The sequence below is a fragment of the Bombyx mori genome, chromosome 1 (genome assembly GCF_030269925.1).
Source record: "Bombyx mori chromosome 1, ASM3026992v2".
In the NCBI taxonomy this organism is placed as follows: Eukaryota; Metazoa; Arthropoda; class Insecta; order Lepidoptera; family Bombycidae; genus Bombyx; species Bombyx mori.
The window spans coordinates 12,367,311-12,439,399 of record NC_085107.1 but is presented as its reverse complement, the minus strand read 5'-3'; the positions used below and the strand labels follow the sequence as shown (position 1 = coordinate 12,439,399).

Here is a 72,089-nt window from a genome sequence, read left to right as displayed (position 1 = left end):
AAAACACGTCTGCTAACAGGACACAGTTGTTTGAAAACTCTTTTTCTGTATAGGTAGGCGTGTCACGATGTTATTTTGTTTATTTGTTCATTTCAAACTTTTCCGACTAGACGGAGAAGTGCATTAGGAAATGTTTGGTGGTTAATATCTGTGGTGGGCTTATTCAATTTACATGCAATAAAAATATGAATGTACTTGCTCTAGTATTTTCGCAGCTTGTAAAATAATAGTTTTCATAGAGATTGATATAGTATTTTTTTGCGTGATGCTCGATTCCAAAAATACACTAAACTGTGACAGCTTGTATTACTGAGAGCGTAATGTCGGCGCATCAACTGATTTAACTATAATTATGATATATTATGATATACGACTAGAATATTACAAATGTGAATTTACGATGATCAATATATTTGCAAAACATATGAGAAAACTTCGTTTTCAGATTTTATTCTTCATATCCCTGGGTAAGTAAAAAATTAGGACACATGTTATTTAAATATATTATAATTTGCGTAAAAAAATAATAATAAAAAAAAAATTGCGTAATCACTGATAGTAGGACCTCATGTGAGTCCGCGCGGGTAGGTGCCACTGCCCTGCTTGTTTCTGCCGTGAAGCAGTAATGCGTTTCGGTTAGAAGGGTGGGGCAGCCGTTGTAACTATACTTGAGACTTTGGAACTTGTATCTCAAGATGGGTGGCGCATTTACGTTGTAGATGTCTATGGGCTCCAGTAACCACTTAACACCAGATGGGCTGTGAGCTCGTCCACCCATCTAAGCAATAAAAAAAAAGCTCTGATCATAAATTAACAGCCCATTAACATTTTCTGTGGCTGATAACGAAAAATAAGAAATATAAAAAAAATTGTAAAATTTATGAATATAATAAGCGATAATGTGTGATTTAAGTCTATGATCGGCAAGAATAAAAAAATATATTTTGAAGTTTCAAAATGTGCTTTGGTATCGAATAAGATTTCAGTTGATAGGGTGACCTAATTCAAATTATTTGGAATTATTTCAATATTAGTAATTGTGTGTTTTTTTGTAATTGTGTCCTATTATTGTAAAGCACTTTATTTAAGAAGCAGTTAAGAAGAGGTACTTGTGCAGTCGCTCACGTCTTTCTGAAGCTAATAAATACAACATCCTCTCCATTCCGTATAATTTAGGAATTCACTCTCACTTACCCCGCACACCGTGTTAAATACAGAATTATTGTTTATTTTCAGTTTGATTTTACCTTTATTTGGAGGACACTTGCATTCAAATTCAGGCGATTTGAGCGGTATTCCGTCTTGGTATCGACGGAAGAAGTGTTCGATTGGTTCTTGAGGGAGAGACCAGGACCATTTGTCCCAGGGTAAACTAGCTAAGCAGCCGTCAAGAGTTGCCAATATTAACAACGTAATCACGCGTGTCTGCCAAGAAAATCAGAAATGTCGAATAAATCTTTATTACGAGAAAGCTTATTCTATTGTTAGCTTGAGGTATTGTTTGTACGATATAAAACATACCTCAGTTTTGCACAGCTGCAATTAATCGTTTTCGTAAATTCAAACATACAGTCTTTCCTTAGCATGTTTTTCATTATATTAAAAAATATCTCTATTATATCTATATTATATTAACGTAAGTTATACGTCAAAATAATCAGGATCAAAATGCTACGGTTTTACAGATACCGAACATCAAGTAAATAAAAATGATACTCGATATGTATGTATTATTACATTTTAATCAGAATAATTGTACAAGAAATCTTTATCGTTATTTCTTAATGTTTTGAGACTCATTATATCAGTGGGCTCAGGTTGTGTGGTTGATTTTAGCTCTTTCCGACAAAGGCCTGGCACCAATAAAGGACACCTACTCCGTGTTATTTCTTCGATCGACGTATGCGTAGCCCTATCGGATTCCGTAGTAATCTCAACGGTCGGAGTAATTACTGTTGAAATTTTTGTAATAAAACAAGGCGTCAAGGTGTTTCTTGTCTCTTTCTTCTTGAACGGTGCGTTTGGGTGATTCTTGTGTATTTTTTCGTGGTCTCTAACAAACGTGTTTTTGTATTTTGCCCTGCTCTTCCTACCAACGTGTATCGGGAACGAGAAAACGATGTTGCTTTCCCCCCTTTTACAGCCACCTTCACACAGCATATATGGAGCAGTGAAAACCAGATAATCCGGTCTTTTTGTTACATCTAAAATTCAATTGACATGGACATTTTTCTTCTTACAAATAGACAAATAAATATTGTATTATATACAAACGTATTGTGTTGAAGTTTTTTTGACTAACTCTGTTAGCTGATTCTCGATTTTTTTTTGTTTTCTAGCTGTTTTTTTTGGGAGCAATTTATAGTACACGATAAATCGTGAATGCTAATACTCACTTCATAGACACTCGAAAGTTGTTTGTTACTAACCAGTTCGGGTCACATTAGTAAATAAATTTTTCTCGTCGAGATTAAAATTATTTATAATATAGTATCCTAGTTATAATATTAAAACTTATTTAATTAATTAATCGGAAATTGCAGCCCAGAGTCTGATAGCTATAATTTATTAAAATACGTAGGTCCGGGCTTGTTAGACAACCTTATAGGAAAGGTTCAATTAAAATAATATAATAAATAACATATTGAAATTTCTAAGTTGTTATTGAAATATTTTATTTTTTTATTTTTTATTGCTTAGATTGGTGGACGAGCCACCTGAAGCTGGAGCCCATAGACATCTATAACGTAAATGCGCCACTCACCTTGAGATATAAGTTCTAAGCTCTCAAGTATAGTTACAACGGCTGTCCCACCCTTCAAACTGAAACGCATTACTGCTTCACGACAGAAATAGGCAGGGTGGTGGTACCTACCCGCGTGGGCTCACAAGAAGCCTTACCATCAGTAATTCCGTATATTATAATTTTGCGGGTTTGATTTTTATTACACGATGTTATTTCTTCACCGTGGAAGTGAATCGTGAACATTTGTTAATTACGTATTACATTAGAAAAATTGGTACCCGCCTGGGATCCGAACAGCGTTGCTTTGCTCAACACAAAAATGTATTGGATGTCTTGTCCTTTAGGCCACGATGAGTATAAAAATAATGTATCTTGTGTCCCAAGATGGGTGATCGTCCATCGATATTCCAATTTCAAATTCAATTCCAAATTAAAATGCTACGAGCTTCTATGATCGTCTATAAAAATAATGATAAAAAAAACCACTTTTGTTAATAATATGTTAAATTAAATATTTACTGTCGCCATTGATGATTTTTTTGAGAAAAATCTCGCCGTCTGTAATCCCATTATCGGTTTCAACAACGGTCGCGTTGTTTATCTTACTTTCCCCCAATATAAATGATAATGAACTAAAAACATTCAACATTTTAAAATTCAGAAACTTCACCATTGTTCTTGACTTGAGTTTTTATTTTTAATTTACCTTTGAAAATATTGTATACTTCAGTATATACAGCGACTGCGGTATATATGATTTATGTACTAAAGTCAGGATTGTTTTATCGAAGTTTATGTTTATTCGTAATGGCTTGTTTTACGAGTGCTCGCGCACACTGCATACTTCATCCACTAAAATAAGATTTTGTTGTATTAGAGTAAGTGGTCTTCAGATACTATATTTCGATTTAAAGCTATTTAAAAGACGTTAAAACCACTAAACACGGTTTATTAGCTTTTTATTTACATCCATTGCGATTCATGTCGTTCGCTCCGTTACGAATGTTTTAAAATCAAACGAACGTTTGATAGTATATAAATTGTTCGTGCCGATTTGTTTGAAAACTGGCAAAGTGCTCTTTACAATTGTTTAAGAAAACAAAAAAATAGCCGATCGAGATCATGGCTTGGAGTAACGTGACTTTACTAATACATCTTGTGGCCAGTGTAATAATTCATCTGTATTCTAATTTACGGCACATATTGTAAGATTCCTAGAATCTTAAACCTACGTATAAATTTACGTTTGCGCTGAGCTGGGTCGATTTGGCACTGTTTCGCGCGAGTTATTTGAGAGATGTCAGTGACCAATTCATTTAAAATGAATTATGAATGTTGATTAAAAACAATTAGAGCTTGTACTAGATTGTATTCGAGATGATACCGGCATCTCGTTTTTACCATCGCACCGGCCGCCACCGGAGTAGAGTTCATCCATACTACCTGGAGCCACTGCGGTCATCCACAGTGCGTTTCCAGAGATGTTTTTTGCCACGTACCATCCGGCTATGGAATGAGCTCCCCTCCACGGTGTTTCCCGAGCGCTATGACATGTCTTTCTTCAAACGAGGCTTGTGGAGAGTATTAAGCGGTAGACAGCGGCTTGGCTCTGCCCTTGGCATTGCTGAAGTCCATGGTAACCATTCACCATCAGGTGGGCCGTATGCTCGTCTGCCTAAAAGGGCAATAAAAAAAAAAAATAGTTTTACAGTATAACCCAAATTCACCTCATATTTCATAATTTCAATATTGTCATGCGCACAATATGTAATCGTGTATGGATGCTACGTTTTTTTTTCTTTCAATTGGTACATAACTTGATTTGGTAGTCTATCTCGATTTTTTTTATTTATTGCTTAGATGGGTGGACGAGCTCACAGCCCACCTGGTGTTAAGTGGTTACTGGAGCCCATGGATATCCACAACGTAAATGCGCCACCCACCTTGAGATATAAGTTCTCAAGTTTAGTTACAACGGCTGCCCCACCCTTCAAACCGAAACGCATTACTGCTTCACGGCAGAAATAGGCAGGATGGTGGTACCCACCCGCGCGGACTCACAAGAGGTCCTACCACCAGTAATTGCGCAAATTATAATTTTGCGGGTTTCATTTTTGTTACACGATGTTATTCCTTCACCGTGGAAGTCAGTCGTGAACATTTGTTTAGTACGTATTTCATTAGAAAAATTGGTACCCGCCTGAGATTCAAACACCGGTGCATCGCTTAACACGAATGTACCGGAAGACGTACACGTTAGGCCACGACGACTTCAAAAAATTAAACCATAATAAGTTAAATTGATATAAAAGCAGGAGTGTAGTTGAATAATGGATAAAAGTTGAACAGCTCTGCTGGGCTAGACGGGCGGCTCTCGTGTTATGAGTTTCCGCGAACACACGTAAGCGCCAAACGAGAATTTCGCCAACTTTCCGAACATGCAGCAATACGGAAATTTAAAGCGCTCCCGAAGTATATTAGCACCCGAGATATGAGGCCTTTTTTAATTTCATGCCTCGAATTCCAACCGTAATACACTTTAATAGTGTATTGATGTAACAATACAAATAGGAGACTAACGATATCTATTTTTGATAGCCAGTACCTAATCTCCCTTGGTCATTGTAACATTTAATTATGTTCAATTTGGCCGACTGCCTGCTTTACCTGCTAGGTAGCCCAACGTTTTGGCCAACGCCCAAGTGATTACATTCACTAAACTGTCAAAGATAAGTTATTTTAGATGTTACGACATTGAAATTTCGAGCCTAGGACGCCGTACGTATGTGTCACGTTAACATGACATTGGCCGATGGGAATTTAACACTTTTCACGGGTAAACGATCTTTGAGAACGAGTTCACGTGTCACTCGTAATTTATGATTGAGCTGTCTCGTAGTCGGAAATGGATCGTCTCGTTGGCACAATTAACCGAAATGATAAATGCTAATAGTCCGTATCTTTATTTGATCATCTGGTCACGAAACATTTATTTGTTTGTTTGATAAATTATTAAGCACTAAAATACAACACGTACAATTAAACTATTGCTTTAGAAGCTATTTGTTAGTTTAGGACTTCTACGATGCTATAAAGCAAATATCATTATTAGATTATGAAGGGAATTTAGCAATGCGAACTTTTCTTCATTCTATCAATTCAAAACATGATCTAAAGTGTAACCCTGAAATACGTTAGTATTTATGTATTTTAACCTATATTTTAAAAGAAAGGTATAATCGAACTAATTGACTAATATATTTTACTAGACTATAAATAATAATTCGGTTTTGTTATTAACTTAATAGCAAAGTGTATGTACATCTTTGATAATTAATTAAGTAGTAGATTTATTACTCAAAGCGTTGATAACATTCATTTATTAATTGTTTAATTTGTTAGACCTTAATCAAATCGAAAATATTTATAATAGCACCAATTAATAATAATGTTGTTTAAAAAACTCGGTTTGGTATTAATGTAAGCTTCTTTGAAAATATATACTGATTATCAATGAATGAAACACGAGATTTGCTTTCATTTACTGGGTTACTGTCAAGCAGACACTCCTAAAAGCTTTTTAATGTTTCTGTCAAAACGGATCATTGGAAGCAGTTGTATTTGGAAAGTACCAGGTGTACATTTTCGTATTTTTTTTCTCTCGTTAATTGTGATGCCAAAGATCACGCGGCCTTTCGTATATAAATGTAACGACAAAATAGCTATTCGAAATGTTAAATTTCTATACTTTTCTCGGTATAATGATTTTTTTTTTAAATATTAAACTAAAAAAGAAGCTTATAGCAAACCGACCTCTACGTCACTCTCGCGGCCGTATGCCCGCTCGTTATACATAGTTAGTATCTATGTCCATCTTTTTAACAGTGTATAATCTATGTTCCGGGCGCTTCCGTTTTGAGTGTGAGTAGCGTGCGCCCGCGTCTTAATGTAATTATCGTTTTAAAATTGAAAATTGTTTATGTTTAGGAAAAATTAGAATTAGAAATTCGATACTAGTGACAAACCCATAGTTTTATTGAATAAAAATATCCCTGAGATCTACCCCTCACTATAAGCTACATTTTTGGTATGTTAGACTTATGAAGTTGTTGGATATAACTCGCTTTGCGGTCTTCGCTTTGCATTTGTCAAAGAAAGTCAATGAAAAAACCTTAACAATAACTTTTATTTGGTATATATAATAATATGGTCAAGTCTTCGATATACCTGACTAAGGTATTGTATTTTATCGAATCATAAGTCGTTGCTTTATCAGATGAATATTTCGCAAGCGTACTAAATAAAACAACGAAATAAACTTAAAAGTATTTATTGTCTTACCCATAATAAGACAAGTTTAAATTATATTTTAGGAATGCGGACGGCATCCGATCATACACAGTTAACGGTCCATGGGAAGCTGGGTCTGCATCATGACAGCGAGATCCTGTAACATTGAGAACAAGGTCAAGCTTGTTGACCGGAACCGATTCCGCGAAGCAATCTTTAGCGAGGGTTTCAAAGCGAAGCTAGATGGAGACGCTGGTGAATCCGAGATTAGAATACTTCCTCGAGATAAGAGACTTCGTGTGGTAACGCTGGAACTTGGCGCCTACGGAAATGTGATGGAGTAACGATTGATCTTGGTTTTTGGATTTTTGGGTGTAGGTAATCGGTCTGTTGGCCAAGTAGGTCCGGAGGGCGCGCTCGCCCCAGGTCTGCGCCCGCGGCGGCTCGACACGTTGTCCCTTGTTCCTTCGGTCCAAGTACGTGATCAGGTCATCGTAGTAGTTCTTTTGGTAGTCGTAAATGTAGTTGTACTGGAGGAACTTCGGCCTGCAATTACATTACTTCACTGAATCACATGAAACTGTAACGATGAACATTTATAATCCGTGTACAATGATAAATAATATAGACAGGTACTTTTAAAATTTGATTATAATAATAAATGTTTTTAGGAAGTTTGTTTACAAAAAAATAAGTGTTTTATGTTGATGTAGTTACCTGCACCAGTGCTTGAATACAAGCCGCCTAGGCTCTGTTGAGTCGTTGGGGTTCTCTGGTGGTGGAGGTTCGGCTTCCTCAGGCTTGGCTTGCTGGGCGCCCTCCTTACCGGGTTCGGCTTCAGAAGCAGCCGGGGCCTCCTCGGGCACCGGTTCGGGCTGCTCTGGAGTTTCGTCCTCTACGTCATCCCACATCTCGTAAAAGGGTAGTCTGCGATCAGAAACCACTATATTATTGACCACGTTAATAACATCACGACGTTCACCACACGGACGGCCACGGACCTAACTGGGGTTGTAGAAACGTGCGCAGTGGATGATCGTTCGTGTACGACTGTGTATCTTAGCGCGTCCCCTGGTAGCGTGAGCAGCCTCCCGATTTATCTCCCTTCGACCCCACCTGACTGTCGCAAGCGTTGCGTCCACGAGACGCGCTGCCAATGATTCTCTGTCAATACTTTGACCATGCATTGTATCGAAAAAATCTTTGTTGCTTTCAAATTGTTTGCCAAATGGCGCATTTTTTTCTTTTGAAGTCTAGATATTGTCTCGTTTGCCGAGCGAATTTCAATTGAAATTTTTTCAATGGCTTCACGTCAAGCTGATATATTAGTCTCTTAATACGCGCTGACTTGAATAAATTAAGTCGCGGTTCCGTTTTGTGATTGAGATGACACACGAAACATAAAGCGTTGTTATTTAACTGTTCAAAAGCCGTTTGTAACGAATGTCAAGCGAAAAGACAAAACAAAGGTATAAATTTCCTAGGATTCGTGTGGAAGCGAGCCAGGTTGTCATTATTTTGTGTTTGTTAATCTGCTACATTTTATTGATGACACGACAACATCATAGCGTATTTTAGACAGTTCAACATTTTAAAATAGGTTCAGCTAGCTTCACCCCTAGTCTGACCGGGTTCTGACCCCGGACGGAGATCGGACGTCGGGTGTAAGAGTGCAGGGGAGTCGTTTAGTGGGTGGGCCCTAAAATCCTTGGGCCCACGATCTGCTCTCAACACCTGCAGATCGTTGAGTCTCACATACCCCGCGCGCCCCCTAGGTGCGGTGACCTCGTAGGAGGTTCGACCCCGGCCCGGAAAAAAAAAAGCTTCACCATTTTCTATCAAATCAACAGCCAATTTATGTGTAATTATAAAGTTATGTAAACCTATTTATTTTATTTTGTCGTTTTATGGAATAATATATATATTTTTTTAAAGCATCGTGTCGGTGTTATTCGGAGCGTTTAAGCTAAATGTCAAACAAACATATTCACTATAATTGAGACTTCGGCTACATCTCAAGGTCGGTGGCCGTAACCGATGTATGCACCTGACCTTGCCTACGGACGCGGGTATAGCGCGAGCAATCACCAACTGAATTTATGCTACACATTCGTAGATATAATTACATAGAGAATTACATATTTTCCGTTCACGTTAAGCTATTGTTATACATTTTGAGGTGTACAAAGTAGATACGGTTAAGCACATATGCAATTGAGATCTGCGTTCTTTTGCCTAACAGAGAAACATGATTCAGCTTGGCCATGGCTTTTTCCATGCGACTCCGCATCTTCGAATCTCGAAAAACTTCAGCATAGTATCATCGATGAAGATAAGTGTCGTGCGTCAGTAAATTTTTCGTTAATTAAATGACAGTCGTGGCAAGGCGTGACCTGGTTTAACGGTAATTTTCTATATTGATGTCTCCCGACCGTTGGCACGTCAATACTGATGACTCAATTTATTGAGCGCATTCATCAATGCACGTTGACGCGGAATGTTATCAGGTATTCTAAGCAGCACAGGTAAACATGATTAAATATTTATTCAAGTATAAACACAGGTCAGTCTTGTGATCTTTAAATAGACATTTAAACGAACAAGGTAGAATCGGGAAGTTTATATTGAGGTGATGTGAGTTGGCGATCATGTGATTTTGACCTATGTTAACCTTCAGTAATATTTATGGCTTGCTCGATACGTTTTCACCGATCACTTGCCAAGCGATTCATTTTTAAATCTTACGTTGTTTTGTTCCACTTTTAAGGATTCGCGGGCCTATAGAAAAACCAGTCTTTTGTTTCAAGTCTAATGACGTTGTCGTAATTTATGTGGCTGAAGCCATAAATAATGTAAGTTTGAGTTTCAAAATATTTGTTTGCGTTTTTCGTGTTTGTCGTTCGAAAGACCAACATTGACGTAATTGACACTTTTGTTCTTCTTCTCGGTGGTTCCTTCATTGTATAGGATCATTTTACTGGTGGTAGGACCTCTTGTGAGTCCGCACAGGTAGGTACCACTACCTCGCCTATTTTTGCCGTGAAGCAGTAATGCGTTTCGGTTTGAATGGTGGGGCAGCCGTTGTAACTATCATTGTGACCTTACAACTTATATCTCAAGGTGGGAGGCGTTTACGTTGTAGATGTCTATGGGCTCCAGTAGCCACTTAACATCGGGTAGGCTGTGAGATCGTCCACCCATCTAAGAAAAAAAAATCTTGACTTTTCTGTAATATTGTTGCTGTTTCTCCCCATTTATTTCTGTCGTTTACTTCGTGGAGAGGTACGTTAGCAGGCAAATCTAGCTGCTAAATCACGTGATCAGACCACCCCTTCGGCTTCGATCGCTATGTCTTTTGCCTTTTGTCTACCGGTAACGATGAGCATTCCAGGCTGTGTGTTACGATCCAATCATCACGAAATTTGGAAACTCAAACACCTTGTCAGCAGTATAGAATAGAAATTAGGGTGCCTTTCATAAAAAAAAACCTATTTCCCGCTGATAGAATTTATATTAAGTGAAGTCATGTTCTAGAAATAGTACAAAACGGGATGCAAAATTTTTTCTGTCATTCTTAATTTGGGTATTGCTAGTAATGTAATGTTTTAATATATAGTTACGATAAATATAATATATACATGTATTCTATAATATAGTATATTTATAGTTCAAATTTCATCATCATGATGATATACATAATTTAAATAATCTTATACACATAACAACCTTACTTAAGCTTACCACAATCATACTTATTTCGTCGCAAAATTGCGCGTTCCCTTTCGAATGATAGAACTGATCTTATAAAATGGTGGTTGACCCTCCATTTTGTCTTAAACTAGCTATTCCCGTTATGTCTTCCAGAGATTCCGCTGATGGTTTAACTTCAAGAGGCTATACATCAGTTTCATACTTAAGCTAATAAAAACATCATACCCATATTAAATTAAGCTTTAAAACAACTTTTCTATGAACTACAAACACATAAGCAAAACGTCCCGTGTTGCAGGAAAAAAGAAAAAAAAAACAGAGTGTAGCCACGTCGAGGTACAATTCAGTCGAGAAAAGTTGGAAGCATATTTGCCCACAATAAAGTGTCAGTAAATCTGGCTTAGTGCATACAATGAAGAGGCTCGATACAAATATGTGAAGAGCACAGAAGCCATTGTGAACGTGGAACATTGCACCGTTTCCGCCAAGACAAATGTTTGAAAATGTTTTTCACACGTATTTGATAAAAGCCTTGACTAAAATTAATAGTTAAGACATTCAAGAATAATTGCCTATTATGTCATATTTAAAATAAAAGAAGCTGTATTAAATTTATCTCAGACGTATGATGGGTGAGCATGAGGACGTCCACGGTTCATTAATTTGTAAAGAAAACTAGAAAATTAAGATCTGGCTTCTTTGCTTGGTAGACTTAGGATCCACATGTTTTATTTAGAACTTGTCTATAATGGTAAGTTAAATTTTAAACGTCACTAGGTTGGTTCAGCTTTTTGTCAAATGTCTTCCATTTTATTATAACTATTGCAACAGACGATATTACATAGGCGGCACTGAAAATTTCGGGAATTAACGAAGTGACACAACATTACTATTTAAAAATGTATTTATTGCTTTTCGAAGTATTCTCCGCGAAATTTAACACATTTTTCCATACAATGGAACCAATCATTGAAGCAACCATTCCATTCGAAAGTTGGGGTCTCCAAAATGGCCGTTTTTTAGGCGTCTACAGCTTCTTCAGGTGATGAAAATCTCTGTCCACGCAATTTATTCTTTATTTAGGGAAAGTATAGTAATCATTAGGGCTTAGGTCGGGGCTGTACGGCGGATGGTCTAATAATTCTATGTTTTCTTGCTCTAAAAACTTTTTTGTTCTGTGCGCGGTGTGAGAACTCGCATTGTCGTGATGGAGGATGATGCGGCGGTTGCAGTTCTCTTTACGGAGTTCAGAAACGACCTGTGGCAAACAAATGCTAGCATACCATTCTGCATTAACCGTTCTTTGTCCCTCAAGAGGAATAGACGTAACATGGCCGGTTTTGGAGACAAACGTGGCCACCATTTTTTTTGCAACACTCCGTGAACGAACAATTTTTGTTGGCTTTAACTCATTTTCGAACACCCAAACTCGTACTGGTTTTTTGTTTCGGGTTCGTACGCGTATATCCAGGATTCGTCACCTGATACAATGTTGTATACAGCATTTGAGGATCCTGCGAGAATATTTCGAGAGTTCTGACGCACCAAGTAATGCGAGCCGCTTTTTGCTCTTCACAGAGCGAATGCGGTATCCATCGGGAAAACAACTTTTTTACACCTAATTGTTCATGCAAGATTATTTGTATTTAACTCATGCCAATGTCTAAAGTTGTCTGAATTTCGCGTTATGTCACATGTCGATCTTCCTCAATCAGCTTACGCACAGCAACAACGTTTTCTTGGGTGACTGCAGTTTTTGGACGACCGTGACGGGGATCATCACTGAGCTTGACACGTCCACGTTGAAACTCAGCAAATCAGCGATAAATTGTGGTTTTAGATGGGGCTTCATCACCAAATGCAGAAATCATCCGGTCAACACACTGTTTTTGTGTTAAACCACTTCGAAAGTCATAATAAATCATCGCTCTTGAATTTTCTCGAGTCAATTCCATTTTCTCAACGACTAAACAAGTTTGACAAAACCTCGTGACAAGACCGAGAATCTTTTTTAAAATAAATAAATGGTATTCGATTTTAAAAACCAAGGAGTTTTCAATTAAAAAGATTTTAATATGACAGGAACAATGGAAATATTCCATTCCAGATACTTTTAGTGCAGCCCTCGTATGCAAATTTAATAAGAAGAAGAAAAATATTAGATTAGACTAATTACGACAACTAATTACTTAGTCACCCGTGACCGCGAGAAATCGAAAAATCAAAATTTTTGGAATGCCTAAAAGTGAGATATACCAGAACCAAATCTAGTTTCAGAAATATTACCTTCTTAAGAAAAAGAGAATTACTCTGATATGATTAAGGACGTATTTTTGTAAAGACATTATGATGATCATTAAAGCCTTAAACAACAAAAAAAACATGTAATTTGCGTGTTATTTTATTATTATTATACATAATAGAGTTTAAGTTATTATAAGCTTTGATAAGGTTGGTATCTGGACAAGCCAATCAAACCAAGCCCAAACCTGGTACCTCTTTCATGATATTCTATATATTTTCTTGTAGAAAGGTAAAAGTATTTTAGTATTCATAATCAAATCTTAAGTTAGATTAAAATAATATGAAATAATATTTATTTATGATGTCACACATCCCACTTAACCTTTTCTTACGTTTTAATTTCAAGGTGAATGCCAACATTCACCTTGAGACACGAGGGGGGATCTTAATTGAAGAGTATAACGGCAATCCTACCCTTTTAATCGTAATCGGCCTGTTTCTCGCGGTACCGGCCCGTGTGGAAGCTCCTCCAATAATTATGCAAGGTCAAAATTATAAATCATTTCCATTTGATTACACGATATTATTCCTTCATTTGAACCCTGACATAGTCTACGGATACACAGATTTATTATCCATTAGGTCATTTTAATATTGAAGAAACAAAATGATTGAAATATTACATGATGGACTCAGAAAATGTTTATAGTTTTGAGTCACCTCTAGAAAACGGCACTCGGCTTACAGAAGATCTGCAATTCATTATTAATACTACATTAATTAATACTCTTAAGCTACTTCAGTATCGGAATAATCTCATCATAACGATAAGCCAAGCTCTTCAGAAAATATTACAGTTTCGATTACATTAATTCGAATAGGTAAAACAATAACTTATGTGTATATAGAATAAACAAACCTCTCAGCCCAAAACCATTTTATAAACAAAGTACTTAAATATTATAATACATATAAACATATTTTATTTTATACAATTTTATTATGTTTTTTTATTGCTTAGATGCGTGGACGAGCTCACAGCCCACCTGATGTTAAGTGGTTACTGGAACCCATAGACAACATTAATGCGCCACCCACCTTGAGATAAAAGTTCTAAGGTTTCAGTTACAACGGCTGCCCCGTCCTTCAAACCGAAACGCATTAGTGCTTCACGGCAGAAATAGGCAGGGTGGTGGTACCTACCCGTGCGGAGTCACAAGAGGCATCCCACCACCAGTAATTACGCAAATTATAATTTTGCGGGTTTAATTTTTATTGCACGGTGTTACGCTTTATTATGTCTGTATGTTTAATTTAGACTTCAATGCACCTACCAATGCTTACTCTGCAGTACCTTTGGTTGATTGGTAGAGGATGCCTTAGACATTAAGTCCGGCGATCTAGATCAATACCTATAGTGTAATAAATATATAAAATTATTTTAGCAGATAATAAAATCATAATTGGATTGAGAATAACTCCTTTTGTCATATTGAAAATTTAATATAAATAGGCTTAATTAACTTCAGCTTTGTTTTGTTAATAGTCAAATATTTTTAGGGTTTTTTTTTAATTGTCTTCAAAATGGATCTGCATAATAATATAGTTCATTCGATGATCACTGGTAACCGTAGCATCGCAATGGGGCAACGGCTGTAGAAGTTCTGTAAAAGAAGAACAGTGGCTGAAGAGCTAAGAAAAAAAAGTGTGTGTGTGTGCAGTTACACACGATAGAAGTGAAATTTATAAAAAATAGAAATAATCGCAACTAATCGCAAGGGTCAACCACTCCGCAGTGCAACGGAGCAGCTTCACCCTGGGGAAACCGCCTGCATAATAACGGTATCCCTACGCCAGCTAAGTATGAATTAGCAAGAGAAATTCGAGAACCTCTATCAATCTTGTAACATCTCATCATTGCGATTCAGGAATTGTTGAATTTACGTGCAGCGACATCTGTTGATAACAAACTAAATAAAAATAAAAGTATCTCAGGGCGCTCCGAGAGCCACGACAGCGTGCACGAACGTCAAAAACACACTGAACTAGTCGGGGACGCGAGACCGCGTGGAGCGCTTCGTGATTTGTCGGCGCCGCTCGGAGCCGCTTCGGCAAGCCAATCGCGGCACACTTATTTTTTCGTTTCGTTTAATTTCGTTTCATCGAGTTTGAAATCACACACAACGATTCTAAAGAAGTTTCACTTCAAAAAACTTAATTTTGGAACTGGGTGATAGGCGTGATTTTTTGCGACGCCATTTTTTGTACCAAGATACACCAATAGGCAACTGAGCAAGGCAACTGAGCCCACTATTGTCGAATGTACTCGAAACGCTTCGAACCACCAGGCCTAGAAGCCTGGAGGGCGGTCGTCGGGAGCATGGGCGACCAAACGAGTCCTTCCGCACATACAGCGTCAGCGCAACCACGACCACTCTGACAAGAGTGTCCGACTGAGAAGAAGACACCAATATACACATATTTGCGGCCATGTACCCAATTATTTTTTATAAGTTTTCGTAAAGTTCGTTTAATGCATGCTGTGATTGCCTCTAATTAGAGTTGCAGTTATCAATTGCTCTATACATGTCAATGTTATTTAATGTCTTACTGTAAGCCCTGTTGGTAATCCTTAAATAAATAAATAAATGAATAAATAAATTTTATAACGGAACGTAATTAACGTTCGTTTTTGTTTCAAGCCGCTCACGACCCTGAAAACTGTACTGAATTAAAAACGAGATTAAGGTGTAAACATTTCCTTTTTGATAATTCATAAAACTCCATAAAATATATGATATAATAATATGAGATTAATAATATTTTATTATTATTCTAAAACTACATCAATGGAATTGTTATCGAACAAGTTTAGCGAGTTTTAACCCGCAGAGGAATTGACTGAGCTGCTCCATTGAAACGAGCGATAAGCTGTTCACTTCAAAAATCATATTTCTCGCGTTACTCTGCATTCTATGTGTTGAATATCAATAGCCAGATATCTTCCTTTTTTAATATAGCTAATGCTTTTTTTTATACTATTATTCCTTTCCTATTTTTTTATCCTAATATATTAACATAAAATAAATAGGGGACAATTTATGGCGTCGGGCTGTGTTGATTATCTGTGCAATTCGTTTACAAAACTTGAACAAAAAAAAAGGTTATTAAAGGAAAACTATCACAACTAAACTATCACTAGATAAGATGGCGTCTTACAACAATACAAAGATATTCCCATAGTGTCCAGATTCGCCCACTAATACAATCTGTAATCTATACACTATAGTAAGGTAGTTTCACTTTGAAATAAATGAACGAAACATCGATAAGCATTCCAATTACACAGTAAGTACACAGTAATCAATTAAAACACTAATTACTTTACTACTAGAAATTGCTTTGCTAATTAATATAAAGCCAGCGTTCGGGGTAGTGATTACAAATTTAAATTATAGATATTTACCTTCATTCATAATATAGAAAAATAATAAAACTTATCAGTACACTGCAAAATAAATAAAAATCGCAAAAGAATTATAAACGAAGTATTTTCAATATTTCATTGTCTTGTCTAGCACACAGGTGGATTTACACTAGGAGCTGCCAGTCGGGGCAAGTGCCCAGGGCGGCAAAATTTTGAAAGCAAAATTTTTTTTTAGTCTTATAAAGATTGTTCAATATAATTAATTAATTCTAATAATTAATAATTTTCTTTTTAATTGATAATTCCAGAAATTCTATATGATAAAGTTGCCGCAATTTTTTATTTTTTTTTATTTTGAAAAAAATAATAATAATATATAAACTATATTTTTAGGTAAAATTCCAGTATTGAGGCGGATTTTTTTTCGGTACTCAGGAGCGGCATTAAAATTAAATTCGGCCCTGCTAGTATACTGAATAATACTCCTGAGCGATCGGTTATGTCTGTGCTCATGTTGAGCTGTGATGCTTCCAGACTCGTACGAGTATATCCCACTGTAATTGATTCTGAGCTTAAATACAAACCTATACGGGGACTTTAGTAAAACCGATATGACAACGGCCACGATACGACAATGTACATTCAAAACAATATTCATTAACAAGACGAATATAATTAATTAGATGCATAATAGCTTAATATAGTTAGCATTATAATTTTTTTTATATATTTGATCATATTGTAGTATATAAAGTTTGTATGTAAAAAGGGGTTTCCCAGAATACCTTATAAATATTACGTGACTAAATTATAATGCGTAGTTAATCTTAAAAATAAATACTCTTGCCGCATGCACGTGTACCTCCATTAAAAATAAATAATAACGTATTGCACTAGGACGGTACTGATTAAAATATATAATATATTTTATTTTATTTCAATACTCATTTTGTCGTCGATGAAATTCACTAATGAAAACGAGAAATTGACAAAAGAAAAAGCGTTACACATTCGTATGTAGTAATTAAGTAATGTACGTAATACACTCTCTTTACAAGTCGTCGAAGAGAACTTCAGAGTAAACAAAAAGTTTCTAATTAGTTTCATATAAATCAAATATATTTTCAGAGATGAAACACCAATTATATTCTCTAAATCAAAATTTCGTTGAACTCTTCTCGAATTTTATATAGTTTTTTAATTCATAAGCTGACTTTTTTTTTTTTTTTTTTATGATTGAAAGTTTACTGGTGGCCCAAAGGCCTTTCCAGTTTCACCAGGACAGGTGGGCGAGCAAAGGCTCAGCCAAGAGGGGTGGGGTTTGCTAACAACTGCCCGAGCGCCTCCGAAGGAGACCTAACAACTCAAGAGCAATTGTTTCGCGAATGAATCTACTACCGGATCGGAATCGCGACCCGCTGAGAAGATCCGGCGAGAAACTCAGCGGGCTGATGCATGGGTTAGGTTGCACGTCGACCTCTTTGTCGAGTTCGACGAGTACGGTTACCGGGGTCCCTAAGCCTGCCCCTAGTATTAGAGCTGAAGGCATCTAATGCAAAGGATATTGGATCTGATGGATCCGTAAGGACGTGTCTAGGGCGTCGACGGTGACTGGCTCCTGCATGATCAGGATTCGGGGAGTAGTCAGCGGCGGCAACGATAAGGCGATTATCATGACGCATAGCCTTATCGAAGTATCGTTCCGACGCTGACTTCATGTAATTCCGAATTGATTCGAGGCCCAGGTCGTCGTGTAGGTCAACGTTCCTCACGAACCACGGAGCCCCGACAGCTAACCTGCAAAAGCGGGATTGTAGGGATTGGAGGGTGTCTATGTGTGTGCGGGCCGCGTAAGCGAACACCACACTCGCGTAAGTCATGACGGGCCTTATGCAAGTTTTGTAAAGTGTCACCTTGTTCCGAAGGGACATTTTACTCCGCTTACAGATCATGGGGTAGAGTCTACCGAGAATAAACGCGGCACGGTCACGGACTGATTTTATATGCGGGCGGAATGTCATCGATGCATCCAGGGTAACGCCCAGGTACTTGACCTTCCTGGCCCAGGGTATGGGTTGTCTAAAGAGAGTAATCGGGGGTGTGAGATTCCTCCTCCTAATCCGGGAGGAAATCCGTGTGGAGCTTCCCCTCTGAAATAGCACCGTAGTACTTTTCGCTGGGTTGATGTCTATGCGCCATTTTCGGAACCACTGTCCTAGGGCTAGGGCTGCGCTCTGAAGCTTCTTCGCGATTAGGGACTTATTTCTACTAGAATAGTAAACAGTCGTGTCGTCGGCGAATAAAGCTAAATGGGTCGGCGGCGACCGGGGAATATCGTTGACGAATAAGCTAAATAGGAGGGGTGAGAGGACAGAGCCTTGCGGGACTCCAGCTGTGAGAGGTCGTGGGGAGGAACGGGTTCCCTCGACTCGATATCGAAAAGAGCGGTTCGACAAGAAGTCCCGTATGATGAGCACGAGACTATCCGGCACGCCCATGTTGAATAGTTTGAAAATCAAACCATTGTGCCAGACTTTGTCGAACGCTTTTGCGACGTCGAAGAAGAGAGCTCCCGTGTATAACGGTTTTGGTCGATTAAGCCCCACAAGAATGTGCTCCGTGAGGCGGTGCACCTGTTGAACGCATGAGTGATTTGTACGGAATCCGAATTGTTCATCGATGAGAATGCCCTTGAATGAGACGAAGTCTCTGAGGCGTTTGTAGAGCAGACGCTCATACAGTTTGCCTAGAGACATGAGGAGGCTAATCGGGCGGTAGCTCGTCGGATGATTTTTTGGTTTACCGGGTTTATGTATGCCGATAACGTCCGCTTCTTTCCACACCGCGGGAAAGATACAGTTCGCCATAGCGGCATTGAAAATAGATGCCAACATCACGATGAGTTGGACGGGTAGAAGTTTAATAACGCGGTTAGATATACCGTCGGAACCGGGAGCCTTGCGAGGACGTAGGTCTTTGATCAAGTCTTTAACTTCCATCGGGGTGACGGGTGGTAACGCATCCGAGGGTGGCAAGGAGGCTCTGCGTTCTACCTCACTATCTACTAATTCTACATGAACAGGGTCCACGGATTGAGTGCTGGGCGTGCACTGGGTCTGCAATGTATCGGCCAGCAGCTCTGCTTTTTCGTCATCATCGAACGCCGCGAGTCGGCCTGAGGGGCCTACGAGGGGGGGCATAGTTACTACCGTATCCGATTTGAGAGTACGAGCTAAGCGGTAGTAAGACCTTTGGGAGGGCGCGAGTCCTTCTAAGAAATCAGACCATCTGGCATCTCGGACTTCGGCGATGCGAGACTTTACGTCGCGTTGTAGGGCACGCATTCGAATACGATTTTCCGCGGTAGGATACCTGTCGTAGGCGCGTATCGAGGCGTTCTTAGCTCTAAGGAGTTCCCTAATATCGTCGGACAATTTGAAGCGGTGAAGGAAGTCCTCCGCTACAACTTGTTTCGATGACCTATCTAATGTCGAGGTGATGTGTGACGTTAAGATGTCTATGGCTTCAGCGGTATCCTGAGGAGACGGGGTAGAGTCCGGGTTAAACGGGAGCGATGGTGGATCAGATTCAGCCAGGCTGATGCCCAGCGTGTGCCAATCCACCACAGTCCTCGTGACGGGAACGGAGTCGGGAGCGCGACCGAGCTTCATAACGACGGGACGGTGGTCTGAATCTAACTCTGAAACTACTTCGATCGAGTGTAAGCTCAGAGTTACGTTTTTTAATAACGCTATGTCGAGTATATCCGGGCGATGCGCGATATTTAGCGGGTAGTGAGTCGGTGTTAGCGGAGCGACAATATCGAAGGCGAGATCATCGACTAACGCGTCAAGCCGCCTGCCATTCGGGGTTGTGGTGTGTGAGTTCCACCTGATGTGTTTACAATTTAGGTCGCCCGCCAGAATGACAGAGCTCCCCATGGCGAGCAGCGCCTCGATATCACTGCTTAGAACGATCTTATCCGGTGGAAGATAAACGGACGCGATAACGATCGGCGCGTGTCCCGTCAGTGAGATTCGGCACACTGATGCTTCGATATTAGCGAGCGCGGGAGGATCGAGCGGGACGCAATGCAGGGCTCTTCTATAGTAAATGACGGTACCACCACCACGAGCAGAGAGCCTGTCGTTCCTGACCATGTTATAGTTCGCGATTTTAGGGTCACGGCGCGCGGGCTTAAGTAGGGTCTCCTGCACTAAAAAGATATCAATTTGATGGTCACGCAAAAAGTCAGAAACCTGATCACGTTGATTTGCGAGACCGTAAGCGTTAAAAAATCCTATCGTTACGGATAGGGGCTTTATTCTACTTATGTACGCCATTGATTACCGGCGGAGTGAGGGGAGGACGTACGTATTTAATGACGCGTATACGTCGGCGTATTCTTGCACAACGGCGATAAAGTGTTGTGCAGTGGAGGCAGCGCGAATGGCGTCGCCCAAAGCGTTAACGCGCTCAAAGTTGATCGACTGAAAGAAGTCGATCGCTAAAGCGAGATTATCGGACGCGGTCGGAGGGCAAGTCGCGGGAGAGGGACGAGTTGCGGGGGCGGGACGAATCGCGGAGGAGGGAGTTGTAACCGTGTTCGTGTACGGCAGCGGTTTCGCCCAAGCCGAGACACTGGGCACCGCCGCCGGAACGAACGCTGGCTTAGCCTGCGACACAGAGGGTGCCGAGGCTTTGATGTCTGGGCCGGAAGCTCGGAGTCGGTTTTGGCGGGCGACGCGGCGATTTATTTTCGGGGCTCGGGGGCATCCGCGGTAATTTGCGGGGTGACCCTGTGTACGACACAGGACGCAGCTAGGCGGTTCCGTCGCGGTTTTTTGATCGCGAGTGCAGAGGGCCGTGGCGTGATCTCCTAAACACTTGACGCATCGGGGGCGCGCGTGACAGTTACGGGAAGAATGCCCGTATAATTGGCAGTTATGGCACTGGCTAGGTGTGCCTTTCTTGTGTGGGGTTTCGACGGCGATTCCGGAAAGGCTACAGACCGTTCGGATGTTGAATATTTGCTTACCCTCGGGGGTAGGCTGGAGGGCGACGAGAACCATGTTATATGGCTCCCTTCCGCGACCTGTGTGCATGCGGTGTACGGAGTTAACCGGTAGGCCTTGTTCGAGAAGGTCGGCCTTGACTAGCTCGGCATCCAACTCTTTAGGGATGCCACGTATGACGGCACGGAGTTCGCGCTCCTCCTGGAGCGTATACGTGTGGAAACTTATACGTTCCTTACGGAGGTAAGAAGAGAGGGCCCTATGGTCGTTGGGTGTTCGAACCTTAATTTGAATGCCGTTCGCGAGGTTACGGGCATTCGTGAAGTTGATATTTTTGGCCTTAAGGGCCAGAGAAACTCGATCCCAAGCTGCCTTCTCTTGAAGAATAACCGGGGGAGGGGTCTGGGTTTTATTTTGTGCCACCGGATGCGGCGACGGAGTGGCACGGGCTGGAGGCGCAACGGGAGTCTGAGGGCGGGGGCGCGACGCGTTCGCGGCTTTACTAACTTTAGCGGCCGCGGGAGCTCGAGACTCCGCGGCACGCTTCTTACCCTTTTGTACCAGGGTGAATCCATCCGTCGATGAGGCGGGAGCGAGGTCGACCTCCATCTCCGAGTCAGAGTCGGAGGACGAGGAGGCGGGCGCAGGTGACCTACGAGCAGGTGTTTTGGAGGGCACGACGGAGGCTGCGGATGATCGCGCTGCTGGAACGGTGGCCACGGCGGACGACGCAGCAGTTTTACTCGCCAGTATAGGCGACGCGGGAACGGCAGGCACGACGGAGGCTGCGGTGCTCGATGCAGAAGCTTTGCACGCAGGTATAGGCGACGCAGGAGCAGCGAGCTCGGCGGAGTCCACGAGAGGGCTCGCGGTGTGATCGGCCTTGAAGGCCAGAAACTCTGAGGCGAGCTGTGGGTGGCGAAGTCGGAGGAATTCCGCGAATACAGCGTCCATGATCGCTGAGTGCCCAGGTGGGCCGGCCCCGGGTCTTGAAAACACTCGCCTTGCGGCGAGGCCCCAACTTCTCGGACCTGAGTGGTTCTATTGAACACAGGTGGCGATACGGCACGATTACTACAGGACAAAGAAAGGATAAGCTGACTCTAAGGTGTTATTAAGAATTAAAACGAATCGCAAGAAACCAATGTATTAATTTAATAAATAAAAACAGGGCAATACATAACGTTCCGATAAACGATCTATAAAATTTAATAAAATAGACATCGACACAATAATTGTACAAATGCAAGGAGCAAGCTTTCCAGCAAACTTAATCTCAGCTGATTTCGTTGCAGAGAATGGTTGAAATTTTCAATTTGCTTAGAAAGTGACTTGTTTCTTCTCCTTTTCTGATCTGATCGAGATTTTTGAAGAAGCAACGGCTGTGTCAGACGAATCAGTGTCAGCGACTAGTGCCCTTAGGCGCGCCACTCTCTTCTCTCTAGCTGCACTCCTCTCGTTCAGTTCACTCATTTCGTCTTCCAGATCTGAAAGGCGTGCCCTCGTTACCTTCGCTCGCTGAGCGGCTGCACTCTCTTCCTCACCGCTTTTTAGAGCAGTCCATTTCGTGAGCGAATTATCTTCGAGTCTCCTGGCGATGCGCTTTTCTGTGCGTTCTTCGTTATCCTGCAGAGCACGTCTGGCGCTGCTGACTTCCGAGTGACCAATCCCGACGCTTTCGAGTATTTTGTCAGAAATCCTCATTCGGTTTTCGAGATTGGCAACGCTGTTCTCAAAGTCGATGTCATCAGCGAACCTCGAAGTCTTTTTGCTGGCGCGCAGGCGTTTCAACGATTCTGTGATCTGAAATGCAATTTTTTTTGCGATTAATTTCGATTGGGAGACATAGCAGATGTTTGTGACAGATTGGAATCGGTTACATCCAAAGAGCACGCGAGAGAGCGTCGTAATAAAATTGTTTTCGACCTCGAGTTGGTGATGTCACGTAGGTAGATTGGCAGCTCCATTACACATGGTTACAGGAATATTGCCATCCGGTCTCTAGTGCCTGACGCGAGGGCCGCGTTTGAAATCTTTTTCAATTTTCATTTGAACTTGTTTGACAGACAAACGGATTGAATTTATCACATATTTTGTTTTGCTCTGAGGTAATTGAAGTCACACATAGATTAAACCAAATTCTACATACACACTACTATTTATTAACTATTTTAATTCATCTCCTCGTTACCACCCGGTTAATGTACCACACCACATATACCACACGGCTATTGATCAATTCTTAGTCGATCAATATAATTGTTGAAGATATTTTGCAATTCATATCTGACCCTACTTTTCCTTGTTGTTTCTGTGTATGTTTCCAACATTCATAGTACAAACGTTTTATTTGACCTTTGTATAAACTCGTATATTATTACTTGAGACCTTAGAACTCATGTCTCAAGGTAGGTGGTGGCATTTACTTTGTACATTTCTATGTCTTTGTAAATGGCTCCGGTACCCACGCAACATTAGGTGGGCTGTAAGCTCGTCCACCAACATAAGCAATAAAAAAAATACTATCCTTCAAAATTTCGACGTCAGTTTACTAACGTTGATGTTTAATTGTAATATTATCTTATATTAGTGTGCGATCTAGTCTAGGTTTTGCGATTCTGTCCCGTTGCCTCGTTAAAACTTTCACCAGCTAATATTTGTTGACTAGTTTATGCTTAGCCAGATTCAACTTGGAGTTATAATTTATGATATAATCTTGAAACATGAATTCGAAGGCTCAATATGACGGCTGTGCAACTAATCTTTGAAACATATGTATATGTAATAATAATATAATACGCCCTACCATTTCTGCACAGAAATGAGAAGAAGTGATCGCCAAACAAAATGGTGAACAGGATGATCAGGGGATTATTATTTAGTTATTTATAAGGGATTAAACATTAGTGACCATAATTATTATAACGCTATTTACTTTAAAGGAAACTTGCGCTCATCATAATAGAAATGCTGTGCTTTTTCTGGATCTCACTTTGCTCAAAATATATAAGTAACTATTAAATGAAATGTACATTTATAAATAGTATGCTTCCTCTCACTAAAAACAAACATTACAGTTGAATTTGATGATACAACATCGCTATTATAACAGAGTACCAATATTTGTATCCAATTACATTTGGTCTGCATTTTCAATTAACATGTCGTAAGCAGAACGATTGTGGTCTTGCAATTCCGTTTTGAAGCAGATAATACCTGAAAAGCCTTTTACGTGTGCACAATAAAACACTAGATCCCTTATCTGAGAGCTATTTTGTTCATAATTAAAATGACCGTTTCAATGTTTTGGGAAAACGTTCACCAACAGAACGAGGATGGATAAATGAATGAGATTTTAATTTACGTTTATTTAGAACGTTTTAAATTGAATATTAACTGTAGTGTCAATTCGCCTTTATTTTCATGTTAAGCTCCAAAGCAAATTGGGTTCGCGATTATTAAAAGAGAACTTAAAAATCGCGTGGTTTATAATTGTAGTCCTCGTAGTCTTGATAATGCTTAACAGAGCTTTGGCTAGTGCTCCAATCTGCCTCTTCTACTTTTAGTTTGATTTATTTATTTATATTTAACACTTTATTTATCTTATTGTAACTTTCCGTCTATAGCTTCGTTTGCATAGACCACACTTTACATGCAGATACGTAAATATCTTAAAGTGGGATCAGAATGCTATTTCGACAAAGCGGCGCAACACCGAGCTCTTATTGTGGTCGCTAGTTAATTACGTAACACATACAAAGGGGCAACGCAAAGCCGTCGTCGCCAGAAACATACAAATTTATCGGATCCCCCGGATCCACTCTCGGTGCCTTTAGGCTCTTCAAGCATCGGTCACCGCCTTTGTTGAAATTGTCGATTACGACGTCGTTCGACGAATGAACTGATCCATAGACACAGCAAATAGTCCCGATTACGATCAGGTAATAGAGGTAGGTAATATATTCTGCTAGTATAAACAATTCTCTCAGGTGAGCCCGTGAATTCACCTACCCGTCCGCGCGTAGCTGCAGTAGTCTGTGAAGCTATCGGCGGATAGGTAGGGAAAATATTCATTCTCGTATGGAACTTGATGAATTTATGCCAATGCCATTAGGCAGCAACTTAGCTGTGTCCCTGGCATTGGTGATAACTATCAGGAACGGTAACAACTCCGTATCAGGGTCGTATATTCTTCTGCCTAAAAATATTTTTTGGGATTTACCAATTTTACTGAAACATTATAATCGTATATTCTGCTCTAACTTAATCTCTGTGAACATGTGTATACTATTTCGAAATTCCTTCAGTAGTTCCGGAGATGAGCGCAAACAAACACAAAACCCGAAAAAAATTAATATCTCTGGTTTACTCATAATTAATGATCTCCTTTCAAATTTTTATTAATTTTCTTAAGAGTACAGACGCACCGGATTTCAGTATTTCATTTTATAAAAATACTAGCCGTACTCACCCACTTCGCTGGGCATTTAAAATTAACATTATTATTCATTGTCATTATTATTAGGGAGTCCAACACTCATATAAATATTAGCGTATCGATTAAGTACATGTATTTTCTACATGGATACCAAGTCTCAACTCAATCGGATGTATGGTTCAGTAGATATAACGGAACATCCGTAGAAACCACTGTAGATTTATATATTAGTATAGATGTCTTTTTTTCTTTCATTTCTGTGTTTTAATTTACAAATGCTACATAATAATATGCTTAACGACGATTTTGTTCAAGGCTGAAGCCGCATTTCGTATCACGATTGATTTAGGGAATCCATGAATTTAAAAGTTTGAATTTTGAGTACTCTGTAGTGCTTTAGTTTTTCCACACACAAACACGGGGCTGTTGAAAAATCAACTCACGAAAAATTTCGCCTTTTTACATTTTTTTTTATTACAGACAAAAAAAAATACCAAACAAAGGGCGCAAAATATAAGCAAGCTAATAAACTGCCTTTGTCTTTTATTTCTCGAGAGACAAAGCAGATACGTCATGGAAATTCGATTTGACACTTATGAAAATGCACCGAAGAAAATAAACGACAGAAAACGAAGAAAAAACTGAAAATTCTCGAAGTGAAATGATAAAATATTTTTCAAAGAAAAATCTGAAATACCTTTACGAAAATTCTAAGAGCAAGAACCATTTAATTAAAAAGCATAAAGAGCAAGATTGATGTTAAGTTAAGATATGGTTTTTTCGTGCGAAACATTCTTGATGGCAAGAGTAAATATAAATTATTTTAACGAAAGCTTTATTTATTTACCTGTCCGTTGCGTTTCCGGTTCATTTATTTTCTTTTAACAGTCAGTTCGAGTGCCGTTCGAATTTCGAATGCATCTTGTGACCTGATTCGGCTCTCGATATTTTAGTGCTAAAGTCATTGAAATACTAAAACGCCTTCGGGAAAAATAAAAAATCTACCGAAGTACAAATTAAAACTGTAATAACACTTAAGACACTTAAAGCACTTAGTTCATTTCTTCCGCTTCGCTTCAGGTGATCCATTTGCTGTTTCGCTTTGAGTAGATCCGATTACTGACTGACTTTGTGCCATCTCTGCAATGCTTTTATAGTCGATACGACATTCCTAGATTTATCAAGAACATTCTGGGCAAGTCGAGTATCTTTGATGTGTGTTTTCCTCATCTGACAATAGATGGCATTGTACTTCTCGAGCGTTCTCGATGTTACTAGTTCCTTTAATATTCGTTTCTGCTATTCAGTGATAGATGGCGTTAATGTTACCGGCGTAACAATACATATTATTATAACTGTTCAGTAGGTATTCAATAAAGCAGTGCTTCCTATTTCAATAAAATACATATATCGGAATATTCTATTAGAAATATAACTGTTTCTCTGACGGTGACAAATCAATTCTACATTATGTTAATGTCACTAAAAATTTCATAATAACTCGTATATTGTAAGCGGTACTGATATTTAAAGATTTTTGTTAGCAACGTTATAGCAACAGTAATTGCTTTATTAATACCCTTTAAAACGTGAGCATTTACAAACCTACAAGCTCTTAGCTTAGGTCCCATAAATTCTAGATACCCGAAGGCCTATGACACCGAACAGCGTCTACCGCTTAACTAGATTGTCAGCTAATGAGACGCTGGGGTATCTCGGGGCTATTACAGCATGTATCAGACTATAATTTAAGAGACGAGCAGATTTTATTACAACAACGTGCTTAGATAAATTATCATTGTATTTCATAGTTACCGTAGTAAGATTAGCATGCTTACGTACGTATTAATTGTTAAATCTTTACTAATATTTATTTATTTAATTTTTAACATATACCTACAGTAGTTTTTACGGATGTTCCGTTATAACTACTGAACCATGCATCCGATTGACTTGAAACTTGGTATCCACGTAGAAAATGCATGTACTTAATGGATAGATTAATATTTATATGAGTGTTAGACTACCTAATAATAATGACAATAAATAATAATGTTAATTTTAAATGCCCAGCGAAGCGTGCGATTACGGCTAGTAATCTATAAACTTGTGCGAGTTTATTTTCAAGTTTTACGCTTTCATTTTTTATCATCGTTGAATTAATTAGTGAGTAGGTATGTGTTATTTGTTTCCTAAAAATAGGTAAGATTTTTTTATTTATCTATTGCTTAGATGGGTGTACGAGCTCACGGCTCACTTAGTGTTAGAGGTTATCAGAGCCCACAGACATCTATGAAGTAAATGCCGCCACGCAGCTCGAGAAATTAGTTCTTAGGTTTCAATTTTTACAGTACAACGGCTGTCCCGCCCTTCAAACCGAAACGTATTACTGCTTCACCCTAAAAGGGTGGGTGGCATAAGCAGGGTAGTGGTGGTGGTACCTAACCGTGCGATTTGGCTGTGCCCTGGTATTACTGGCGTCCGTGAGCGATGGTAACCATTCACCATCAAGTGGGTTGTATGTTCGTCTGCCTACAAATATTTTTGCAATTTTAATCTTACTGAAAAATTATTAACAATATAATCTTACAATATTCTGCTCTATAATAGTCTGTATCTACATGTAAATAGTATTTTAATATTACTTTAGTAGTTCTGGAGATATGCGCGAATAAAAAGAGAGCTAGAAAAAAAAAGAAAAAACAAATCAGGTTAGCTCTTAATTAATTATCACCTCTCTATTTTTATTACTTTTCTTAATTGTACATACACACCGAATTTTAGTGCTTTGTTTTAAACACAATACGATTAAAATTTGTTTATTTTATTTTTTTCATTGCTGTGTTGAAATGTACAAATGCTATACAAAAGTTTAATGGTGATTTTCGAATAAAACTTAGTTTCTTTTTGTTTAGACCATGAAGACATTTATTTTAAGTGTCACTTTTGTTAATACTCAAATTTATAAACTTATTCGATTTTTTATTACATTTCATTTCGTCTTTGGGGAAAGTTCAATCCGGACATCACCTTTAGTTATGAAGATAGCGACGAGAAGAAAGAGAAGTTATTCCTTTGTCGTACAAGTCGATCGCGAGAGCCCATTGGATACGTATTTTTTATCAAAAGAATGGTAGTTGCCATAAAATTTGCACGCAAAGTCGCATCGCTTTGAACTTGTCCGCCAGGCTTCAGCATTTATGACATAAATTTTTACTCGAGCACTTTCTCTTGATAGTTTTCTTTCAGTTTAATATTCTCAAAAAAGTATAGTTGAAACATAGGTTTTACACAGTCAAACTAATCGTGTTCCAGAATCAGTTCATAATTCAATAATTGCCATACACATAAAGATGCTTAGTATTATTTAACACTAAACTAAACAAGAAAATGTTACTCAAAGGATTATCTAAGTCCATAAAGCATGTCTGATGTCTTGTGGTTAGTTCGTGCCCGCAACGATTAACGTACAAAATTCGGTTCCCGTGTGTAACGTTGTATTAACTAACAGACTTGCGTTATAGTCCAGTCTAACTTGTTCATTACTGATTTATGTAGATAGTGTGCTGAAGTCGCTCAGTTAAAAACAAGTTTTGCTGGGGTATTATTCGTATATTATGGTGAAGTTTCTGACCTGACAAACTATAGTTGATAAGTCCCTGGTATTCATGTTAAGTGGTTATTGGAGCGGATGTATATGGCAAAGTGAATGCTGATACCTAATTTGAGACACGGGTTCTAAGTCACAGTTCTATAGTACAAAGGCTGCCCCATCGCTGGAACCAGAACGCGACTGTTTTGTGGGTGAAATACAGTTGTACCTACCCGTTTTGAGTCAACTATACGTCCTACGATTAGTATTTACGCAATATCGATAAATTATGTGCGTTTGATTTTTATTAGATGATATTACAATTCAAAGTGAAAGTTTTTAGCGCAGAGTATGTACTAAAGAGAATACGTATTTTCTTCGAAAAATGGTACCTGTCTTCGAGATTATAACACGGGCAGTCTCGTCGCTTGATAGTATAATATAATTTTAGTGCCAATGTAAAATTTGTTTAAATTTAACATCAACGATCGTGAACAAAGCACGCGGAATTATTTATTTCTTGCTTAGATCATCTGGTAAGAAGTGGCTACCCAAACCCGTAGACATCAAATACTATCAATGGATATCCTGCTACCAATGGACACCCTGCTACCAATGGACACCCTACTACCAATGAACATCCTACTACTGATGCACGTCCTTTTACCAATGAACACCCTACTACTAATGGACGCCCTACTACCAAGGGAGATCCTACTACCAATGGACGCCCCACTACCAATTCACGCCCTACAATCAATAGATGCCCTACCACTTAATTTTAGTTAATTCTTTTATTGAGTGTTATTAAAGAATGTTATTGCTTTATGTGTGATTTAATTTTCAAAGTTTGTTTATAAATAAGCAATCCAGCCGTTGCTTGAAAGCGTTTATTTAATTTTTCCATTTCCGCAAACTACTCCCTTGTCCCATTTTTAAAACTGGTAATTTAAATCCAGTCGAGGTCGCAAATAGATTACCGATAAGTCTAGATCCCGACCGCGTTAATACCTAACTAAGATAGAAGCGGTTTATTTCATTGGAAATATTACGGACGTCATAAAATAATTACTTCTATGGATTTTAGAGGAGAAAGCCTTAAATGGTAAGCTCATTCCATGTTTGACATCGTTTCTATTTTTGCCATTTAATACTCTTTTGATGAGTTTATACTTCATGTCCTTATCTTGGTAAACACTTTTTAAAGCCAAGAAAAAAAGTTTTAGAAGAAGAAAAAACCCAGAAGGACGACAGAGAAGATTATAAAATTATTATTATATAAAGTTTATTGTTTTCCTTACAACGTTTTTTTATCACGTAACCGTTAGATTTTACTAGGCATGAAAAATAGGACTTTCATATTCTTCCATTAACTCCAAAAACATTGATATTTCAATAACTTTATGATATCTTAAGACATTTAGGTCTTGAAGATTGTTCGGGGATTTTTACCAAGTCAAATTGTAACTCACTGTTAATCTTTTGCGTTACAAAATACTCAAAATGATAATAACAAATAAAGAACCTAAGGGCCTATAATGAAGAAACTACACACATGGGTCGACTAGTGTTGGGGCATACATTCAGTCAAAAAAGTATCGGGACCGGATAATTTGTTTATGGTTCCGAACAATTTTTTTGTTGTTGTTGTTACATTGGCACAACTAACTCCATTTAGGCGCTAAATTTGAGTTGCATCTATTATTTAGATTAAATACAGTGCTGTTGTTAGTTATGTGTTATCTAGTGTGCATTGCCAATTTCATAATGTAAATAAAAGTTTGTCTTAAATTTTGCTTCGTCAATGGAAGTATGTATTATATTATGTTTTCGGAGTCACTGAAAATGTTATAGAAGGTCCACGGTGAATCGATTTTATCAAAGAAACGTGCTTATCAATTTGCTTATTCTTCTTGCGTGCTTATTCTTCTACCCACTCATTTAAAGCTTTCCTTCGTTAAGAACGGTTAGCTGGTAGAAAACTCAATTGTTGAGTTAAGCTCGCCATTTTTTATATCTTACGCAATTACAGTAATATTAACTGTGTGTACAATAAAGAATAAAGAATTAATAGTAAAAAGCGTTAAACAAATGTCGAGATGTGGTGAAAAATTAGCCTCGCTCTGTGTGCTAAGTGCGAGTTTTTTAATTACTCGATCGTGTAAAAGTCACCCCGCTGAGTACCTACACTCTAGAACGTGTCAATACCGACCGACCCAACTTTCATGAAACGTTACTAGTGGCGAGACGTGGGTTTACGAGTTTGACATGCAACTAATCAACAAGCTTCGGAGTGGCACCTTCCAACTGCACCGACGCCGAAAAAAATATGTTAAAAATGTTTGGATGATTGTTTTATTCGTTACCGTAAGTCTATTGTTTCTGAAGGAGCATACTTTGAAGGTGATAAAATTAATTTTGAATGAATCTCTAACATTTTGTATGTACTATTGATCTTGTCCCAGTACTATTTTGACAAAGTAATTAGTGTAGGGTGCGGTGTGAGTTTGTTAGTTAAAGATATTGTTACTTAAAAATGTTTATTGTTAAAATATAGAGAAAATAAATTAAATGTTAATGTTATGAATGCACCCGGGTGACGCGGTTGTTGATCGTGCACTGACGGTTTGTGGAAACGAAGCTAACGCGTCACGCGAATTATGCTGACAAAGGTGTTCGGTAATATATCCCCGAACAATTAGTATTCAGCAAAACCTATCGCACCAAGCAGCACCAAGCTTAATATGTATTTACTATACAATATTTGATTCTTGGTCAGCATACAACCTCATACTTACTTGTTTCTTATATTAAAATAGGTGAGGTGTGAGAACTAAAAAAATTTAAAAAATTTCAAAATTCCATTTGATATTTAAGTTTACAAAAGCGTAGTTTAAAATAGTAATAGTATATTTATTAGTTCACAATTCACGTAGTTCTATCGCTATTTTCTCGATATGATGACTACCGCAATTCTATTTGATAGCCCGATAAGCTAGTGCGCGATACATTGAAAAATATGAAATTTTGCATTGTGATTTCAATAAAGGATACGATATTATATGCCTTTATTGGAATACCTGAAGTGCTTTAGTCGAGTTCAGGAACCTAATTGATATTGCAGTCTGTAGTTTCTGTTCGCTGTGCGGAGGTTGGTATCGGTAATATAGAGTTCTTTACTGGAATATTTGCATTTATTTAATGTTACGTTATTACTTGTGGTAGGTATGCTCGTGTGTAGGTATACTTATATACTATTACGTATATATATATTTAAATCGATGAAGACTTCTTGCGTCTTTTCATAGTCGAACCCTGTTGCATCCACCGTTTCCAATGGGTTTTAAACTATTATTCGTGCGAATATAGTTACATTGGTGTCGTGTGAATTCTATTACCAACAATAAATTTTATTTAAATTCAAAAATAAGATATTCAATTTGAAATAATTTTCGCTGGTTCCTTGCATCCGTTCATGATGGAAATAATGTGTCACATTGTATATTTCTGTATTTGTTCCATACATTTAATCAGTTTTTCGACATCCATCCAAATGTATGGATATATCGGTTCCGTATACTGTCCTGTATTTATTCTATGCATTCCACTAATTACATGACTACTTGCTATATTTGAGATTATATAGGTACCGAATATTTTTTCTGTATGTACTCCATAAATTGTTTTGAGGTTGCTGCTTCCTCCTAAAGTTATAGTAATATCGATACCGTATACTTTTTGGAGTGCTGCCGTCTTCGATTAATGTAATAAATAATAGATCCCAATGAACCAATCCCAAGAACCATATCCTTTTATGAAGTCAATAAAAATAAAATTTATGTAGCTTTGGGTTTGGATGCCGGCTTTTTTTCCTATTCGCCGGTAGCCTAGGAGACTATTTCAGTTATGACCTTACGGGTAGGTGAGCTCATGGCTTCAAACCTGAGAAAATTTGCTAACACCAGCCCTAACAAGAGTTGTGCTTCGCTGAATCTATCACCGGAACGGAATTGCGACCCACTGAGATGACAATGGTTATCGATAGCGAACACTCTTCAAACAACGTCCACGCAGGCTTGTTGCTGCACTTGAACTTCACCAGCTGCTCAATACCGAAATCAAATTGACTATATACTTATAAAATCAAGGTGGAGTGGTGGAGCCGACTACGGATCTGATCCTTGTCTCTAAATTCCAACTTAAACTTCAGGTTGCAAGAAAAATTAATGAATGCGAAATAATTGCTCCTCATGACACCCACATCTTTTTTGTATCTTTCGAAAAGAGTTGGAAAGAAATGAAAATTGAACGGCATGATCAACTGACGGCTGAAGAATTTTGGAATAGAACAAAAGCAATGATTTGAGAAGCAGTGAAAACATTTAAACCTACCAAATCTGAAACCAAAAACATCAGCACTGGATGAGTGATGAAGCTTTACCATTGGTGGAAGAGAGACGACACAAAAAAGCACAGGAAGTTGAAGTGCAAATACTGAACAAACTGGTGCTAACATTCAAACAGCCTGTAGGAGGGATAAAAATAACTTTCTGAGAGAGATCTGCTCGAAAGCTGAAGCGCATGTTGAAAAACACGAAACAAGAGATGTACCGGAAAATTAGTGTAATCCCCAAAACTTGTGTCAGACCTGGGCTGTTGAGAAATCGGATGGATGTGTAGTAACAGAGTTAGAAGACTTTCAGACCGATGGAAAGAATATTGCCAAGCTCTCTTCTTTGACCCCGACTGCAAAATTTTACCCCCAACGACATCAGATATCCAAGAATGCGAATCAGAAATACTGAAATAAGAAATTCGTCATGCCATCAAACATCTTAAAACTGGAAAAGCAGTAGGAAGTGATAACATCCCAATCTAGACAGTTAAAGATTTTAACCAGAGTGGTGTCGAAATCTTCCACGCAATTTGTACAAGATATGGAAATCTGGCACCTGGCTTACAGAATGGACGCACTCCCTTTTTATTCCTTTGCATAAGAAAGGTTCGACAAGGAAGTGTAGCAATTATCGTCTTATTGCCCTGATATCAATCACACTGCAGCAAAATTCTACATATTCTTAATGAACGTTTAAAAAGCTGTTTAGCAACACAAATAGTACCAAGCTGGCTTTGTAAAGGGGAAGGGAACCAGAGAACCGATCTTGATTATGCGACAAATAATAGAGAAGCCGAGAGAGTTCAACCTGCAAACGTTCATTTGCTTAGTTGACTTTCAAAAAGCATTTGACTCTGTTAAATGGCCGCATTTATGGAAAACCCTCGAAAATATGGGAGTGTCAAAACATCTTCAGTAAAGCTAGACAACGTTGCTTCACAACCTCTGCGTCCTAGCACTGGATTCCGGCAAGGGTGTATCTTGTCACCTCTCTTGTTTAACATTTACACTTTTTTTTTTTTTTTTCCACAGGAGAAAATCGCCGGATCCCCACCCGCGCGGCAGGTGGGGTATGTGGGAGTTGAACCTCACTAAAAACTCCTGCCGCTCACAACCGGCGCCCTACCTCGGACCGGGCCGGAGCCCAGTCGGGGCTATTGAAACGGCGGGACAGGGTTGACGCAGAGCACATTACATCCATCCCACCGTCCCACGGACGCCGGACCGGTGGCCGCCAGCGACACGACCACCGGTTCCCTCGTTCAGCGGGCCGAGAGCCCGCTTTGATGGCGCCGCGTTACACCTTCCCCCAGAGCGGTCGGGGGAACGCGGTCTGCCATCACCCGGCAACATTTACACTAAGGCAATTATGAGAATCGCTCTAGATGACTGGACTGATGGTGTGTCCATTGGTGGCAAAAACATATGCAATCTTCGTGATGCTGACGATAATACTCTGCTGGCTTGTAACCACTTGGCAATCAGATCTTTGCTACAAGCAAAAGAATTGCTAAATCGCGTCGAAACAGTTGCCTTGGTCTCCGAATCAACAGGCACAAAACCAAAACCAAAGTCCGACTGGTAAGGGCACTGGTGTTCCCCATCTTTTTATATGAGGTTGAGACCTGGACTGTGAAAGAAAGAAGAAGGATCGATGCATTCGCTAGCGACCGGGTTTTATCGTTAATTGACACGCTAAAAAGTAGCGGGGAGAGAGCGGAGCCTTGCGGAACTCCGGCCGAGATATCGAGTTCCCTCGACTCGATACCGAAACGAAAGGCTTTTTTTTTATTGCCCTTGTATGCAGACGAGCATACGGCCCACCTGATGGTGAGTGGTTACCGTTGCCTATGGACTTCAGCAATGCCAGGGGCAGAGCCAAGCTGCTGCCTACCGCTTAATACTCTCCACAAGCCTCGTTTGAAGAAGGACATGTCATAGCGCTCGGGAAACACCGTGGAGGGGAGCTCATTCCATAGCCGGATGGTACGTGGCAAAAAAGATCTCTGGAAACGCACTGTGGATGACCGCAGTGGCTCCAGATAGTATGGATGAACTCTACTCCGGTGGCGGGCGGTGCGATGGTAAAAACGAGATGCCAGTATCATCTCGTACAATGTCTCAGAGCACTCCCCATGGAACATGCGGTACAAAATACAGAGGGAACCGAAGTCCCTCCGCAGACCCAGAGGTTCCAAACGATCCGTGAGAATGGGATTATCGACAATCCGAACGGCCTTCCTCTGTATAGAGTCAAATGGAAGAAGCTAGTATTTGGGCTCCACAAGAAATCTCGTATGATGAGCACGAGACTGTCGGGCACGCCTATTTTATACAGTTTGTAAATTAAGCCGTTGCGCCAGACTTTTTCGAATCCTTCGCGATTTCGAAGAAGAGGGCCCTCGTGGAGAGAGGTCTACGCTATTTATCCCTACTAAGATGAGGTCTGTGAGGCAGTACGTTTGCTGAATACACGAGCACTTCGCGTGGAATCCGAACTGTTCGTCGATCAGGATGCTTTTCGAGGAGATGAAGTCCCAGAGGCGTTTGCGTAATATTCACTCGCATAATTTGCCTAACACTGGGAGGATGCTGATCGGGCTGTACCTCGCGGGTTCGTTTTTAGGTTTTCCAGGTTTGTGTATGCCGATAACGTTCTTCCTACACCGCGGGAAAGATGCAGTTCATTATAGCGGCATTTAAAATAGAAACTAACATGATTATTAGTTTAGGGGGTTACATTTTTAAAATGCGGCATTTGTTTCTGGCGGAGCCGGGGGCTTTCCTTTGTTTTAAGTTCGCGATTTTTTCTTTTACTCCGTTAATGGTAATGTGGGGTAACGCGTCTCAGGGTTTTTGGGAAGCTCTGGGCTCGACCTCTCTAGCAATTAACTCGGTGTGTTCGGGTCCACGGCTTGAGCACTGACGGTGCACTGCTCCTGCAGAGCATCGGCTAATAACACTACCTTTTCATCGTTATCAAAAGCCGAGGGTTGGCCTGAGAGGCTTACGAAGGAATGTATATTGGCGATCGTTTCCGATTTGAGGGTCCTAGCTAGTTGCCAGTACGCTTGGTGAAAGGGCGCGAATCCTTCTAAATAACTTATCCATCTTCGGGTTTCCTCTAGACGAGATTAAACATCTTTCTCTCATCTTTCTCAGCTTTCTTCCAATTAGGTTTATGTGTGAGTACATTATTTATATGAGTGTCATTTTTATAAATTTAGCTATGAACACGCAATAAAACAATTTTTTCGACAATACTATCAAGTTTTATTACACGCTTTATATTAGCTTCACTTGTATGTATGTTTGTAACTGACTACTATAGACGAGATTTTGACCCACTTTAAACGGCCAGATTGCATTCAAACTCTATAGATTTATCGAGGACCGATGACAATTCAAAATTGGAAAAAAAATTGAAAAAATTGAAATTCAACTAAAAAATGAATGAATGAATGAAAAAAATATATTTTATTGTAAAAAAAGCGTGAGGTGCTTTTTAAGATATTATTGAAATAATAATTCTTCTACTCATATCTATCTATCAGAAATATGTTTATAACTAATAACACCATGCACACCACGCTTTTTTTACAATAAAATATGTATTTTTTTACACTATTTTGAATTTAAATTTATTAAAATTTATTTTCTATTTTTTAGTTGAATTTTATATAAAGCGTGTTTTTTAGTTTTTTTAAACTATTATTTATTTTTATAAATTAAGTACAATTAAAACCATAATTATATAATTCAAAAAACAATACTCATAATTAAATAATAAGTGTCTACAAAACAAAAACAAAAAAATTGCGAAAATTGAACATGAAAGGAGACTGGCATATCAATTACGATTAAGAATAAGAATTATTTAAAAACGACTAATTAAAGTCTAGTTTATTTTATCATTGGCTATAACTGAATAAACTTCTGTAATGCGTATGTAAGTAACACTAGTTTTCATCCGCGGCTCCGCTCACGTGTTTCGTTGATAAAAAGTATTATTATACATTCTCTAATATGCTGATATTCACACTATAGTCGTCGTTGCGCCCGCGCCGGCCGGAACAGAATTGCAAACAAAATCACGGCGCTTGCATGACGCATGCTAACTCCGCCCCCTCACCCCTGTTGTTCCCGTGTTTCTCTTGGAACGGGGTCATTTTGTGTGACGTAATTAAACCACAAATTGGAATTGATAAAAACTTGAATTGAAATTTTTTTATATACAGAAGCCACATTATCGGTGAAATATACTTAAAAAAAATATCCAATATACGCTACCGATATACGCCGCGGAGAAGCGACCTCCAAAATTCGCGTGCCAAACAGCGGAACTAAGAAATACGCTGAGAATCAATCCAGTGACAAAATAACGTCCATGCCAATATTTTACCCACGCATTGTACGGATCTTTCGGCTACCTCTGGCTGAATTTGAGAAATGGACAATCTTGCGTCCATATACAGGACGCAATAAGTCGGTCGGATGCAATATCATCGGTAAAAACCGCCATATAGGACGTAACATGAACTCCCGGATGGAAATAATATAATATAAAATGTATATTATATTATATACGTATATAACATACGTTTAAAACGTATATAAGATATGTATATTTATATATATCATGTCCACTCAACATCTTATAATAATAGCTAACAACTATTCCCTATGGACGGGAATTCTCCAAGATTTTTTCTAAAGCATGCTTCTACTGTTTTGTTTGAGAAAGCGAAGTTGAATTGTTCAATAATACGAGGAAGCCATCCGCTTCCCGGGAAACAGGAGTACTTCATAGAACAGACAACTGATCCCCATCAACGGACAGAAGAAGAAAAACGCGCAATAAAAATAGAGATTGAATAAAAAGCCCGCCTTCCTAGTTTTCATTTAACAGGGACTCGCTCCTCATATAACAGAGCTCCTATTTTTTTTTTATCTAGTCATAAACTGCTTCTAGTCCTTTGTTCGGGATACTCGAGTCGATTTCGTGCTTTATAAAAGTTTAAGGCTTCGTTTAATCTCGCATTTCTTCATAAAGCATTCTCAGTTTAAAAATTTCTGAAAAACATGACTACGCAAAAAGAAAAAACTGAATAGGAAAGCACCTACGAAATCAAATGAAACCACGCCTGCAGTTTCAACTTGTTTGTCCTCGAAACGCGACCAGTGCTCATAGAAAAACAAAAAAAACTTTTTTTAATCACTGATCCCATCAGGAGCAAAGGAGAGAGTTAATTAAAAAGCAGTCTGCGTTGTTTTTTTTTTACGTTAGCTATTCTATGTTAAACTCGATTGTTTTCGCTAATAATTAAAGGTACGGTCTCCCATTGTTTACACGCTTCGTCCAAAACTCGACGCAGCGCAATCCTTGTTTGATATTCGGTTTATTTTATCACTTCAATTACGTCAGACAGTCGATAAGGTCGTGCGTTTTTATTGTTTCGTCCTGTTTGCACGCTTTACGTGCTTGCAGTTAAATATCGATAGAATTATTAAAAGCAAAAAGTAATAATAAATATCAATAATATTGCAGTAAAACGATTTTACATTAAACATAATTGCCTAAATGTGTGGACGAGCTCACAGCCCACCTGGTGTTTAGTGGTTACTGGAACCCACGGACATCTACAACGTAAATGCGCCACACACCTTGAGATATAAGTTCTAAGGTCTCAGTATAGTTACAACGGCTGCCCCACCCTTCAAACCGAAACGCATTACTGCTTCACGGCAGAAATAGGCGGGGCTGTGGGTGTGTGGACTCACAAGAGGTCCTACCACCAGTAATTACGCAAATTATAATTTTGCGGGTTTGATTTTTTATTACACGATGTTATTCCTTCACCGTGGAAGTCAATCGTGAACAATTGTTAAGTACGTATTTCATTAGAAAAATTGGTACCCGCCTGCGGGATTCGAACACCGTTGCATCGCTATATACGAATGCACCGGACGTCTTATCCTTTAGGCCACGACGAGTTCTGAAGTTCTGAATTCTTCTGAAGTTCTGAATTTATTAAATTTAATCATTTGCATTTATTAAAAGCCTTCCATGATACATTTAGTTCATAGTTTTCGCGTTATTCAATAAATATATGATATTTTTTTACACCGAATTATATACAAATTGGAATTAGGCAATTTTTTTAATTAGCAACTACATATTTCGGATATAAACTATTATTAGGGAAAAATATAAACATAACATTAAATTAGTTTAAGTAAGTAATTAAGGTTAAGTAGATAATAATGTTATTAAGTTTATAGAATGGCAGCCTCTTTATTTTGTAGAGCATGTCATAGTCAAAATTTGAATTTGAAATTGCCATTAATTAATTTACGTATGTCAATTGTAAGTTAATGTTTCTTTCTACGAGTCTATATGTTCGCTATTAGTTTCTAAATTAAAGATCCGTTTATCTTTCATTGCTATTGTCGGCAAGCGAGCGTCCGACCTACCTGATGGCGAATGGTCACTGTGGCTCATGGACATCTACTAAGGGCATGCCGCTTACTGCTAAGGACTCTCTTCAAATCTCATATCACGTTAACACGTTATAGTGCTCAGGAAACATCCCGTGGAGGGGAGACGATTCTAAAGCCCGGTAGTGGATGGCAAAACAGATCTTTGGAAATGCGCTGTAATAAGTGGAATAAGTGGTGGGTAAGTGGAGACCTTTAGGTCATATCTTATTTGGGCTCAGATTAATAGGCATGAGGAACACAGAACAAAAAACAGAGAGAACCATAGACCCAATGGTACCCAGCGATCCGTGAGAAAACTTGGATTTTTTACAAAAGTGTTTGCGTAAGTCAAAATGAATTGCTGTTCGTTAGTCTCGCTAAAACTCGAGAACGGCTGGACTAATTTGTCTAATTTTGGTCTTGAATTATTTGTGGAAGTCCAGAGAAGGTTTAAAAGGTAGATAAGTAAGTCAAAATGAATTGCTGTTCGTTAGTCTCGCTAAAACTCGAGAACGGCTGGACTAATTTGTCTAATTTTGGTCTTGAATTATTTGTGGAAGTCCAGAGAAGGTTTAAAAGGTAGATAAATATGAAAATGCTCGGAATTAAATAAAAATAACAATTCTGTTTTTCCTTTGACGTGTCCCACGTCGGACGGATTCGTTTTGTTTGTTTTAAGTTTACTTTATACAAAAGTTTAGGTGTTTTATTTATCGATTGAGGCACTACGAAGTCTACCGGGTCAGCTAGTATTTAATATAAATTAAAAAGTCTAACTCCCACAGCGTAACCCATCACGATTTCACTACCTAGTTCACAAATACAGAAGAGCAATAAAGTCTCCGCTGAATAAAAACGTTCCGAAATACAAAACGGCGCATCTATGCCCGTAAAAAATAATAGACATTGCAACAAACAAAAGGCGTTATTATTTTTTACTCTTTTATTTCGTAATCGGCAGAGTGCCGGTTAACCCGCTACTCTGGTAAAGTATTTGCGGATGCTGCAACGCGTGTAGAGAGCTCTCACAGATCGTAATTGTGATATATATATCTAAACTACCGCTTTCAATAGCATTGCTTTTCTATTGATATAAATGTTATTTGAGGATGCTTTAAGTAACCTTTGTTGGACCACTTTATGTAGTATTCATTGGTTTACGTTTCGTAGCTTGAGACGTTTGGTCAATTGTCTTTTTTTTCATAAGCTGAGGAATCCTCGAATGTATTTTTTATTTTTGGGATGTAAGGGTTGCTTGTGACTCAGAGGCCTTCCAGCTTCATCGATAGGAAAATTTTTGTAAAAGCGAGGTCCCTTACTTTCGACACACCCCCTTCCAAACTAGAACAAGTCATTGAACAAGTCCGGTTTTTTTTTACCTATGCTGATAGCCTTGTGTGGCTATTTCAGCTTCACCCTAACATTTGTAGGTGAGCTCACGGGGCTCAACCGCAGAGTTGCTAACACTGACCCTAACAAGAGCAGTGCTTCGTAGAATCTACCACCGGATCGGAAACGCGACCCACTGAGAAGATCCGGCGAGAAACTCAGTGGGCTGTGTCTATGGGTTAATTCGTTCGTCGAGCGTTTCGTCACAAGCGACGGGTTCGACGAGGACGGTAACCGGTAAAAAATGTGGAACGCTTCACGATTTTGCGTGTCATCCTTGCGCAGGGGCCATGCTAATCTTCTCTGTATAGTTCCAATTTTAGTATATGTACTGCCGAAACAAGTACAAATTTCTGGTATAAATTGATGTAATGATTGTTTCAACCGCGCAAGCTTAAAATACGCAGCACAAATACGCAAAACAATTTAACAGCTAATTTCGAGTAGGATTAAAGAAGTAGAGAGATTTGAGCAGTTAAATAAGGTGATATTAGGGTATTAGCCGATGTTTACTTGTTGTGAGTGTTTCAGAACCTCGCCCTAAGTGATAAGACGTAAATGGTACGGCTATGACGAAAATACGTCCCGAGCACGTGCTCACAAACGACACCCGGGTTGTACGAATGAAATCACGTGATCAAAATTAGTTTCAGATAATTTATAGAAACTGGCTTAAATACTGATGTTCTATGCCCACGTGGACAGGTACTGCCAATCTCTATTTCTGGCACAAAATAATAACGTGCTCCGGTTTCAAGAGTGAAAGACCCGTTGTGCATTTGAAACATCGAAACCAATGTCTCCGGTGGGTGATAATAATCACGCTATGATTTCTATCCGTCAACGATCTAAGACCAGAGAACTGCTTTCTCGTTTGAGAACGCAGTATGTGGTACGTACCTACGGTTGAAAACTATACAAAGCAAACTATTATATATTATCGAGAGTCGTATGAATTTTTTTTTTATTGCTTAGGTGGGTTGACGATCTCACAGCCCACCTGGTGTGAGCCCATAGATATCTACAGCGTAAATGCGCCACCCACCTTGAGATATAAGTTCTAAGGTCTCAGTATAGTTGAAGAGGGTAATAATTGTGTTTCGTAACATTACTATGACTAGTTAATTAGAGGAGCTGTTCTGTCGGGGCGATTATAAGATCGGTAGCCATGGCGACCCCCTGCGTATTTCCTTAGGGGAAGACACGCTACGTAAATACCTGGAAAAAGTAATCTCCTATTATATCCGATGTGGTTTCGCTTGTTGCTTCGTCCGAAGCTAAGTTTTATTTAGTATAGGGACTCATTTTTATACACACTAAAATATTTCAGTATTTTACCAATGATTTCGAGAACAGAATCTCGTTAGATTTTATTCTGAATTTTAAGATCTAGATATTTGAAAATCCATTGTTACAATTCAGCCAATAGTTTAAAAATTACTTTAGAATCTTTAGTTCAGTTAAAGCACGCATATTGATACGTCATTCGTCAAAAAACTACGTACTGTTACATATTATGTATCTTTGATAGACTCAATCGAAGTTATTTGAAGTTTTTTTTTGCAAATTCATTGATTATACTCGTATTTAACAGAAGATATACTTTAGTTTTTAACGAATTATAAAACTTCTTTCCACACCACTGATGATTTTTATCGTGATGAAATGAAATTGAAATAAAATGAAATGAATATTTGTGACCTCCATAGGTTACTTTACTTACTCCTCGTAGAAGATTTACACAGGAAAATGTAATTAAAATATTTTATCCTATTCTATCGTGCTATTTCAATCGAGTGTTTGACGCGGGCTTCTATGGAAGGCCAGCATTTGGTATTCGGTAGGAATTGTTTGTGCCTTTATGAAATATATTGGGATGGGATATCTGTGTATAATAATTGTTGTCTTATATTTGTTTCTAACATAGAAGATTCTTAATTTGATGCAGCTTAATGCGAAACTCATTTTTTACATTGTATTTTGAAGGTTCAATTAACTGAACTCCCAAACGGATAAAGAAAGAAGTTATCAAAGTATAAAAAGGTAATTCAAACTCTAATGAAAACGTCCCGATCATTTGTACTAATACCCTGTAAATGTAACGAAGATTTAATGAAATTCGTTTTTTACTTTCTTTCATGTGAATTTCGTCAGTTACCTTGAGATGTGATTGAGGAAATTTATTGATTTTCTTACATTTTGGATGTTTGTAATGATGTTTAAACATTAGTAAAAGCACCTGAACTCAAAAATGATTCTTGATTTTTCCAGTTGCTAAGTATTGTGCATCTGAAGTTTGAATAGCCAACGTGAAAACAACTTGGACTCTTAAGGAACGACATTGGAAACTGAATTAAACGGAAGTGTGAATTCCTGCCGAGAACGAACAATAACAAACGTTGCAATTCGTGTTTGAATCTTTATGTCCTGTTACATAGGAAACGAATGTATGGTAGAGTGTGTTCCGATTTGTGTAACGTATGCATGCGTTCACATTTAATTTTCCATGTATCCGCCTTTAGATGCTCAAGATTTTATTAATATTACCTATGTCACGTATGTCATTTCCAGATTGACAGCTAATATTCAAAAGTATTTATATCATAAAACATATTATCTATATATTAATACGTGAAGCAAAAACTTTGTATCCCTTTTTACGAAAATCGCGCGGACGGAGGAGTATGAAATTTACCACACTTATAGAGAATATAGAGAAGAAGTGCACAATGCTAATATTTTTTTTAAATAATGCATAAAAGATACATTAAATCAATAAAGAAAACATTACACACACTACATACCATGTATTTGACGCACACACGCATGCATAATATTTATTATCAAACTTTTGTTCTTGATGTCTGTTGTCAAATTGAGAATAGATTAAATATTGTTTGTCTTTGTTAATATTTTTTATAGTGTAGTCTTGGCGAAATTAGTGATTATAGAAATATAAAATACAATCATAATAGTGTACAAACTTACAATTCCAATTAATTATAGTCGAATTTCGACTACTGCGGGACCTCTAGTATTTTTAATTAGCAAACTAGTCCGTGCAAAAATTATTACATTTAAAATAACCACCCAATAGGTGCTGAACTATAGAGCAACCGTTTGAACAAATGGTGGTAGGACCTAAGCAATTTTACTGGTGGTAGGACCTCTTGAGTCTGCACAGATAGATACCACCGCCCTGCCTGTTTCTCCCGTGAAACAGTAATGAGTTTCAGTTTGAAGGGTCGGGCAGTCATTGTAACTATACTGAGACCTTAGAACTTATATTTCAAGGTGGGTGGCGCATTTACGTTGTAGATGTCTATGGGCTCCAGTAACCACTTAATACCAGGTGGGCTGTGAGCTCGTCCACTCATCTAAGCAATAAAAAAAAGGGACAATATGAAAAATAAAGTCTAAATAATAATAAAAAAATAAAATTGCTTTTACAACCTTCTATCCAACTAGCTCAAAGTTAACAAATGTGTACACATGCATGTCGCATCCAATCACGTCTACCTCCGGCAGCTCAAAGCTGTTTATAGTACACAATATAGAACGAGAAAGTTTGTTTAACCAAACACTTCTCTTGATTTTATACCTTTAAGCTCATTTACATTAAGAAAATTATAAAAAACAGGCAACTATGTAACTTAAATCATAGTTTATTTACCGATCTGTTTATTCGTTTGAGAATTTGGAAATAACTAAAAGTATCTACAATTGTAGAAGTAAATCTTACTTGAGCTACTGAATATCCATGATTTCAATTTTTTTTATAGCTTAGATTGGTGGACGAGCTCACAGCCCACCTGGTGTCAAGTGGTTACTGGAGCCCATAGACATCTACAACATAAATGCGCTAGCCACCTTGTGATAAGTTCTAAGGTCTCAGTATAGTTACATTTTTGAACTATAGTTGAACATTTTGAAAGACTATACCTACTCATTAATCTTCTAAATATAAGTAAACGATCTCTGAAGTAAAAATCACAATTCGCATCATAGCTTAGCGATGAATATCCATTGGTGGCCATGCGCCACTTCGATAAAGCGGCACGACACGAGAACCCTCTCATCGTGGCCGCCGGTAACTACATTCCCGATCCTGTGGACAGAATGGAAAGCAGTCGACGTCGCCCAAAACACGTCATCTCGGATCCTCCCGATCCACTAACGGTGCTTTTAGGTACTTCAAGCACCGGTCACCGTTCTCGTCGAACCCGTCGCTTGCGACGAAGGGCTCGACGAGTAAATTAACTCTCAGACAGCCCACTGAGTTTCTCGCCGGATCTTCTCAGTGGGTCGCGTTTCCGATCCGGTGGTAGATTCTGCGAAGCACGGCTCTTGCTAGGGTTCGTGTTAGCAACATCGTCAGGTTTGAGCCCCGTGAGCTCACCTACTAAAGTTAGGGTTACGCTGACATAGCCGCTAGGGCTATCAGCTTAGGTAGGAAAAAAAAAAACAAAAAGGTGGCCATGTTCCACAATCCCGTCATTTGGTTTTTAAAAAAACTGTCTGGTTAATATACATTTAAATGACATGGATAAAACTGCGTAGGTATATACGGTACTTCTTACAGGCTACTTACTGGCTTAATAATTTTCGCAATTTTTTTAAAGTGTCACAGATTATAAATACAAAATATGAAACTTTTTGTACACGAGTTTTTAATAGATGGCGTTACTATCCATGATTCCAAAGTGAATATTTGAAAACATAATTTCAAAACATGCGACATGAATGATCTAAGAATAATCTCTGCAGATTAAGTTCTCAAGAAAAAGTTACAAAAAGCTACGCAGATTCATATAAACTCAAACTTTGCAAAAGTAGAGCCTACTTTTTGAGTTTGATGTCGAGAATTAGATCTACAAACTGGCATATTTGTTTCATCTCGTTGCAAAGACACGAACAACAAAGAAATAATATATTTTTATAACCAAAAGCAATAATGTAACTATTGAGTCCCATTTAAATTAAAAGACATAAATGAAACCGCGTTCGTATATTTTAGTTTGAATCTTAAGAAGAAATGATTAGGCAATCAAGGGGTCATTTATCATGTCTGTCGATTCCAAACAGCAAACCTTAATACTGTCCTCGTTCACTCTAATGTCCCAGACTGGTACGTCAACCCATTATTGCACAGTATTATACTTTTAAATTTACTTTGTCGGGACGCACGAAATGCTTCTTTAAGCTAGTAGAGATATCGTATATTTTCAAATAAGCGAATCCTAAATCCAAGACAAGAATCATCTCAGATTTACGGCTGATGTCCTTTAAATTGAGCTTTGTATCCGCTTAATTGGTATGGTGATGGTAACGAATTTCAAAACTGTTGCTTTGAATGAAACTCTTGAAAACTAGTTATTATAATGTATTAAATGTTTTTTTTTTTATGATTGATAGATTACTGGTGGCCCGGAGGCCTTTTCAGCTTCACCAGGACAGGTGGGCGAGCAAAGGCTCTGCCAGGAGGGGTATTAAATGTTCTGCCTGCTCATTTAAATTTAAGTCCAGTATATAATTTTCTGTTTAAATTGTATGGTGTATGTAATTCTTCGCATGTTTGGGATTATTCACTTATGAAAGGTATTCAATGCATAATTGATTGTAATTTATACGAAAACAATCAAAGCTGTAAAATTTTTGAAGGGCGGTTACTAAGTACTCTGCTTAATTCTTGCGCAAAGCATTTTCTAGGTTAGGATATTAAATACTATGATGAATTTGTCTTAGGGGTTGTTGGCGACAGCGGCGTCGCCCCATAATTATAGAATAAGTTGAAGAATATAATAGAATATAGAATAGAATAATAGATTTATATAGATACGTACATAGACATAGAGTTATAACAAATAGATAAATAACAAATAGATAAATTATATAGAGTGCATATAGATAGATAAGTATATAGATAATGTGCACATAGATTTTACTAAGAATAGAACGTAAGTTGCTTTGAAATAAATAGTATACACTTTTGCTTTATTATTCCCGATAGTTTTAAGATTAGCATATTAACTTAAATGAACACGCGCCCGGCCCGCGTCCCGAAACGATGTAACAAACAGCATTTATCTGTGTTCAGGACCGGGTATTTTGTTTATACGGGCGCGTCATATAGATTAAGCATAGAATAAGTTATATGTATCGATAGGGATTACAACATAGAATAGTTAAGTATAAGGCATTAGTATATACATTTATTAAATAAATAGATATAACGAATAAACCGAGCCGATCATAGTGAAAATGATCTCGACGAGAGCCGTATTTTACACGAGATCTCTGTAGGGTAACATTCCGAGGTAGTTAAGCGACCCTGCGACGCTGTCAGGTACCTGCCGATCTACCGACCGACCCTCGACCGACTACCTGCCAACCGCCGGCCGCCGACCCTCCGAACTCCGAACGAAGATCACCAAAAAACGCACGAGTAAAGACATCTGCGCCTCGAAGATATTTATTGAAGAATTGAAGAATTGAAGACTATTGAACAGATCGTCGGTTATTGAACATAGAAGAAATTCGGTTGTATTGACAGATCGGTCGGCTCGGTTTTACGTTCAGTAGCAAAGTTTTGAGTTTTAATTTCGAGTGAGCTTGTACGATATCGTACACCTCAGGACCCTACATTGACTGCTTCAGATCGACACGAATAATCGCCACGAGACGGGCATCCGGCGTCTTATAGGATTTCAAGAAATCTTATAAGATTAATAAACCCGTCCAACCCGGGTTGACGTCACTCGCCTTATCGACACGGGTGACGTGCTGCGTACCCAACAGCTGGTCCTTCGAGCCGGATACAGCGATTATTCAACGATGCCGATCACCAGGAGCAACAAGGGATCATCGAGGGAACAGCCACTCGAACCTGCGGTTCAAGAATCCAGTCCGGAGGCAACAGAAGCGACGTCGTACGAAACATACGAGAGCTCCGCGACCGGTACGACCCAGAACACAAAACTTGAAGAGGCAACGACGCGGACACGTGGTGAAAATAGACCCGCGTCGAAGAAATCGCTACGACGTAAGGAACTGGCAGCGAGAGCGGAGCTGGCGGAAAAAGAATTGATAGAAGCACAAGCAGCCACTATAGCCGCCAGACTCCGCCTGCAATTGATTCAGGCCGAAAGCGAAGACGACGATGATTCCATTATAGAAGAGCCAAAGGACCGGGAGGACCAGGTTAGGGCCTGGGTCCAGACGTCGGCGGGCAGTATGGACAAGGAGCCCGCAGGCGAGCACATTGAGAACCACCCCGTCAGCAAGGCCAACATGGAAGATTGCAGCAACAGGGACCTGGCTAAGGCGATAGTGGAAGCAGTGAGGAGCGCAACGACCAAGGAGCTGCCGCCACAACCCGACTACATGCACCAGTTGCCGACGTTCGAAGGCGACTGCAGGGAGTGGGTGGCCTTCAAGGCTGTCTACGAGGATACCGCTCCACTCTTCTCAAGCGCTCAAAACATGGCGCGGCTGAGAAGAGCGCTGAAAGGACAAGCCAGGGAAGGAGTCCGCAGCCAGCTGTACTCCGAGAGCACACCGGAGGAAGTAATGGAATCACTGCGGCGGTGCTATGGAAGGGCGGACGCTTTAGTCTTAGCGGAGCTAGACCGCATACGAAGACTTCCAACGATAAGCGACTCCGCCTACGACATTTGCTCACTGGCGAGCAATGTTAACAATACCGTCGCAGCGATCAGGGGGCTGCGGAAACCCCAATATTTGATGTCGCCCGAACTGCTGAAGAGCATCGTCGACAAGATGCCGACCATCCTGAGGTTCCGGTGGTACGATCACATTATCGAAAAGACCGAAGGAGACCCGGACCTCAACACGATGTGCGGCTTCCTGAACAAGATGGCGGACCGGTGCGGGCCACACGCCGTGGCTGAAGTAGCAACGAAAAGACAACCATCGAGGCGACAGGCGACGCACGCCACAACCGACTGCACCGAGCGCGCAACTTCGGACAGAGTAATAATAGACAAGCCGGCGTGCCCGCAATGCAAGGATGGACACCCGCTGTACGATTGTCCGAGGTACAAGGGCGCTACAGTGCAGGAACGATGGAGAATGGCAAAGGAGTCGCGCCTATGTTACAAGTGCCTCGATGGTGAGCACCGAAAGCAATCGTGTCAACGACCGCCATGCCACACGTGCAAGCGCTGGCATCACCACTCGCTACACAACGAGAAGCCGGAGACAGAGCCAGCAGAGAACAGGGAAATCGCGAACAACGTGCGACTTCCCATCAACTGCACACAGATCAGCAGGGCGTACTTGAAGATGGTGCCCGTTGAAGTGTACGGGCCATCGGGATCGACGACGGTGCTGGCCCTGCTGGACGAAGGCTCCACTGTAACTCTCCTGGACTCGAGCGTGGCGAAGCAGATCGGCCTGAAGGGACCCAAGGAGACGCTCCGCCTCGAGACCGTGGGCGGGAAGACCCTAACGAAGAAGGACTCGATGAAGCTTAACATCAGAGTTCGAGGGCTTCACCAGCGGCAGAAGAGAATGATCTTCGGAGCGCGCACAATGGATGACATGAGCCTTGCACCCCAGCGACTGAAAAGAGAGACCATCGAAGGCTACGCGCACCTGAGGAGCCTGGCGGACCAGTTATATTACGAAGAACAATCCCCCAAACTATTGATTGGGCAGGACAACTGGGGACTCATCGCCGCCAGAAGGACGCGCAGGGGCAGGAGGAACCAGCCGGTAGCCTCATTCACCCAATTGGGATGGGTGCTACATGGCCTCGACGGCAGCAACGCAAAAGAGGTCAACTTCCTCACCTGCGCCCATGTATCGATGCGCGAAGAGGCCTTGGACAGACAGGTGAAGGAGCACCTCACGATAGAGTCGCGCCCAAGCGTCCGAGCACGAATATGGAAGCGAAGGTGCTCGACATCTTCGAGAAGGAGGACGACAGAGGTTGGAGACGCGATGACGGCCACTTCGAAGCTCGGACCTACAATCCCTGTTCGAAGCGTTGTTGCGGTTCCGGCAAAGGCTCGTCGTGGTTGTCGCGGACATCAAGGAGAGGTTCCTGCAGATAAGGATCAGGGACGTGGACCGCGACAGCCCAAGATTCCTCTATAGAGAAGATCGACGCGAGGCCGCTCCAAAAGAGTATAGAATGACGTCGGTCATATTCGGAGCGGCCTGTTCACCGAGCGCGGCCCTGTTCATTAGAAATAAGAATGCCAAGGATTACAGACATCGATATCCAGAAGCCGCGTGGGCAATAGAAGGCGCTGCATTCTGGCGAGCCTCGCAGGCGGTGTGACCCCAGGAGACATAGAGCTGGGGTCGAAGGAAGAAAAGACCCTGGGCCTGCGGTGGTTCTACGAGTCGGACGAGGTGGGATTCCGGACACGTCCACGAGACCCAAAGGATATAGAAGCACGGACCCCGACCAAACGAGAAGTAACTAGCGCGGTAATGTCAACCTTCGACCCTATGGGGCTGGCATCACCCGTGCTAATAGAAGGGAAAGCGCTCACTCAGAGCATTTGGCGGAGCGAGATCGACTGGGACGACGTCATCCTGGAAAAGGACGAGGTGGCGTGGAAACGCTACATGGAGAACCTCCGCACGTTGCAAGGCCTCCGAATAGCAAGGTGCTTCTCGTGCTGCAACACTGAGGGGGAGCTGCACACGTTCACCGACGCCAGCGAGAAGGCCTACGCGTGTGCAGTCTATTGGCGTCAGAAGACAGATGAGAGCACCTACCGCGTCACGCTTCTAGCAGGGAAAGCCAGGGTGACCCCACTGAGACCAGTCTCTATCCCAAGGCTGGAGCTGCAAGCTGCGCTGCTGGGGACAAGGATGGCGCAGGCGATAGCGGACGAATTGGACATCGCAGTTGGTGTAAGGACGTACTGGACTGACTCCAGTACAGTCCTGACATGGATAAAGACCGACCCGCGCACGTTCAAACCTTTCGTTGCGCACCGACTCGCCGAGATAGAAGAGTCAACGAAGCCCCAAGAATGGCGATGGGTGCCTGGCTCGCAAAACCCAGCAGACGACGCAACTAGAGAGGCGCCGGCGGATTTCGACCACACGCATCGGTGGTTTAATGGACCCGAGTTCCTGACGTGGGATGAATCGCGCTGGCCCAAGCCGCGAACATTCAAGCAAGAACCGTCTGGAGAAGAGAAAGAGGCCTTCCTGGTCGCCACGGCGAGGACCGCTGACGCTAGACCCACGCCCGATCCGCACAGATTCTCGAGCTGGGTCAAGTTATTGAGAGCAACAGCCAGGGTCCTCCAATTTATCGAGCTGTGTCGACCCCGGAAGGAGAGCGCCTGCGTGTCCAGACAATTGGAGCAGCAAGATCCCACGTGGAGGACGACGCGAGCGAAGCAGCCCCGATCAACATGGAAGATAAGGACTCCAGAAGCACCTACAGAAGCGTGGCTGCCGCTCGATCCGCCCCACTTGAAGAAGGCGGAGAAGATCCTACTGAGAAGCAGCCAAGGAGAGAGCTTCGGTGAAAAAGATCCCGAACGTCACCCCAAGTTGCGACGGCTCAACGTCGTGATGGAAGATGGCCTGTTGCGCCTGCGCGGACGTATCGACGCAGCGCAATACATAGATGCAGGCTGCAAGCGACCGATCGTGCTGGACGGGAAGCACGTGATAGCGAGATTATTGATCAAACACTATCACGAGGCGTTCCAGCACGGTAACCACGCAACGGTGATGAACGAGGTGCGGCAGCGCTACTGGATCCTAGGTCTAAGATCGATCATTCGAGCGACGGCCGTCCGATGCCAGTGGTGCAAGGTCTATCGGAGTACACCACGACTACCGCCCACCGGAGACCTGCCGATAGAGCGGCTACGACATGGAGAGCCGCCGTTCACCTGTGCTGCCGTCGATTACTTCGGGCCGATGACGGTGACTGTAGGACGACGTCACGAGAAGAGGTGGGGCGTGCTGTTCACATGCCTCACCACGAGAGCAGTTCACAGGGAGCTAGCAGCGTCACTGACGGCAGACTCAATGCTGTTAGCGCTGCGCAGGATGGCCGCCCGGCGAGGAACGCCCAAAGTCATTTACAGCGACAATGGGACTAACTTCGTCGGCGCCAACAAGGAGCTCAAGCAGGCAATCGAGAATGCAAGGGAAGCAGACGTCGTGTCACGGGCCGCTCAGATGAACATAAAATGGAAGTTCATCCCGCCAGGAGCGCCGAACATGGGAGGCGCGTGGGAACGTTTGGTGCGGTCCGTGAAGACCGCGCTGGCGGTCACACTGAAGGAAAGACACCCGAGGGAAGAAGTTTTGCACACTCTTCTGTTGGAGGCGGAGCACGTCGTCAACTCGCGACCGCTCGTCGCCAGGGAAGAGAGTTGGGAGTCAGAAGCACTCACGCCGAACCACTTCCTCATAGGGAGGTCTTGCGGAGCTCCAAGCATCGGCGACTACACAGACGAAGACCTGACCGGCAAAAGGACATGGAGAGTGGCGCAGCGTATGGCAGACCACTTCTGGAGTAGGTGGGTCAAGGAATACCTGCCTACGCTGCTGCCCAGGAAGATCGACGGGAGAGCAGCTGGCGAGGACTTGCAGTGTGGGGATACCGTCCTCATAGTGGACTCCACACTGCCACGCAACACATGGCCGCGCGGACAAGTTGTTCACACCTACCCAGGCCCCGACAACCGTGTACGAACCGTCGACGTCGGCGGTCTACTTAAGAGACCTGCCTCCAAGATGATCCTGCTGGTGCCTGCAACGAGCGACGAGCCCACGCCCATAGAGTCGCCACGACAAGGAGTCGGTGCTACGCACGAGGGGGAGGATGTTGGCGACAGCGGCGTCGCCCCATAATTATAGAATAAGTTGAAGAATATAATAGAATATAGAATAGAATAATAGATTTATATAGATACGTACATAGACATAGAGTTATAACAAATAGATAAATAACAAATAGATAAATTATATAGAGTGCATATAGATAGATAAGTATATAGATAACGTGCACATAGATTTTACTAAGAATAGAACGTAAGTTGCTTTGAAATAAATAGTATACACTTTTGCTTTATTATTCCCGATAGTTTTAAGATTAGCATATTAACTTAAATGAACACGCGCCCGGCCCGCGTCCCGAAACGATGTAACAAACAGCATTTATCTGTGTTCAGGACCGGGTATTTTGTTTATACGGGCGCGTCATATAGATTAAGCATAGAATAAGTTATATGTATCGATAGGGATTACAACATAGAATAGTTAAGTATAAGGCATTAGTATATACATTTATTAAATAAATAGATATAACGAATAAACCGAGCCGATCATAGTGAAAATGATCTCGACGAGAGCCGTATTTTACACGAGATCTCTGTAGGGTAACATTCCGAGGTAGTTAAGCGACCCTGCGACGCTGTCAGGTACCTGCCGATCTACCGACCGACCCTCGACCGACTACCTGCCAACCGCCGGCCGCCGACCCTCCGAACGAAGATCACCAAAAAACGCACGAGTAAAGACATCTGCGCCTCGAAGATATTTATTGAAGAATTGAAGAATTGAAGACTATTGAACAGATCGTCGGTTATTGAACATAGAAGAAATTCGGTTGTATTGACAGATCGGTCGGCTCGGTTTTACGTTCAGTAGCAAAGTTTTGAGTTTTAATTTCGAGTGAGCTTGTACGATATCGTACACCTCAGGACCCTACATTGACTGCTTCAGATCGACACGAATAATCGCCACGAGACGGGCATCCGGCGTCTTATAGGATTTCAAGAAATCTTATAAGATTAATAAACCCGTCCAACCCGGGTTGACGTCACTCGCCTTATCGACACGGGTGACGTGCTGCGTACCCAACAGGGGTATTACATTTACTATCGTAATACAAAGAGCTAAAACATTATTGTAAATAAGTTGCTGATTCCATTTCTGCACTATAGTCATGAAACTATTGGGAGCATTTTATATAAATTTCAGTACTATAAACAGACGTTAACGTTAACAAACTCTATTAAAATATGATTAAAATATGATTAAAATATATTTATTTAGAGTCAATTCTCATGTCCATCATTAATGTAAATAATATTATTAAAGTATTCAGACTAATGAGCTATAGAAATAATTCATGACTTAAATACAAGTTTCATGACTGTCATAAGCTTTCGTCCACTTCGGCTATGCCAAAAAAACGCGGGGCGACACTCAATGACGGCCATTACTGATTGAGCCCAGTTATAAACAATTATAATTTAAAGGCAGAAGCAGGACGTGCTGTGGAATCGGATAAGGTAATTTATGTTTCTGAATAAACGGAAGAGAAAAAATATGTGAAACTGTAGTAAGAAACCAGGTGGGCTGTGAGCCCACTTAACACCAGGTGGGCTGTGAGCTCGTCCACCCATCTAAGCAATAAAAAAAATAAAAAAAAATAAAGGAAATATAACTAAAGAGTGTTTGGATTTTTCGGCGAAAGTCAAAACATGTGACTTTGACCTCATGTCTCATGGTAACTTCGACCTCATGGTTCAACTTCGCTGCGACTGCGTCTCCGAAAGCGGTATAACACCAGGCGAACCTTGAGCTCGACTACTAGACCAATTAGAATAATTCCAATTTAATAAAGGGAAATGTCAAGTCTATAGCTCATTTATTCAATTCATTCATCAACTATGAATAAAACAGATTTGTTTTAAGTTTCGATTAACCATGTCCCGCTACCTCCTAACACACACAAAATTTTAATCAAAAAATGTGGAACTCTGCATCGACACGAACTACATTTTTCCAATCATTTCAAATTTATTTCAGGGAAATAGATTTTCCAATCATCCACTTGGAACCAAATAAAAGATTCATTCAAATTTGATTCGTGTTTCAATCAAGACTATTTGAAAGGAGAGAAATACCTATAGCATGTCAAAGCTTTGGTAATGCATTTCAATAAAATGCAATGCCCCGTTTCTAATGTCACATCCATTTCGGAGGAAATGAGTTTTCTAAAGATCTAGGAATTTCGCTCGGTATTTGCGTGCTGCTTATACAATTGCATATATTTCTCGAATGGGTATTTGTGAATTAATATACTATTTGGTTGAAATTGGTTAAATTTTGAGTTTAAAAATAGAGGTTTCACCATCGTTTATTATGCAGAACGCAAGAATCCAGGTTCTAACGCATATTAAAACAGTCTTTAAAATCAGATTACACTCGAAAACGGTGGCGTGTTACGATTGAAATTAAAAATAAATCCAATTTTTTTCATAAACAAGCTGACCTGGCAGACTTCGTAGTGCCTCAATCGATAAATAAAAGACCTAAACTTTCATATAAAATAAAATTAAACCAAACAAAAGGATTCCGTCCGACGGGGGGCACATCAAGGGAAAATCAAAATTGTTATTTTTATTTAATTCCGAGCTTTTTCATATTTTTCATATTTCATATATAACCTTTTAAACCTTCTCTGGACTTCCACGAATAATTCCAAAATTAGCCAAAATTAGCCAAATCGATCCAGCCGTTCTCGAATTTTAGATGAACATCAATTCATTTTTATATATTTATAGATGTTTCGTCATGTCGTTGTCTACATTTAAAGCGCTTATGTTCGTTTGCGTCACAGTGATGCAATTTGTTATGTATCTATTTTCATCGTCTTGTCATGGAAATTACTACGCCCTTCGTCTTGTCCTTTGACACTTTTTTTTCTTTTACTTTTTTTTCCTTTTTCTCTCATGTCTGACTAGCAACTTTTATATTTTAGTATTTTTCTTGTGAGATCATTACTTTCATCAGTACTGTCAAGTACTGTTTCGTATTTACGTCATACATTTTTAAATTCGACGTAGACAAATGAGTATATATTTTAATTTTATACGCAATGATATGAAAATAATTTGAAATTTAAATTATTATTGTTTTCTTTGTGTATATTCTGATGATTCGCGAGTCTAGAAAGTACAATGCATCCTGTGTAAAATTTAAAACGATCTTTTATTAAACACACTTAATAAAGTTACTAAAGAAAATGATAAACTCAAGGCAGTTCAGGATCTTTAAGGATTAATTTTGATTAATAGGTTTAACTCTTACGTTTTACGCGACGGCTCTAACATGGAATCATTATCCGACTATTCAACCTTCCGACCAAAAGTATAATAAAATACTATTTGTAATTTTATTTTAAGTTTCTGTTCAAACTACCATCTAATTTGAGTATGATAGATCCCGAATATAAAACTTATCAAAATAATCTCTTAAGTTCATATATCTCCATTAGAATTTGTCAAAATAATTTCTTAATGTTAGAATGTGTGCCGGATTAGCGAATATTTCTGAGAACGTATTCTCGTTCCGCGTCATTGGCTGAATGTTATGCAATTCAACGTCCATTGCAGGGGATTAAATATTTTCGCCGATTTCGCTCGGAATCTGACATTGGCAGTTCAAGTACGAGAATTCCAGAAACTTACAGTCGGTAGGTACTTCTAGTTGGGACATTCAATTTCAATTTTACGTTATTACAAACTGAACATGTATGTACTCACAGACGAAGTACAACGATCGATTTTGTGATATTCGTGAGTTATAAAGTGAATACATACTTTAGGTCTATCCAAGTAGCCAACATGTTTTGATTAAATTTACTATTTACAAATATACAATCACTCCAAAATATTATTATATTGGACAAGGTGATGCGGAATTTCGTTAGAGAGGAATAAATAAGTTGTTTTACATATCTAGTCACCTACCTTAATTTTGTTAGTTGTTCTAATTATTTTAAATGTGTAATGATAGGGTAGACACAATTATCTTATCATTTATACCATATATTATGTATATGTCTTAATTGGGACAAAATATGTTTTATAACGAACGTTATATCATCAGTTTTTAGATAGTGTTTCAGTGATACTTTTTCCATGTGACGAATTTCCAATGAGGATGTGTTTTAGCTTTGTCGATGTTTGCAACTTATACACTTATTTGTAAGATTTCCTGATCGTGTTTCGGTCTAAAATATGTCTTTCGAATACACATTTTATTTTCGCTTTAGAATTATTTTACCTCGTGGGGAATCGTTAAACAGCGAGAGACACTTCTACGAGCTGAGAATTTTAAACGAACACGCAGAGCCATAAACCGGTATCCTTGTAGTTACAGTGCCTTTGAGAAACACGCTGGCGTCGTTATAACCACGCAAACTATGTATGGTCTCATGACGTATCAACATGTACTACGTTCGAAATGTTCGCGTGAATGTCTCTTTAGATTTCAATGTTGACTGCTCGTGTCGTAAAACCGACGACTGACCTGTGTGTGTCATTTGAATGGAGTGCTACAATGTTAATATTCGAGAAATACATCGAGTCTGTACATTTAGCCTTACATTTTAGCAGACGCGGCACTGCAGATATTCGTTGCGAATGCTACGTTCTGATAAAATGATCGTGTCAGACGAAAGATTAGCGTTCACGCGAGCGACTCTTAGTATTTTTCAAAAGCTCCCGCTGAAATATCTTAAGATTGTTGTTGTTCTTTGCTTTTATTGGTCCTACACTACGACCATAGCCTATAAGTTATTATATTGGTATATTAGAATTACAGAACGAAGCTCAGCATTTAAATTACAGCTATTTGAAATTCATCAAAGCTTTTCTTCTTACGGTTTCGTTAGGCTATGTTTTATACTTACGTCTTCGTTAAATTCATCGTCTTCCAAGGCAGAAGAGAGAGGTCTGCCGCGCTGGGCGCGTGCACCTCTGAAGTCGAACAGTTCATCGTTGGGTGTTTCCATGTCGTGCAGGGCGCTCTTGATGCGGTTGTCGACATCAGCTCGAATACTTTCGCGTTCGGGTTCGCGAACTATAGGCGCTTTGCCGTCCAAACGGTCAAGCACGGGACGGTAGTAGCTCTCGCCCTTGTTGTAGTTGCAGTCGTAGACGCGGGTACGCCTTGTTCTTCCAACACGGCTCATCTTGCTTTGTTTTCGGTACCCTGTGAACCGGATAAAAATGCTAATTTACTTTATCTGATCTTCTTAATAATATTTTGATTCATTTAAATTCGAAAGAAACGTTTCATTGGTTTTTCACAGACTTCAATCCAAAAAAAAAGAAGCCGTAAGTCGATTCGGGGTTTATGCTTTTTTTTTCTTTCTTAAATTAGGTACACGTGAATAGGTGTTTAATCCGCTTACTTATCGGCTAATGCAAAATAATGAAACCAAATTTCCTTCGCATAAAAACATAACCTTCTTTCGGTACTCTCGGCACTTTTGATTTAGTATACCTACTTGATTTTGGATATTGAAATTCTAATTTATTAATAAAAAGTTTAGTTAGATATTTGATTAAAATATTATTATTATTACGTCGATAATCCAGAAGACAGTTTCAAAATTTACCTTTTACAATTAAGGATGAATAAACACGGTTTTTTTTTTTTTTTTCTTCCTACCTATGCTGATAGCCTTGAGAGGCTATTTCAGCTTCACCCTAACGTTAGTAGGTGAGCTCGCGGGGCTCAACCGGAGAGTTGCTAACACTGACCCTAGCAAGAGCAGTGCTTCGCTGAATCTACCACCGGATCGGAAACGCGACCCACTGAGAAGATCCGGCGAGAAACTCAGTGGGCTGTGTCTATGGGTTAGTTCGCTCGTCGAGCCCTTCGTCGCAAGCGACGGGTTCGACGAGGACGGTGACCGGTGCTTGTGGTGCCTAAAAGCACCGTTAATGGATCAGGAGGATCCGTAATGACGTGCTTTGGGCGACGTCGACGGTTTACCATTCGGTCTACTGGGTCGGGTATGTAATTTCCAGCGGCTACGATGAGAGGGTTCTCATGTCGTGCCGCCTTCTCAAAATGGCGCAGCGATGCCGACTGTAGATACTTACTAAAAGAGTCGAGCTCCAGGTCGTCGTGGAGATCCACATTCCTAAGGAACCAAGGCGCTCCGACGGCTATCCTGCAGAATCGTGATTGAATAACCTGAAGGGATTTCAAGTTGGTGCGGGCTGCGTGAGCGAACACTACGCTTGCATACGTCATGACGGGGCGTATACAAGTTTTGTAGAGAGTTACCTTATTACGGAGGGACAGTTTGCTTCGACTACAAAGCATTGGATAGAGTCGTCCTAGAATAAACGCGGCGCGGTCGCGTACCGTTTTTATATGGGGACGGAATGTCATCCCTCTGTCGAGGGTGACGCCTAGATATTTGACCTTCGAGACCCACGGAATGGGCTGGCCAAAGAGAGTGATGGGACTAACGGCGGAGGTGTTTGCGCGCCTACTACGGAGTGGGATGCTCGAAGTGATGTTCGGAGGGCGACCCCTTTTGAAGAGCACCGCTGCGCTTTTCGTGGGGTTGATGTCTATTCGCCACTTCCGGAACCACTGTCCCAGGGTGGCTACTGCGATCTGGAGTCGCCGATGAAGCAGCGACATCTTCCTACACGAGTAGTAGATAGCCGTGTCATCGGCGAAGAGCGCTAGATGGGTCTCCGGAGACCGGGGTATATCATTGATATACAAACTAAATAATAACGGGGAGAGCGCGGAGCCTTGCGGGACTCCGGCGGTCAGTTGACGGGGACGAGAACGAGTTCCCTCTACTCGATATCGAAACGAACGGTTCGACAAGAAGTCTCGTATGATGAGCACGAGTCTGTCTGGCACTCCCATGTTGTACAGTTTATAAATTAAACCGTTGTGCCAGACTTTGTCGAACGCCTTCGCGATGTCGAAGAAGAGGGCGCCGGTCGGGATTTGTTTACGCCTATTTAGTCCTATCAGAATGTGCTCCGTGAGGCGGTGCACTTGTTGTACGCACGAGTGTTTTGAGCGGAATCCGAACTGTTCGTCTATGAGAATTTTGTTCGCGGTAACAAAATCCCAGAGGCGTTTCCTAAGGAGCCGTTCGTAAATTTTTCCTATCGTCGAGAGGAGACTAATCGGACGGTAACTAGAAGTTTCGTTTGTCGGTTTGCCCGGCTTATGTATACCGATAACGTCCGCTTCTTTCCACACCGCGGGAAAGATGCAGTGCGTCATAGCGGCATTTAAAATTGTAGCCAACATTGCTATCAGTTGGACTGGCAAGAGTTTAAGCGCGCGGTTGTGGATGCCGTCGGAGCCGGGTGCCTTCCTAGGTTGTAGGTTGTGGATCGCGTCTCTAACTTCGTCGGTGGTAATGGGGGGTAACGCGTCCGAGGGCGGCAGGGAAGCTCTGCGCTCGACCTCCCTGTCGACTAACTCGGTGTGTTCGGGGTCCGCGTGTTGAGTGCTGGTGGTGCACTGCTCTTGCAGTGCATCGGCCAGCAGCTCAGCCTTGTCTTCGTCATCGAATGCCGGTGGTTGGCCTGAAGGGCGTACGAGGGGAGGCATAGTAGCGGTAGTTTCGGATTTGAGAGTCCTAGCTAGTCGCCAGTATGCTTGGTGGGAGGGCGCGAGTTGTTCTAAATAACTATGCCAATTATCGTTACGCGCGTCGCTTAAGCGGGAGTGGACTTCGCGTTGTAGACGACGCATCTGAATCCGGTTTGAATGCGTGGGAAGACGATCGTAGGCCCGGATTGCCGCGTTCCTAACTCTTAAGAGATTCCTAAGATCGGGAGACAGTCTGATGCGGTGGAAGCTGTCCTCCACATCGACTTCTTTAGAAGATCTAATGATCGCGGAAGAGATGTGATCGGTAATGATGTTTACGGATTCGACGGTGTCCTCGGGGGATAGATTCGAATCCGGGCCGTAAGGGAGGATTGGCGGAGCGGTGTCGGCTAGGCACGTGCCCAGCTTATTCCAATCCACCATGGTCCTCGTAACAGTGACTGGGTTGTGGGGGCGACCGAGCTGCATAACGACAGGTCGGTGGTCTGAGTCGAGCTCTGACATTGCTTCGATGGAACGCAAGCGCAGAGTTACGTTCCTAAGCAATGCCAGGTCTATAGTGCTCGGACGGAGCGCGATGTTATACGGATAACATGTTGGAGTTGGGGGACCGACTATTTCAAAGGTGAGGTCGTCTATAAACGCGTCGAGACGCCTACCGTTAACGTTAGTACGATGGCAGTTCCACCTAGTGTGGTGGCAATTTAAATCGCCTGCCAGGATGACGGAGTCTCCCATGCCGAACAGTGACTCGATGTCACTGCTCAGAAGGGGCTTGTCCGGGGGGAGATAAACGGATGCGATGACGATCGGCTGGTGTCCCGTCAGCGAGATACGGCACACTGACGCCTCGATATGTGAGAGCGAGGGAGTATCGAGAGGGACAACGTGCAGGGCCCGCCTATAGTAAATGGCAGTCCCGCCTTTGGAGGCGGTGAGTCTGTCATTCCTAACCATGACGTAGTTCGCGACTTTCGGGTCGCGACGCGAGGGCTTCAGACAGGTTTCCTGCACTAATAGAATATCTACAAGATTATCGCGGAGGAATTCAAAAATTTGATCGCGTTGCCGCGCGAGTCCGTTAGCATTATAGAATGCTAACGTAAGGGAATACGGTTTTTCTCTACCTTTTTGCGCCATTGATTACCGGTAAAGATTTTATAACGTACGCGACACGGACTCGTAAACGTCCATGTGATCGAACGCGGCCGCGAGCCGCTGTTCGGGGGTTGTCGACCTACGGATAGCGTCAGCGAACGATCGCAGACGGTCGAAGTTCACCGCGGTGACGAAGTCGCGCACGAGCGCGAAGTCGTTGGCGGCAGAGGGTTGCGGGGGACGGAACGCGGGCGCGGGGCGAGGTGCGAGCAGGGGCTGAGGCGCGGGGCGTGTCGCGAGCGGGGGCGGGGGTGCGGTTTCCGTTCCCGCCTTCGTATACGGCAGCGGCTTTTTCCACGCCGAGACCGTGGGAACTGCAGCCGGCACGAAGGCGGGTTTCGGCACTGAAGGTGCCGAAGTCTTTGGGCCGACGGTTCGCGGAGCTGGGTGGGTTGGACGTTTCCGCGGAGCCCTGGGACATCCACGGTAGTTCGCGGGGTGCCCTTGCTTAAGGCATAGGACACAGCTGGGAGGTTCGGTCGCGGTTTCCCTATCTCTAACGCAATCTAACGTAGCGTGATCGCCGAGGCATTTCACGCAGCGGGGGCGCGCGTGGCAATTACGCGCTGAGTGGCCATAGAGTTGGCACCTGTAGCACTGCCCGGGAGTGCCACGCTTATGGGGGGCTTCGATCGAGATCCCGGATAGGCCGCAAATTGTCGTGAGACATGCGATCTTCTTTTTGGCCTCCGGGGTGGGTTCTAACGCCACGAGTATCATATTATAGGGCTGTTTGCCCCGCCCGCTGTGCATCCGGTGCACACTAACTATCGGGAGGGCCTGAGCGGTCAGATCCTCCTTAATGTAGTCTATTTCTAGCTCCTTAGGGACTCCGCGTATTACTACGCGGAGCTCGCGGTCCTCCTGAAGAGCATAGGTGTGGAAACCTATGTTCTCCTTTCGGAGGTATGCTGAGAGGGCCCTATGGTCGCCCGGCGTTGCGACCTTGATCTGAATCCCATGCGCGACGTTACGCGCATGGGTGTAGTTAATTTTATTTGCCTGAAGGGCCTGGGACACGCGATTCCACGCTGTCTTCTCTTGAAGTATCAGCGGGGGCGGGGCAGCTACTTTAGGAGCGGGCGCGGGCTTGGGACGCGGCGGTGGGGTTACGCGGCGCGCGGAGTCCGACTCCGGTGTAACTACTACTTTCGGTCGAGAGGCGGTCGCGGATTTAGTCTGTTTCGTCGTGGAGCTCCGGGACTCCACGGCGCGAGTACGCTTTTTGCCGCGCGTTACGGTTTGGAACCCATCCGAAGTTCCAGGCTGAGGGCTTGACGCGGATTCGAAATCCATCTCCGATTCGGTATCGGAGCCTGAACTCGAAACGATCGAGGTCGCGACGGACGAAGCGCGCGATGACGTAAACGACGCGGGCGCGGGGGTGGGGGTAGCGTTAGGCGCTATGTGAGCCGCATCGTGGGAACGTGCGCTCGAACTTGACGCGGCGGCGGGGGGCGCGCGGCGTGCCTCCGAGGCACGGTTGAGAAACGCGGCGACGGACGCGGGGGGGGAGGGATTGCCACGAGCGGCCCTATAGCTGAGATACTCGGCCCTAATTGACGGGTACCTATCCCGGAGGAACCCGACAATGTCCCTAGCACTTTCACTGTCACACACAAAATCTTCGCTCATCTTCGGTCTTCTTGCCCGGGGGGGGCGGCCCCGGGACTTTTGTTGAACTCGCCGAAAGGCGAGGCCCCGGATAGGATTTGTAACCCCCCTGTGCTGCAGGACAGCAAGGAGCAGGGGGGGGGAATGCCTATGCCGTGAAAACGGCAATCGGCGGGGAAAAGGAAAGGAACCCGCTCGGGCTGTATGGTGCTACAGCAGGCAGAATCGCGAGCGGGGGTCTAGTCTTGAAAAAGACTGTTGTTTTTGGGAAGGGTTAGGAAATCGCTAGCCTGTGAGTGCCACAGGAAGCTGAACGTAGCGATTGGTTTTGCCTTGAAAAAGGCAGTTGGTAAGGGTGGGTTCGCGGTTACAAAACTTTAGCGCACAAAAATGGACCTCGATACGCAGATCGCAAGCGACCAACGGATCGGCACGTCCGCACTACCGAATTGTACGCACGATGTATTCACGGTCACTACACTGTCGAGCACAACTGTGAGTTCAGAGACGCGGCTCGCAAGCGGGCCACGGATCGGAAAGCACGTCCGCGCACGACCGAGTCGTGAGCGAGAATGTTTTTCTAAACACGGCTCGAACGTTCGACTGTAAATACTAAAGTGGCTCTTACATCACTGGAGCTGTCTTTATAAACGAAACATTCGTTTCGGGTTTGTTTATTTATAATTACATGATGAAGCGTAGTCTATGGTAATGTGTTGGCACTAACTCGGCTCCGGATAAATCACACCAAAACATTGTGTGGGTCGAAATGAATCGTTGTTTTAATATGGAATTATTCGTAGTTCCAAATAACCACAATAATGGTGGATAATGACTACATTGAGCTCTTATTAATTTATTTTTCTCTTGCAATTTTAATGCTGCGACGAGTAATGTGTGCCTCAAAGTTTTGGTTTTGATTTTTATTATGTATGTTGTTTAATTTACAATATATCATTCCAACAAACATGTCATTCTGTATTGCGGTTTGACTGAGACAAGTACAAATTGTACCTAACAAGTCATATTATTATCGTTTTGTTTTAATGCAACTAACATCATTATTATATTATTTAAATTAATATTATGCCCAGAAATTAACTCCAACAATCTAATATATCGCAAGAATTTGACTTTTTAGAGAGAATATAAGAACGTAAAAAAATCACTTTTCCTCGTGAAACTCGGATGGGAAGATTGATTTATTTTCACGAGTTTGAGATGTTATTAAGTTACCAAATACAATATTTGGCTCTATTTAAAAATATTTTTTTCAGAACAGTACTTCTTTCTGGATGAACGGTACGCTGTGTCCATATGTGCTAATGATAGCGTGCGTACATAGTTTCATGATGTCCGTTGAATATATAATAACATAACAAACAAACAGTCAAACTCACTTTTACAAAAACACTTTTACTGGTGGTAGGACCTCTTGTGAGTCCGCACGAGTAGGTACCACCAACCTGCCGTGAAGCAATAATGCGTTTCGGTTTGAAGGGTGGGGCAGCCGTTGTAACTATACTGAGACCTTACAACTTATATCTCATGGTGGATGGTGCATTTACGTTATAGATGTCTATGGGCTCCAGCAACCATTTAACACCAGGTGGCTGTGAGCTCGTCCACCCATCTAAGAAATAAAAATAAAATAAAAAAAGTTAGTGCAATATTCAAATATCGAGTAACACCTTAATCCTCCGAAACTGCGAAATCTGTAAATTATTCGAAACCTCCGCAGCCAATAACATAAAAATAATAATTTAAAACGAATTTAACCCAAAACAGTTTTAAATAGACCTCTGTGTTTTCATGATCAAGTGTTTTTTTTCTTTCTTTCTTGAAAACATTTAGATTTTAACAAAGAAACGAAGATTGTTTATGGTTGCGTGTAAAGTTATTAAAGTTTCACCCTTCGGCGTAGGGCTGGCCGTCTGTACCTACTGATTATGAAAACAACGAATCTACTCGTTTCCATGTATGACGCCACAACTGCACATCGATGGAGGCTTACGAAAATATCTTTGTCCATAGTTCATCCAATTATTTTTTTTTCCTACCTTTGCTTGCCTTGAGAGGCTATTTCAGCTTCACCCTAACGTGTATAGGTGAGCTCACGGGGCTCAAACCGGAGAGTTGCTAACATTGACCCTAGCAAGAGCAGTGCTTCACAGAATCTACCACCGGATCGGAAACGCGACCCACTGAGAAGATCCGGCGAGAAACTCAGTGGGCTGTGTCTAGGGGTTAAACCATCCAATAAGACTTTGGATTTAATATCGGGGCATTTTTGAGTGTTACAATGCTATATGCAATAATGTTGTAAATCGATACCTATAGTTCATAGTTTTCGTGAAACATATTTAGTGTTCAGAGTCTGGATAAATTTGATACGAATGTGTTTCATAAAAAACACACACGAGAAAATCATACTTTAGTGTATTTGATAGTGAGGCTACTTTTTTATTGAATAGTTCCACTTTATGACGTATGCGTATGACGTATGACGTATTTTCCTGAGTGCTTAAAAAAAAAAACGAATGAGTATTATAATATAGACACAAAGAGATAGGTCGAGTAGTCTCAAGTGATGCTGCAAATGATTTTTAATGTGTTCTATAATGTGTTCTTGTTTCATTCATGCCGTTAATGAAAGAACAAATAATTTTAAAACGAAAATTAGCGATACGAAAATGATAACGCTTAAAGCAGATTGCAAATTACAGTGCACCACTAATGTACGCTTCAGTTTAATTTTCACATCGTACTCGAGCTAATTTAGCAAGGCAATTACTTCTAAAAGCATACCGAATGAAAATGCAGCATGGTAGCACAAAATACTCATCAAACACAGACGACTTTAATTTAGATGTGTAATAACTATGAATCGTTAGCATCTCGATAAACTGCGAAAATACCAGTTCTCCGCCCTTTGACGTGCAAAGCGAACACGGTTATTTTAGATCAGTTTCACTAGACTAGTCTCGATTTGCAACCCGTATTGCCAATAAAGCACTTGCTTGCTTTGATGCGAAGTGGCTGCATTTAGTGTTTCCTAGTTCTGAGCGTCAATGGCACTTGGCTTTTCAATAAACCAGGATTAATGTTAGTTTTCAAGTTGCGTCGGAGTTTCCAGATATTATCGTGGAGTCCCAACGGGTCCCGGATCGTTTTGATTCACCATTCTGTGTTAGATTACACCACTATAGTTTGTAATGCTTATTTTTGTTGTTCAAAATTTCTGATAGTCTCAAAATAATATAATATAACAAAAACGTAAAAACAGAACAGTTCAGTACTGTTTTCTCTTCTGTTTCTCAAACGTTTTTTTTTGTTTGTTGACTGAATACCTGTTAACGCGTTTTAGTGCTCGCAATAAAAATAAACTTGGAACTAATTAGTGTTTTTCTTCAAAAGGCCATCGATATAAAAGAGGAAGTTGGGTTATTAAATTGATTTTGAATCTTAAGATCAGTGATTATGGTCTAATATCGATCATCCGGCAAACTCATTTTTTTTTATCTTTTGCCCCTCTGTTACTGAAAGAGTCAGCATTTGAAGACAATCAAATATGTTACGGTTTCTAAATAAGGCGAAAATCATTCTTCTCCCCGGAGATTCGTATCCTTTTCTAACTCAATTTGCCGTAGTAAAAGTATGTTTTATTCATCGAAAAGATTTTGTTGAACGTTAGGTCAAACTTTCCCCAAAACACTGGGTTCAGTTGTTTTTCAGTCGGTTTGTTTGTTTTTTATTGGTTCGAACCACCGACAAAAACTACTGAACCAATTTATTTAAAAACAATGACGAAAGTCTGAGCTACAAAAAAGAAATCATAGTTTTCACTATGAAGCACAATTGCATACGGTTAATTCTATAATTGAAAGTTGTAAAACCGTGGATGGTGAATTTACTAATAAGTGAGTGCAAGCGACTTTAATACTTCTTGAAATTAGATTCATGAGTTTTTTCCAATTTGAACATTTCTAATCGTAATCAGTTCTGATGTAAGCGTACTTGTGAGTAATAGAAACAAAATTTTAATTTATCAAAAGAACAAACGATTTAAGGATAAGATTTATTTCAAAGCTGCATATCAACAAACAACACACAAACGTGCGTAGGAGTGTTAAAAAAAATTAGTAAAGTCAATTTGTCTCTTCGGCCAAGAAATATGTACTGCTATGAATATAATTCATGTATGAAAAACATCGAAAAACTAATTTCACTACTATCGATGGACGATTGTATTATACATAAGGTCAAACATACCGAATCTTTTTTTCAATAGATGTAATCATTTGCAATCTTGTCGAAGCGGTGTTCTTTCTCTTAATTTATAGGTAGGGCGGCATATAAGGCACAAGCAGTTGTTACTATTCTTACCAACTTTTGGCGCTGTCAAGCGTTGTACTATACAACTGAATCTCGGACCTCATGTCCCAAGGTAAGTAGCGGTATTCACGTCATGTATCCGGTAACCGCTCAGTACCAGATGGGCAGCGGAACGGCTAGCTCCACTTTTACCTTAATCTGCTATACAAAGTGGACGGAAAGCACGCCTAAAAACAAAAACTAGCAAGATGCTAATAAAACTATTGTTACGCCGGTAAGAGTAACGCCATCTATCGCCGAATAGTCGAACGAATATCGAAGGATCTAGTAGCACCTAGAACGCTCGAAAAGTACAACGCCATCTATTGTCAGATAGCGGAAACACAATACTAGAGATGTATGGAATATTCTCGATAATTCTAGGGATGTGGTATCGGCTATAAAAGCGTTGCAGAGATGGCACGCAGTCAGTTAGTAATCGGAACTACTTGAAGCGAAATATCGAGCGGATCACCTGAAGCGAAGCGGAAGAAGTGGATTGAGAGTTTTGAAGTGTTTGTTGAGTGTTTTAAGTGTTCTAAGTGTTAAATACAGTTTTTAGTTGTACTTTGGTGGAACATTTATTTATAACGAGCTCCAGCCCGTAACACTATTAAATAACATTTGAAAAGTTCGATGAAACTATCTTGTTTTTTTAGATGGGAAAATACTTGGTGGCCCGAATGGCCTGCATGCCTAGCATGCCTTTCTAGCTTCGTGAGCACGGGTGGAACAGGCTCAGTTGGAAAGGGTAGAATTTATTAGCTAGCCGAGGACCTTCAGCTGACGTAACGGTTCTATAGCAGCTGCTTCGCGAGTCCATCTACTATTGGATCGAAATCGTGACCATATGAGAAGATCCGGCGAGAAACTCTACGGGCTGATATTAAGTAACTGTCTCTAATATCCCCCTCTCTCTCTCTCTCTCGCTGGAATGAAGTTATTGGGTACTTTCATTTTTGGCTCTCTATTATCATGCATAAAAATAAAGCAATTGTTGCGTTTTGATCTGATATTTAGCTTGGTTTGCTTGTTGATACGTCATAATACCTTCAGGCATTTATACAATCGCAACCCGCATGCAAAACTTCCATAGTTAGTACACGGTGCATTCAGTTCTGTTGAATTTGTTACGTTCATAAAATGCATTTTACATTTTGAATAACAGTGTTTTATTTATCTTGCATACGTATTTCGTGTATTTAATTTGTTAAGGTCTCTTATTTCATCTCGAATCGGAATGTTTTTGTACTAAAACTGATCAATGAAAATGATGCAAAGTCATTGAAAATTATTTATAGTTCGACAGCATCTAGGTCAGATTATTTTGTCGTAAAAAACAATGTTGCTGTTAGTAGGTACGTGGAGCGAACGCAAATTAAAACAGCGCGTAATATCCTGCTATCGAAACTAAATCATTTTAACGCCATTAAACTGAACAGAATTAGAGCCAGTCCATTAATATTTGACAACTAGGTATTCGGTTTATTTCAAAGCGATTCTACGTGCGTCTTTGAAAAAAAAAAAACGGATATTTGGCAAAAACACTGATGTTATTCATTGAATAATTTATTTTATGAGCAGATTGGCTTATGCTACTGCGACGATCCGAAACATGATTACGTTATTATTGGGACGATCAATTATGTAAGATCTAGTTATCGATCCCTCTAGGCGCTGGAATGCGCTTCATCGATAAATTCCCTTGCGATGAATCGATTATCTCTCCGAGCGCCGGCATCTCGGACAGAAATTCAAAATCTAAATAAAATTCGCAAACATTCGATATGGGGATATTTTTAGTAACGAAAACCCGGTTTTTGTTCGCCCGACTTGAGGTATTGTGATATGCACCCGTTGAATGTTCAACGGCACATCTAAAAATAAACGCACATTCGATATCCTAACGCGTAATGTCTTTAAACCGATTCAATTATTCGAATGACTAATTCAAATGTTTTGGCACAAATTCCACAAACAAGAACGCACTGAAAGTGTCGCGAAGCATCGGGCAATAGAATAAAAAAAAATTCGCTTATGTATACGGTTATAATAGTATAAAACAGGACTAACCTGGAGCGTGTATAGGCGTCGGGAAAGCAAATGGTACTGGGCAACCCAGCGACGACTGAGGCGCGTGAGCAGCGTGGGCGAGACTATGTTTAACCGTGAGCCACACCGAAATATACTGACTTTTGTTCCGTATGATTTCCTTGTCCAAAAAAAAATTAGCCCAAGTCGGGAAGAAAATAACCGCATATAATATTTAGAAAATCCCATCAAGTTCGTTACGATATTTATATAATTTAGTCCGATGACTCCGAGAGTTTGATCGCAAGTCCCAGGGTATCTTAAACGCGTGTAATTAATTGAACATCTACTAGCGAATAAATAAATAATAAATAAATATTTATTAACAGTCACGCCACACAACTGGTCCCGTGATAAGTTCGTAAAGAACTTGTGTTACAGGTACCAGATAACGGAAATAAATATAAGATTTTTATTATACACATACACATATTTAATATACATCCATAACCCTGGAAAAGACATTTATATTTATCATACAAATATCTTCTCTTGGCGGGATTCGAATCCGCGACCCCCTTGTGTAGTGACCATGTCACTTACCACTACACCAGACGGCCGTTCAAATCAAATATTAATTTAAAATGAATGAAATATTAATTTAAAACTAAATTTGAAAAGTACCGACACAATATTCATTGTTGTTCCGTCAATTTGCGGAGTGAGACGAAATAGTAGTTATCCGGATCTTATGACTATTAAACAATACCCCGTCGCTTGGCAGTCGAGCCCCATACCGGCATACCTCCCTCATTGTTTCTATAATAACCGACAGTTTGTTTGTTTCCAATGATATGCTTTTAATTAATTAATGCCATATTAGCTTCTACAGAGCAGGTTCGTACAATAAAATAAAACTCATTCGGGATGGATTTGAATATTGTGATTAATATGTGAAAATTATAGCCTTCATAGCCTAAAGAATAAGATACTCTCGGTACTCCTATCAAATGAAGCTACTATGTTGGTGTATAACCGCGCTGTCAGATTTTTTTAAATACGATTTTATTAGCTTCAGGCCTATGTAAGTTAGTATGTAATGGAATCTTTGAACATGATTTTGACCCCCTGTAAAACGTCGGATTAGCTCGAAATTTGGTATACTACAATCGATAACGACTCAATATTAAAAAAATAATGGAAAACCATAGAAATTCAACTAAAAAATGTAAAATAAATAATGGTTTAAAAAAACTAACAAAATACACTTTAAAAGAAAATCCAATTAAAAAATACAATGTGGGGTGCATGGTATCAGTAGTTATAAATATTTTATGAATGAGTAGTAGGGTTATTTTGATAATATCCTGAAAAGCACCCCACGCTTTTTTTTACAATAAAATCATTTTTATTACACTATTTTAAATTCAAATTTATTAAAATTTATTTTTAAGTACATGCGCACTGGAAACTAATTCACGAACGAGTTCCACAGCAAAGTCGTCTATCTCACGATTCTAGAAGAGTGACGAAATTCAATAAAGTTGTTGCATTGTCATCGATTCTTCATACGTGTGTAAGTTAATTGGCTTGAAGATTAACATCACTAAGACAGAAGTCATGGCTATGGACCGCACGGAGCTTGCTGTATTTGTCGATGATTGTGTGCTAAAACAGGTTGATAAGTTCAGGTACCTTGGTAGTGTGATAACAATTAAAGGAGACCTCGATGCGGAGATAAATGCTCGAGTTAGTGCTGCTTCGGTGGCAT

The 72,089-nt window shown here is 40.7% G+C and overlaps 4 protein-coding genes and 1 non-coding gene across 8 annotated transcripts in view; 1 reads left to right on the top strand and 4 right to left on the bottom strand.

The window, feature by feature from the left end:
* Positions 1–3,719, bottom strand: part of LOC134199714 (uncharacterized) — a 6,078-nt gene extending 2,359 nt beyond the window's left edge. Inside the window, exons 1-2 of the mRNA XM_062671204.1 lie at positions 3,714–3,719; positions 1,248–1,425 (exon numbers count right to left, since the gene is read on the bottom strand). Of these exons, the coding sequence (XP_062527188.1) occupies positions 1,248–1,425; positions 3,714–3,719 (184 nt within the window). The remainder of the gene's footprint in view (positions 1–1,247; positions 1,426–3,713) is intronic.
* A 3,341-nt stretch (positions 3,720–7,060) lies between these two features.
* Positions 7,061–13,122, bottom strand: Fln (flightin). 4 transcript variants are annotated; one of them, XM_062668902.1, is made up of 4 exons: positions 8,038–13,122; positions 7,754–7,963; positions 7,313–7,582; positions 7,061–7,193 (listed from the first exon to the last, which is right to left on the bottom strand). In XM_062668902.1, the coding sequence occupies exons 2-4, from the start codon at positions 7,945–7,947 to the stop codon at positions 7,178–7,180; spliced, it is 480 nt and encodes a 159-aa protein (XP_062524886.1). In that variant the 5' UTR covers positions 7,948–7,963; positions 8,038–13,122; the 3' UTR covers positions 7,061–7,177. The 4 variants fall into 4 exon arrangements, with proteins under 4 accessions (XP_062524886.1, XP_062524901.1, NP_001130045.1 ...); XM_062668917.1 differs by having other exon boundaries at positions 7,061–7,195; positions 7,318–7,582; NM_001136573.1 differs by having other exon boundaries at positions 7,316–7,582; positions 8,038–8,090.
* Positions 13,123–41,968: 28,846 nt separating this feature from the next.
* On the bottom strand, positions 41,969–42,075 carry LOC119629270 (U6 spliceosomal RNA). Its single transcript, XR_005245292.1, has one exon. It is a non-coding gene; the product is annotated as a U6 spliceosomal RNA (small nuclear RNA).
* A 9,115-nt stretch (positions 42,076–51,190) lies between these two features.
* Positions 51,191–57,891, top strand: LOC119629017 (uncharacterized). The gene is made up of 2 exons (XM_038013381.1): positions 51,191–53,547; positions 57,807–57,891. Exons 1-2 carry the CDS (start codon positions 51,191–51,193, stop codon positions 57,889–57,891), a joined length of 2,442 nt encoding a protein of 813 aa, XP_037869309.1.
* Positions 57,892–58,412: 521 nt separating this feature from the next.
* On the bottom strand, positions 58,413–70,518 carry LOC134199706 (uncharacterized). Its single transcript, XM_062671199.1, has 2 exons — positions 70,361–70,518; positions 58,413–58,747 (listed from the first exon to the last, which is right to left on the bottom strand). Exon 2 carries the CDS (start codon positions 58,725–58,727, stop codon positions 58,413–58,415), a length of 315 nt encoding a protein of 104 aa, XP_062527183.1. The 5' UTR covers positions 58,728–58,747; positions 70,361–70,518.
* Positions 70,519–72,089: the final 1,571 nt, after the last annotated feature.

What these genes read in the sequence shown, in the direction of transcription:
- LOC134199706 (XM_062671199.1), bottom strand. Translation starts at nt 58,727, where the DNA reads ATGAGCCGTGTTGGAAGAACAAGGCGTACCCGCGTCTACGACTGCAAC.
- Fln (XM_012693428.4), bottom strand. Translation starts at nt 7,947, where the DNA reads ATGTGGGATGACGTAGAGGACGAAACTCCAGAGCAGCCCGAACCGGTG. An exon ending in GTATTCAAGCACTGGTGCAG is followed by an intron (nt 7,583 to 7,753) that starts GTAACTACATCA and finishes ATGTAATTGCAG; the next exon opens with GCCGAAGTTCCTCCAGTACA.
- LOC119629017 (XM_038013381.1), top strand. Translation starts at nt 51,191, where the DNA reads ATGTCAACCTTCGACCCTATGGGGCTGGCATCACCCGTGCTAATAGAA. An exon ending in CGACAAGGAGTCGGTGCTAC is followed by an intron (nt 53,548 to 57,806) that starts GCACGAGGGGGA and finishes TTTTCGCTTTAG; the next exon opens with AATTATTTTACCTCGTGGGG.